Below are 72,089 nucleotides of genomic sequence, written 5' to 3'. Positions count from 1 at the left end.
TCTTCTATAGAACTTGGATAATTTTGTCTCAAAGTACCAGTATAAGAAGTTTGTAAGACCACAAAAAACCCCCACCAAAACAAAACCAATATGACTGGGATTATAAACAGAAAAAAACCAAACCAAAACAAACCAGAACAAACCCCAACAAACCAACCCAAAATGACTTGGGCTATTCCAAATTTTTCAGCAGGTATTTTAACCCTTTTAAAATTTTGTCCAATGTTTCAGGTGGCTTCCTTTACCTGAATCAATTCATCCAGTTCTACTCACAAAAGAACTTCCAGTTTTCTTTTCAGAAGGAAAAAATAATGAAGTAGCACCCCATGGATTTTTATTTAGACTCAGCAATTCAGTATTGTATCCTTTATAAATTAATGATATCAGGAACTATGCTTCAAGACGTCTGAAGTAGTATCACAGTTGAAAACAGCAGCAGAAACATAGACTAGCAGCTGAGTTTCTGTTAACTCTGCTGTATTGTAACTGTTTAAACTGAACAATACTCCTTTCAGGAAGCTTTTTAATTTTAAGGTTTTAAAGCAAGTCACAAGTAACTAAAGGGAACAACAACCACAGCTATTGAGAGACAGCAAGGTCTAGTAGATAACCATTACAGAGCCACAAAAGCTGACTTCAGAGAAGTTGACCTGCGTGAGTCCCCATGTCAGAAAGGAAATAGTGCCCCGGCATGATCTTGTAGGAAGCACTCAGTAAGAAAAGGCAGTAGGTACGTGGGTAACCCAGTAACTATAGAATGGAATAACCCCTATTTTCTTTGTCTCCTTCATTTCGTTATGATGTCATACAGCATTTTTCAGAGGTCTTGAAAGGCAACTTCTTCCCCCCACGCCCTCTTCATCTTAACTTTTTGTTGCTGTCATAGTCACAATAAATACCTTACATAAACTGAGCATAAGTTGACCAACGCTCACTACAATCAATCTCCTGCCACCGTCTGCTGTCCTAAACCCACAAACTGTGGGCTCCACTGTTTGGCCCCACTTTTTCTTGAACAAGAACGGTAGGATAGGAATCAGAAATGAAAAAAAAACCAAAACCCACAACAAAAAAAGGGGATGCGGACAACAAACTAACTAGCAGGTAAGCTCCTTATAATTATTCTTTGTGAATTACAGGTATATTGCAAAGTTTTTATGTTATGCTTGCTGAATTTTGCCGTTTTGTGACTTACATTGAATTCCTTTTCTGAAGATTTCCTTACAGAAAACTACATTCTAGCTCTAAGTCTTAAAAAAAGAGATTTGTTGCATCATAACCTTGGGTTATTATTTCACAATATATAGTAAAAAAAATCAGTCAAGAATAAAGCTTTGATCTTAATTCGGGGACTAACAGTTTTTCCAACATACAGCTACCATGATATTACTAAAAATACTTTAAAACTGTATGTGTGAAGATCTGTTATGAGATACGCAAGTTTGCATCATTTAATGATATCTATTTGTGGATAATAATTTTTTAAAAGTCTACAAAATTCTAATTTCACTCCAATACTCTAGTTTCCCTTTTGTATTTGATAACAGTGTAAAATATAATTATGAAGAAAGCTTTGTTTGTCACTTAATAGCTATCTCTGGTACAGTATTTTTGTTTCTACAAAACAGTATACTTTGATCCTAAGAAATAGTAAAGCTGTGTTCATTAATTCCGACTACCCAGTAGATGGTGCTCCAAGTACAAAAACACACACTTCAACATGTTCATGAATTTATGTGTGAATTACTTAAACACATTACGTGTTCATTAATTTACAGTCTTATGTGTTCATAAAGATTGATGATATGGAGGCACAGTGGTCTACGAAAAATTCAAAAAACAGTGGCTCTTCTATTGAAAAGTTTTGGAAGCTGTTGGCTGGATATTTCCCCTAGTATGCCTATGGCTATAGCACATCATTTAACTTCAGTATGAATGGGTTTGGTCACTTGTGGTACAACGGACATGCTAACCGCATTATTTATTTTTTGTTTGCTTGGAGCTTGTGCATAATCTTGTTAAATGCCAAAATTTACTGTGCTCCACCCCAATACGTGTAGTAATAGCTAACTAGATATTAAAATACACCATGTATTATATACAAACACGCACACTCACACAGACTCACAAACTGGAATACACAGATACACGCTATTAGATAACTATGCATTCACCTGACACCTCACTCACAGATATCTTTATATAAAATCTAGTAAAGTACCATAAAGGAATTACTGTCATGACAATGCTTTCCTTGTAAAGTGTCCTCCATGTGCAACATTTCTTTATAAAAGATGTAAGATGAAGTTATGAATACAGAACTGCATTGGAGAACTTGATCTGTTTGCGGTGCCAATTATGTGTAATTACTTCAGTGCTGTAACTGTTTATATTTTGTATCATCTATTTTAAAAAATGACTATTTTAAAAAATGACATTTCCATCTTTCCTCATTTAAAATGGCTGAAATGCTTATTGCCAAAACACAATATGCAAAAAGAAAAAAATCTCTAGCAAAATTTCAACCAGAAAGGTTACTGTTCTAAGCAAACAAAGCTGGGCTTAAAAATGTTTTATGTATTCTAACATATAGTTGCCTCTGAGTGCCTTATCAGCAACATAGCATGCTGTTCAATTTGTGTGGAAAAACTTTGATTAGGGTGAAGTGGGCACACATGTAATTGACAGTGTTAACTTGTTTGAAGATGCCTCATGTTTGCATCAGTGGCAAACCTGACATGCAAATTCTTTCAAATCCATGAATGGTAAGTCTGAAATGTGTACTATATGTACTACGTACATATGTGCAAGATCATTACTTGCTACTTTTATTTTCATCGGTTGATAATGTTAAAATATTGGTTGATAATGTTAAAATATTTCATGTATACATTTATCTCAGTCTCTGAGCGTAGGTATTTTAGATAGCATGGCAATAACAGCTTTAATAGGAGCAGACTTGGTCATCCTGCTGTGACAGACTAGTGAATAATGCTCTTTTAATCTTTCATGTATTGCCTTTCTAACTCTTTAAAATACATTCAGCTACAGACACAAAAGATATTGAAGCTCTGTTTAATAAACAATTTAACAGGATTCTGATCTTCATTAATAAATTAAAGAATATATTTACTTATATGAATGCCTGACCTGAATGTCTAAATTTCTTCTTTGCTTCTATATTTACTTGCTAAAAAATTCCTTAATCTTCTGGCTTGAGATAACTTTTATTAGGATTGTCACTAGTGATATGTTTTATGGATTTATACACAGATTTTTCTTTCCTGTGTTTTTCTGCCAATGACATAGTAACTGTTTTCTCTACCATCAATTTTTAGTTAAAAAAAAGTCCTTGTTGCTTGGTAAAACAATACTAAGGGTACTTAAGAAATGAGGTACCAATACACTTTTATTTCCTGAAAAGTACCAGAAAGAAAGAAAGAAAGAAAAAAAACCCGTTTGAACCTTTAAGCAATTGTTGTATGCTGTTTACAACACCCTGCTTCTGCCCCAAGAATGGAGACTTGTGTCAACATATGACTACACTGACTGCAGTGGTTTCAGGGCACAAGGGAAGGGCTCACACGAATCAATGCTTCCAGTTACAGGAAAACATAAATCACGACCTGTGCTTCCCCATTACTACAAATAATGAGGTTTTAAAAATTATATTTGATTTTTTAATGTTTTATAGTTCTAGAGCCTGTTGGCTTCAGATTTTCAAGATTTCTGGAACAATCATGATAGATAATTGTTTTTTCAATTTAAAAATAAATCCACACTTCTAGTTCTCTTAGCTACACTGGCAGACTTCTCCTGTGTGCTCAGCTATGTCAGCAGAAAAATGCTGTCTTTGCTTATGTGTGTCAGGAATGTGGTGCAGCTATACCAGCCAAAAAATTCCTTCTGTCAGCATGACTTGAATCTGTACTAGGGCCTCTGCCAGCCGGGCTAGTCTGGCATAGCTGCAGAGGCAATGAAGACAAGCCTTCAGAGTCATGTGAACTGAGGATCTACATTGCCAGAGCGCAATTTAACCTTTGAACAACCTAAGTGATAAACAATGATCAGCAACTCCAACATATGCTTAAACCTGAATTCCTATCCTAAGGATAAAATCTAAGAGTTTTGTCCTGAGGTGTGTTACAGCTTCCCTGCAATGTTAGCTCCGCACACGGGATGCTCTGGCATTGCAGAAACTGCCTGCTACCATCCATGCCAAAGTCCAGCCGTTTCCGCAGCGCAAAGGCATGGATTTACAGCTGGCTGTCTTACAGCTTTCAATGGCTCTCAGACTTCCCAGTCCTAGGAAAGCTTTTTCTCTTAACTCCTATTTCTGTCTTGCCCAGCATGGGAACAATACATTTTGTTAACAACTGCTCTGGTCTTCTACCAACCTGTGTCTATCAGGTATCATGACATCTTAAGTGCAGGGTGGAGGGCAGGTCTCAGAGTCTGTCCCTGTTTGAACGGTAAGAAAGTGCAGCCAAATTACAGCGACGAGGATGAAAAATAGAGTGAAAGAAGAAAGAAATTAGGAGGATTATGGCCCAGGTAGAACTGTGAATGCCAAAATTAACATTTCCCATGCTCATTTAGAATGTATTTTGAGAAAAGCCCATTTCAAACTCTGGCTGAGGCAAAACTGAGATTAAGTCTATCCCTCATTCTGTCTCACTTGTTTAAATGTAAAGCATTCTCAAGCTGCTGTATATTTTTTTTTCCCATATACAAAAAAAGAGTGAAAAGCATCACCTAAGCTATGACACTGAGTGAAGTCTACAGCAGAAGCATGCTCCTAGGCACTTTGGGTGGGAGAGGGTGCAAAGAAGAGGGTTAGCAAAGAGTGCAATGCCTTCTGGTTTGGTCAGTATCTCTGAGATCTGTGTTCTGAAGAGAACTGAGAGGAGAGAAAGGAGAGCAAACAGGGCATTATCCCAGCTGTAAAAAAAGCTTTACTCAGAGCACCTTTTGAATTAAGGTGAGCAACAATTTTCTACATTTCTGCACAGCTCTTACCCATTCTGTTTATATGGTATCTTAAAATGAAGGATCGGAATAAAATATTTGAAGTTGAATTGAGCAGACAGACATTATTTTAAACTGAAATACAACTAGTATCAAGAATACAGTCTCCGCATAAAATGAAAGAAAATACACAGAACTGAGATTCTAACTAATTTTTTTTTTTAATTCCTTTTGAATAAGTTCCCCCATCCTTCAGCAAGAAAAGGCAGAGAAAGATAGAAGTGTTTGAAAGTCAAAATACTACTTTGCACATCTCTAATGTTTTCCATTCTAGGATCTCTAGTGCTTTACAAGCTTAACGTGATTAACTTTATGCTCAGTAAGCAGTTCTACCCATAAAAATAGGTAGGTCTTTACAGGATTAGGGCCTCAATTTGTCCTTAAAGTGGTGAGCAGTGAATATCACTTACTGCTTTAACAGACAAAGCTGTATAAATAACAGATACTGTGATTTGCCTGAAGATCTGTCAAAATGAAAATTGTATTGGATTAACCTGAAACAAAACAAAAAAGTGCTCATATTTGCAGCAAGCTGCAAATAAAGGAAAGCAGAAGGTAAAAAAAAAAAATTAACATAATGAAACATTTCCTTTGATTAAAAAATGAAACATTTCTTTCTTAAAGCTCTTGAAACATCATTCTTTAGAATAAAATGGAAATTATTTAAAATTACCAGTTAGAATTGAAATAATAACTCTTTTAGTATGTCAAACTGAAACATCTACTTTTCTTTGTATGCAGCATGACAATTTTCACATCATAAAAAATATTCTTTGGTAGGAAGTGTTTTCTGGTCTCTGTATTATGAAAGGTTAAGTAGAGCTTTTGACACATGGCTGTTTATGGTAAAGCATCCTTTCTGAAAGGCTTCTGAGGATTTTCTGAGGGCAGGTGAACCCGGCTTTTCTGTGGCCTGTGGCCCTTGGCATGAAGGCCTGCCTCATGGCCTTTGGGCAAAGACGGCAACTTTGGGCAAAGAAATACCATGTACGGCCTTGACACAGAATCATAGAAGAGTTTAGGTTGGAAAAGACCTTTAAGATCATCAAGTCCAACTGCTAACCTAGCGCTGCCAAGTCCACCACTAAACCATGTCTCTTAGCACCACATCTACCTGTCTTTTAAATTCCTCCAGGGATGGGCACTCAACCACTTCCCTGGGCAGCCTGTTCCAGTGCCTGACAACTGTTTTGGTGAAGAAATTTTTCCTAATATCCAGGCTAAACCTCCCCTGGTGCAACTTGAGGCCATTTCTTCTTGTCCTATTGCTTGTTACTTGGGAGAAGAGACTGACCCCCAGCTCACTACAACCTCCTTTCAGGTAGCTGTAACTACCTCATGCAACCTCATGCAATTGGCCTCGGCCCATCGATCCAGCCTGTCCAGGTCCCTCTGTAGGGCCTTCCTACCCTCCAGCAGATCACCACTCCCACCCAACTTGGTGTCATCTGCAAACTTACTCAGGGTGCACTCGATCCCCCTCGCCCAGGTCATTGATAAAGATATTAAACAGAACTGGCCCCAATACTGAGCCCTGGGGAACACCACTTGTGACCAGCCACTGGCTGGATTTAACTCCATTCACACAACTCTTTGGGCCTAGCCATCCAGCCAGTTTTTTACACAGAGAAGCGTATGCTCGTCCAAGCCGTGAGCAGCCAGCTTCTCCAGGAGAATGCTGTGGGAGACAGCGTTAAAGGCCTTACTAAAGTCCAAGTAGACAACATCCACAGCCTTCCCCTCATCCACCAAGCGGGTCACCTTGTCATGGAAGATCAGGTCAGTCAAGCAAGACCTGCCTTTCATAAACCCATGCTGACTGGGCCCAATTCCCTGGTTGTCCTGTATGTGCTGTGTATATGTGTGCCTCCAATGACCAATATATAAACAGTTGTGGTCACGAGAGATCATTTGCACCATTGTCGTTTCCCCCCATTGCCTCATCAAGAGCGCAGAGGGGCTTGGCGCACTAGCTCTGACTAACGCCGTGATGCACGCTGGGCCCAGCTCTCTGTCCTGGCCAAGCCCCTGGCGGTGTGTGAGCGCAGGGGCAGGAGGGGACGGGGCGCCCCAGCAGAAACCACGCAGTAACGCCTCAGGGCCCTTGAGGGGACGCGGAGGGACACGGCCAAAGGGCCGCGCTGCACCCGCCATCTCCCTCCGCCGGGCAGGCGGCGGGCAGCGCGGGCCCCTCCCCACAAGATGGCAGCAGGCGGCGCGGAAAGGCCGGGCAGCACGGCGCGGGCGCAGAGCCTCTGCCGGTGTCACTGCGCTTAAGCCCGCTCCCCCCGTCCTCCGCCCGCCTCCCCGGGCCGCCAGGTCCCCGCCCCAGCGCCGATCCCGGCCCGCGGCAGGGCGGGGCCCAGGCCCGGTCTGACAGGATCCTGGGTCAGGGCGCGCCTGCCCCTGCCGGGACGTGGAAAGGTGTGGGGCAAACGAGGCAGTGGTACAGCTCCTTCTTCCCAAAGAACGCATTAATTACGGCATAGCTGGCTTGCTCGTGAGCCCTCAGCAGAACTGCCGTTTGGCCTTACCAAGGAGGGTGTTTTACGAGTGCGGCCTTACACAGCTATTGCCCGAATACTGGAGAACAAAGAAAAGACCAGCCAGCAATGGGGATGGCCCACTTACGGCATGGCCTGTCAGAGGCATGCATCAATTTTGCACCACTAAGACTACCTGCTCCTCCAGGTCGGCAGCCACAGCAGCCTGAAGTGGTCTGACTTCTGGGTGCCGTAGGCCCGTCTACGCCTTCTGCTCATTCCAGCCCTGTCCCTTCTTCCCCCGTTTTGGCCTCTTCTCACATTTCTTGCTACGCTCTTTCTGCGCACAGATCCCAGAGAAAATTACTCGGGGTTTTTTTTGGTTGTTGTATTAGTTGGGGAAAGATCTAGGACTCTGAAAAACTTGCTCATCGTCTTCTAATAAGAGGCTGCTTAGAGGATGATAAGCAGCAGCAGAACTATCTGCACGGAAAAGGACTGAGGAGTCAAAATAGCGAGAGAGCTGCTGTTGGGGACTTCGAGAGGGTTTCGGCAACTGTGTACAGAAACCAGGGTTTGGGGCTGAGAAAGTCTGAAAAGTTTCCTGAGGTCGCCTGCTAGCTCGATAGAAGAACAGATTACAAAAATAGTTTTTCAAAGAAGTCATAATATATATATATAAAGATTATTTTTCATCTTAAAACTATTTAAAATTTAATGTGAAATTATATGTGTAGCAAGCATGTGCTAAGACTTACACTTAGTATAATTTACTGCTAAACAAAACCATGTTTAATTAATAAGAACCCTACTCATTCTAATGAGTTAAAGTATGTTACTTTTTAAATTATATGCAGAATCACTGAAACATTTTTAGATTTTTACGTTATCTCAGTCATTTTATTAACAACATATATAATGTGCTACTGACTAAATAAATTCTCTATATCTATCTTTATAACAGAGCAGATGATGGGTTCTCTTTACTTTTGAAGCTGTAAGTATTTTCAGGACGCAGAAGAGCTTGTGGCCAAATGACTTTGTGCTGCAGTTCAGCAGGAACAGAGAGAATATGTACTTCTTTTCCAAATAAGTCATTCCTAGTAATGAAACCAATTTTGAGTTGAAAAGAATAGCCTATTTTTGTATTTTAAAATCCATGAATAGACACAGCAAGTGAGGATGAACTCAGCTAATTTCAGAAATGTGAAGGTCCCCAGCACAGGTTTTTGAGAACGTTTGCAAACAGATGTCTCTCGGGTTTTTCAAGACTACCTACAGGTCACCTTGTATCCATGGATTTCTTTGGAAGCAGGCACCTGATTGCCAGTGCAGTTTTGAAAATCTCATTACACCTCTACTGCAGATTTGGCGTCCTAAAATCTGGCTGATAGTGACAAGAAACAAGCTTCCAATTCATTAAGTGTAGTTGATATTAATATATTACAATAATAATGATAATGATAATAATGTTTTAATAAATTATGCTATTGGATACATAAGAAAAAAGGGGGTTACTAATAGCATATTTTTTAAATCTCAATTTGCACATCTTTTGCCCTGTAATTGTACGTTCGGCTTGATACAAATTAAAAAAAAAAAAACTCTCATCTACTAAAATTGAAGATGTAGTGAACTATTTTCTAATGCAAGTTAAGGTTTCTACCATACAATTTGAATAAATATATGTTAAACTTTCTGCTTAAATAAACACGTATATGAACAGTACGTAGTAAGAAATATCCAGCTGGAGTAAAGGCTACGTGCAGTTGCAATTTTGAATGATTATGCACACCAGTAAGAACAAACATTGTTAGAATAACAATGAAAAGTGCAAATGCAAACCAAGATTAAAGGCAGTTATTCAAATCAAGGTTCCATGATGCAGATCTGTGATTTATATCAGTTTGATTTACATGTCAATCCATCGTGCTTACAGTATTTTCCTCCAATGCAATTAAGCTCACGCATTGGAGACCATATAGTTGTATTGAGCTGCAAAGATATCTTTCTAATCTTTCTGATTCCATTTTACTCATCTGTTAAGAGAGAATAAAAACTTTTGTCTTTTATGGGTGAAGGTACCATGCAAATGCAAATGATATTATACAAAATGGTAATTGAAATGGTAAAGGAGCAAAGGGTTTTAATAAAATGACAATTCAAGACACATGCCAAGTGTCCCTGTGTGAATGTTGATTGAAATGAGGAAAGTTAAGAGTGAATTTTAAGTGCCCATAGAAAAATGCATTGAATGTTAAGAGTAAATTAAGAAGTGCACAGGCCGAGGGACAGAGCTGCCTCAGAAATGGATAAAGAAAGAACTGAAATATTCCTTTGAGGATTTGGGACAAAGGATCTCTCAGGCCTTGATAACAGTGCAAAGCAGGTTGGGGAATAGGCTGTGGGGAACACAGGCATAGTGACACTTCAAAAGACCCAAGAACTTGAAAAAGTTGAAAATGCAGTTAGCGACAGATTTGGATCTGAAGAGGGGAAAAAGCAATAGTGAGCACAGCTGGATATAAGCTTTGATGTTGAATTACACAAGGTTTAAGAAGAATTAGGGCCTTTAGAAGAAACTGTCGTTGGCAATTCCGAGGGCTGACTCCAGGGCAGAGCGAGGGCCAAGTTCTCCTCTATGCTCCCCAGCCCAAAGCTGCTGCTGGCAGCTCGCTCGAGGAGCGGCTGCTCCAGGTGAGCCTGACACACAGCACCGCGCAGTTGCTCACAGCTTCTGGGATGCGCCCACTCTGAGGTGTCTAAATGAAGTGAGCAACAAAGATAAAGGGACCGGCGATGGTCTCCCAAGTGCACAAGAACCCGCTTTGAAATACTACTGCTGACCCTTTCGCAAAGTTTGCCTGCCAGGCAGAGCTTTTCAGATTAGTTTAAGGGTAAGTGGTATGGGAAGGATGTACAGATACTGATACACAGAATGATAGGTAAGGTGCCAACCCTCTGGACAGGCCATGAAAACTATCCTGTTTTCAGGAGCACTAAAGCTGTGGCAGTAGTCTTTCAAATTTAACTCAAAATAGCAGAAAAGCGGTACATGAGTATGTTGTTAGGAGGAGAAGAAAGAACTGTGACAAGATGACTGAAAAAAAGAAGGGTGTAGTCTGGCCGTTCTCATACTGGCATGGGCATCCACACTAGCAACATAAGGCTTATCACTGCACACAAAAGGTACTGCTGAAAAAATTATATACGAATTCTGCCTTTTAAGGAATTTTTTTTTTCCCAAAACTTGCATGGGAGCACGTGAGTGGGGCAAAAGAACATGATGGGGAGAATCTGGGACTCGCTAATGGACACTCTCTCAAAAATGGGAGAAAAGAAATAATATCCAACGTTACCTTGCTAATGTGAGAGCTGAGGGGGAGAGCAGGAGAATCTCACCTTCTTCTGGGAGAAGGAGTTCTTTCGCTGAGACTATTTACTCATGCCAGGGTATGGACAGCTTACTGACCTTGAGGAGAATCGTGTCTCTGTGAGAAGGTAGACCTTTGAAGTGAGTAAGCAGCCACATACTGCTGCTGGCATCTAGACTCTCCCAGTTGCTCTGCTCCAGAATTCACGCCTCAAAGTGGAACAACAACCAGTACAAGAGAAGGGACCATCCCTGTAACTCCTACTGTCTCTCCAGAGACTGCCTCAGACAGTTAAGTCAACAGTAACCAAGGGTTTCAGTGTCAAAGGACATTTTCTCTGACAGCCCAATCAATCAAGTCAATCCCTCCTCTACTCCATGCCTTTTTTCCGCCCTCTTTTGAATTCTCACAATTGCCACTGCTAATGGAGCATCACTGGTAAAGACAACAGCTGAGAAAACACCAGTAGTGAAGTTTTTACAGTGCCCAGTTTAAAAAAGGTCAGGTCCTTTGAACTGAAAAAAAAAAAAAGAATAAAAAAAAAATCAATTATTTTAATGGGTTTCAACTGAGGAAACTATAGGACACTGAGATGTACTCTGCCTAAGATAAATCTGTCTTCTCGTTTTTCATCATTTTATTGTCTACTCAACTGGTTGGCAGTTATGATGCTGACAGTTTAATCCTAATTTCTAAATCAGTGTCAACAACTATTTCTTTCTCTGGAAATGATACAGAAAGACCATAAACGATGTAGAGCACGATGCCAAACAAGCCCTTTCCTTTTGGCACACCGGGAGAAGGAAAAAAAAGAACAACAACCAAAAAACCAAGAAAAGATATCCACAGCCATTCCTTCTTCCTAGGAAACAGCAAACCAAACACAGTGTAAGAAGTATTTTCCTAGGTGGCGTGGGCAGTTATGACTATCAGAAGATGCGACCACATTACCTTTGATCCCTTTGCTCATTTAAGTTACAGATAGTCGTGCTTCTAAAAATTAAGCTAGCAAACTAAAGAAATCCTAGTGGATCAATGATTCTGTGTTTTTCCTGAATCAAAATAGATGATCACTACAGAAGAGAGAAGAGGTACTAACTTTAATCTGAAATCAAATTAAATTGACCTTTATCAGGGGAAGAGGGATAATACAGAGCACGTCACAATTTTTTACATAGAAATGGAGTAGGTTCAATGCACTTTTATTTGAAAAGCAGTTGCTAATGTTTCTAAGATCTTAACAGCTCCCAGGGATGTATGAATTCGCTAACTTAAGCAACGATGTCTGTATCAAATGTATACAGAGAATGACTCACTTGCTGTATGTCTTTTGGGTATGGGGTTTTGATTGTATAGGGCTGTACTGTGACTTTGGCATGAGCCCAAACGCATGAATGAGGTAGCTCGCTTTATGCTGCTGCATCAAATGCAGCTTCGGAGGTAAAACTGCACCTTGTCACAACCCAGTTCTTGTTGCAGGTACCATACCTTGTACCAGCCTGCCCCAGTGGAATAGGATCCCTTTCAGCTCATGTCATTTTTATCCTGTATTACTGTGTGATAGCATAAAAAACCTTCTTAATTTCAGTATGGATCTTGTGAAACTTATTAAAAATAGATGCTCATCAACAAAGGCTTGCTTCTGAGTCTTTCTGAAAAGAAATGCTGCCCATTATTTACCTAGGAAGCCTTATTGTGAAATCCCCATCAACGCCTCTTCCCAATCAGCTTGTGCTACCCTGTCCTGAAGCCTGGTACTGGAAAGTGCACAATATCCCACTGGAATCAGGGCAATCCTGTTGCCTTCAGTGTATAGCATGTTCTCAGCATCTCACAGGATGTGGTCTTCAGGCTCCAGTTCACAAACACATGTGCTTAACTTAAGCATGCGAGTAGTCCCATTAATGCTGAAGTACTTAAAGTTAACCATGTATGTAATTGCTTGCAGGGCTGGTTCCTTAATTAGCTACACTCATCCTTTAATCCTCTCTATCTTTTAACCTCTCTACTGTTACATGCCTCAGTTTCTTTAATCAGATAATCAACATTAGGGAAGTTATTATTTACTGCTTCTGCTTCAAGACTTGAACTAAGAAAAAGATGGCCCATGTGTAAAGACTTATTATTAAACATGGTAAAAATAAAATACAATAGCATAAAAAGATGTTTGCAATTTTGAAGAACATCTTAATTTTCCTTTTGGTAGATAAATGACTTCTCACACGTCCTGAAGCCATGGATGGATTTCTTGATGAGATTTTTCCCTAAGTTTAAAAATTGCACATTCTTTGTGTGATAAACTTCCAGATTTAAATAAAGTCCTATTATACTGTCAAAGCAGCAAATCAAAACCGAAAGGCAGCAACACAAAGATACCAGAATGGCCACATTAAAGCAAAACCCACTAACAACAAAAAGCCAGCAAAAAAAAAAAATTAAGTTCTAGAAACACAAAATAGTATGGGGAGGGGGGGGAAGCTCTGGCAAAAGTAGTTTTGAAGAGGCCATTTTCCAATTAATGTTTTTCATTAAAAGTGTCTGCTAGTTGCACTTGGATATGCTGGTTGCACTGCCTGCCTTCTGCCAATCTCCCCTTATCAAGTCTAAGGCTGCCAGGAGGACAGGAAAGCACATTTACAGTCGTCAGGTTTCATTGCCTTTTCTACTCCCTTGACCTATTTTTTTTCCTAATCTTTAAATTTTCTCTTTTTCTTAGTTCAGCACATTAGCATTCCTCCAAATTTTTAATTATTCTCTCTGGTAATTCCCTGGAGCCCTCTGCTTGAACTTTCTTTCTCTACTTGCTTTACTTCTAAGTAATGAGCACCTATACTATACTTTATCAGAGGTCTAACTCCATGTAGCTTTCTTTACTTCATCTGTATGCTGCAAGCTGTCCCTTTTGGAGAGTTGCCTTGCTGTTTGACAACACTGGGAGTCTATTCTTCCTCAGATGATTTCCCTGTCAGGTTCACTACTACTGAAAACAGGACTACTGACAGCATACGTTTTGAATCCAGCCATGAAAATCGCGTCGTGATAATCTTTACCAAATGCTGCATTACATGGTACTACATTTGCTACTGGGCTGGGGATTCTTCTCTCTGTTTGTAAATCTGCTTTTATGACCATATTATTTTGAACATTTCATTTCATGCCTAGCACTGAAGAAGGAATAAAATATCACAGTAAAGCATAAGATACTTACCTAAAAAGGGGATGCTAGCCTATCCAATTTTCTTACAGTATTACTCACTTAATATAGCAAATAAGCCCAAGGTCCAATACGATTCCTTCATAATGTACACTGAACTGTATCACTTTCTTTCTCAAGCTGGTTTGCCATTGAGCCAGACGTACTCTACCCATCTTCTCATTACTATGATCAATCTTCTCTCTGCTGATCAGAATTTAATCCTATTAAATCACTAGGCTTGCAGTAAATACGTATCATACACACGCATGCTTGCCACAGCAGATTACTATAACTGCCTTTATTTTTGGAACATGCTCTCGAGGCTCCCCCAGGCTAATCCGTACAGTCCTGCTGCATGGCTGCAGCAAGCTGGGAGCGGGACAGCCCTCCCACGGAGGGGAAGCAGAGCACAGGAACCGCATGGAGGGCACAGAGCCCTCCAGTCTGTGCTCCAGGAGTGCAAAGTTTGAGAATGGCTGGCAGGCAGCACAGAGCAAATGGCATGGACGTCAAGGGCCTGCTTTCCACCTTATACAGCTGCTCATGGCTGGGCTGGCAGCTGGGAGAAGTCAACACCTATGGTCTGTGCAGGCTTCTGTATATCCTGATACAGTCCAGTTTTCCCAATTTTATTGAGATTTTTGATTATTTGCCCTAAACCAGTAATAGAGCGATAAAGGTCTTTACTAGGGGAGAAGCGTTCCAAGTCATTTAGTAATTTATAGCTGCCAGTGTTTCAACTAGTTTGGGTCACTAGAGGGTGCAGATTAGCCTCTTCAGTCTCAGTCTGGACATTTGTCTTGTGACATATAGACCCAGCCAGCCTCCTGATTTACAATATTAAGTGCTTCAGAGAGGAGGCATCAATTACTCATTTTGAGTTAGTTTTCATGTGTCCAGTTTTCCTTTTACAAGCACACGCTACCAGGGTGCTATGTAAGGTATTTCATGACTGTTCTTGCCATATAAAAGAAAAGATTTTGTCAATATAACTATTAAACAGAATAGCAACATGAGAAGTTAGGTATGGCTTATTTAGTCTTTTAATAGTCTGAAAGTAGCACATTCAAATTACGTCACTTATTTTAAAAATAGAGAATACAGCCTGAAGAGATTTTTAGCCTGCAATTGAGCTTTTTTTTTTTTCAGATAAGATGTACAGAGTTTCCAGTAGATTCTTATTCCTTTCTGCCTGTGGCTTGCCAAACTATTTCCCCATTTTACTGCTTCTGATAACAGAGTTTTATAATTTAATGGTCTCTAAACTTTTTAGGATTAACAAAGTGGCAAAGACGTAATAGATTACATTTGAATTAAAGTGTTAGTAACTTCTACATTTGCATACATAAATACCTGCGACCTAAAGGGTATCTTCTAAGCTATAAATACACAGTTGCTAATGTTTTTCACATTTTATGTAAAAAACGTGACCATTATATCTGAATCTGTTTTTTTATTTTATGTGGCAATAGTTTTAGATTACATTTCATCTAGCTGTTGTAATGAACGACTTGGATTTACAAATATTCTTGCCAGGGAATGAGTGCTTTGGAAAATAATGAGGATGAGAAAACCTTCCTTGTTCTCTGTTCAGGCTAGACTCTTAATGAGAGATAATGGTGATGAACTGTAAAGCAGAATGGTCCAGCAATGTTCTTCTGAAAGATAATCATCTAATCGTCGCAGGAGCTGCACATGACAGCATCCTGAAACCCCTTGCTGAATAAAAGCATCTGTCCAGAGCTTAATTATCAAAAAGTTACGCATTTAAGACTACTTGAGAAAGTTGAGATCAATCAATCAAGAGTGTACGTCGGAGTTCACATGGTCATTAGTGGTTCTATTGAAGATCTAAGCTATTGCAGCAAAGAAGCAGAAAGAGTGTTCATAAACTTTGGCAGAAGGAAGCAGATATGATTTTTGTATGTTATATACAGCTGGATTCACTTGCTGGACCATAAGTATATCAATAAATACTATTTAAATTAAAATCGTTGACTCTGCCCATGGTCATTTTGCTATTTAACTTGTGAAAGAGAAATTTCTTTTATGAAATAGTCAGGAGTTACGGTGTGAATTTAATTCTTGATAGTACTCAAATCTACCATGCTGCGCAGGACAGAATGTCATAAAATGTTATTAACAACATGAAAAATAACACCCCAAGCAGGTTATTCAACTGCCAGAAGTACATATAACAGCATAATTGTGGCAGTGTAGACAGCGTCTGGATGCCAATTTGTCTGTTATTATTTTTATGTCTACAGTCTCCACTACGGATCACAAGGTCTGTTCCATAGCAGAAGTGGGCTGGCAACTAAGAAAGCTGAAACAGGTCCAACAACCTGTTAGGAAATTGGGCTGCAGATAAGTAAAGCCACTGACTCTTAGTCACTCTCTGTCAGAAACAGAGAGATCTGAGTAGAGAAAGAGGCTATAGTAGAGACAGAAGAATTAAAATAAAAACATCATCTTTTTATACTGTGAAAAATAATATTCTTACTGTGATAGGGAGCTGCTAGCACAAAAGGGGAAAGTAGGAGCAGCAGTGTTTTCAACTTTTCCCAAAGATGCCCCAAAAAGTTGATGTATTTGGTATCAGCATCTAAATTCATAGACTTCATTAATTATAAAAATTTCACATGCTCTCCAACAGCAAAATGCACATTTAAGAAATTCTAGTTCAAAGTTTGTGCCTGACCTGTTGTATGACCTCAAATAATTTAACCATAAAAAAAAAAAAAAAAGAGTGGAGCACTAGAGAGAGGACGTCTGAGGAGAGAGTGACATGAAGGGGAGACTCAGTGTAGGGTCTCAGTCTTGAGACGCAGGGCCTCAAGAGGTGGGAGATGTCCCTGGTTCCAGGCAGAGCTCGCACACCGGTGTGTGCTCTGCAGAAGCAATACCCACATGGGAGCTCTGCTTTTGGCCCATTGCGGGCAGTGCCAAGTGGATAAGCTCTGCCGAATCAGTGCTTGGCTCTGCACAACCACGTAAGGTGTCCCTGCAAAGGTGACTGTGATAAAAAAACCATGAGGTGGCTCTGAATGGCATCTCATGAGCACGTGCAAGCAGGACAAGCGCAGTGCTAGTAAGGGGCTGAATCAAATAACAAGCAAAACATTATTAATTTTCTCAGACAGTTCTCGCCTCAAAAAATGAGGAACCTCCTACTCTAGAGTTGCAGAGAGGGTTGTGACTGGCCTCCATTCTCTGCTGAGAGTTGGAAGAACATAAAACCCACTGACAGCCAAACAGTGACTATGCAGCAGGGAGATGCCATGGGAGCTGCAACAGTACCTTCTAAATAGATGTATTTCAAGAACTGATACTGTATGGATTATTTACATGAGGATGCTGTGCAGAGAAATTTATGGTGGAAATTTAAAGCACACTTAAATCCCCATGTGGACATCTCATAGTCAATATTTGAAAGTGGAGCACAATATGAGGCAGAAGGAAATAAGACTGCTTTTCTTCAGCTGTGGAATTCTGCACAGAGCAATTGCGCTAGAATTGATTCTGTTGTGTGTCAAACAGAGCTTAGGGGAGAGGCGGTTTAATCAAATCTTAGTTAGTTCTAGTTCAGTAGTCCATGCCCAGGAAAAAAACAACAACAAAAAAACCCAACATCATGTACAAAAATAACATCATTAGATGAAAAGACTTGAATCAAAATTCGTAGTCCAAGATAGGTGTTAAAATCATGTTCTTTCCCTCATGAGTTAGGAACGTACATTGCAATATCATGCTATTTTCCAATCTATTAATATACTACATATTCTCTGAAAAGTAAATATAAAACTTTTCTTTCAAAGTTACCTTTATAAGCAAAGACAGTTCATTTCCTTAAGGAAGACTTTTTTGGTATCTTGCCTATATTTCTTGTTATGGTGTAAAAGAAAAAAAAAAAGATAACTGCATTTTTCTTTCTTTTTCATTCTTCTTTTGTCTTTCATTTTTTTCTTGTATTGTTCTTGCCATTTTCTAAACATAAATGTCTAGATCAGTGAAGAGATCCTTGACCGCCCGCTAATCATTAGCATTTTGAGACAGATTCAAGTCAATGACCTATGGATTAAAAGCACTATAGCCAATTACCAGCCTACCAGGATAGTTTGCCCTAGTGTTAAGTGTCATTTAGCAAAGAGGTCCTCTAGTTTGTGATCTTCTACCTTTATTGTTTAAAAAGGAATTAATCCTAAAATAATTAATGCCAGTTTATATTGTTATCATGTATCTGTAGTCTTCTATCCACACTAGCTATAAATATAATGGGATTCACTCTTTTCTGTCCTTAATGGTTCAATCCCTGTAACTGTAATTCATGGTCAAGATATCTGTCAATGCATTGCTCCTTTTGCTGGTTGATAGTTCATACAAGAATGGAAGCTCTCTGACAAGCAGCACCTGTCTTTTTAATAATTCAAGATATTAAATAAATAAAATGGAGTATGTACCTGCTGCCTTATTTTCTTTAAACTCGCTCATCCCTCTCATACACATTTCACGATAAAAGCTGTAGGTTAAGAGACACTGATTTGTCATCACCACAGAAAGCGAAGCTGCAACCAGGGAAAACTTTGCTTTTCTAACTTACTGTTTCCCTACAAGAGGAAAGACAACTTCAAGCCACTGTCACTATGAGTGTGACAGCTGCTTAAGTTAACCAAGATGCATGCATAAAGGCAATGTATTTATACTGTTTGTGCTTTTAAACAATTATAACGAAATTCAAATCCCTTTATATGGAATGAAGTTCAACACAGTATTTTTTAGAATATTAATTATTTTGACTTTTTTTTGAATAAAAATCTCTATTTCCTGTATGTTATTTCTACTGTTTTATTTTCTTTAACTTTTCAATTGAGATACCTTACTATATAAAGTTCAGACCTAGGTGTTAAGCACAGCGAAGTTGGAAATTTGACTGTTATGTCCGTGACGATGTTGTAACTGTTCTGCTATGGTCTCCATCACAGAAGTATTGTGATTACTCACAATGTACCTACAAAATGTAGTTTGAAACAGAAAACTACTTTTTGCTGTTACAGAGGTGGGAAACTGACCCACAGGGACCAAATCCAGATCGTCAAGAGCTGCTTAAAGATCTTCATACCACCAAGGTGATTGCAATGTTGTGTGGCCACTTTGAGCCTCTGACCTGGCAGAGTTGTCCAGTGCCATAGATGGAGTCTTTAGTGCAGAAATGATCATGAATGTGAACCTTTCATGCTCTAGTCCCTAAGCATGAAGACATCTTTCCATTTAATTTTTTAATATCTACTTTGAATGTTGTTTTTCAATGAGCATGTATTTGAATAATCAAACATAGTTATTTTTATCAAGAGGGAGTCTGAAATGTGAGAATTCACTGTTCTGTACTTTTCCCCCAAGCAATCTGTGGAAAGGCAATAGCTGTATTTCACAGATAACGTGGCCATTAGCAGCTCTGTCTGCTTCTTCTGACCAGCGGTATTATGTCACACGTGGTTTTGATATCAGAATTGAAAGCAGCAGGTATCCACTTTAATTCATTTTTCCCTTACTATTTCAGACATGTTATATCTGGTTAGATAATATGTGTTGCAACTTATCAAAAAGCAACAATGATTTTGATAACTGAAGAATGGTTATAAAAACAAACAAACAAACAAACAAACAGACAGACAATTAACAACATAGGTAAGAGCCAGACCTGGTATGCATGGGGGGACGGGGAGGGGTTTGCAGAAATTCAGATGACAATCTTCCTTGCGTACAGCCTCTTCCAGCCTGAGGGTTTTCAGAGCATGTTCAGAGTTACAGCAGAAGCATTACTCAATTACCACACTGCCATGTGGATGATTTCAGTGGCATAAATGGGTTCAGCTGGTCAAAATGCTAGCATGGCCTTATCATCCTACGATATGAGGCAATTAAATGAGGTTTGAGGTTCCGAGTAGAGAGATATCAATCTGCTGATTTCCATGGCAAACCACCGCTGTTAGCGATCATTCTAGCCTGTTACATAAGATCACGCTAGTTTTTTTTCAGATGGTGTTGAAGATAACAGCTCTTTCGGAGAGATGACAAAATGAAACACCCACAAAGAGAGAAGAGCAAAACAGCACTGGCAGAAGCAGCAGCTCACGTCTCAGACCGGCTCTGACTTGTGGACCGTAGGCTAGAGAAGGAAGGCACTTCGCATTGCCTTCGCGGTCCCTCTAGATACAGCAAATGCCTTCTAGTCTGAAACTGAAGTTGCCTTTTTTTGCTGACAGGTTCACAGCACCACGGGCAAGAGTCACAGATGACAGTAAAAGGGGTGATGTTGTTTGGTTTCCTTTGATACACATCTCCTCACTCCAGCAAGGCCCTGGTGGCACTGATGAGTGTAGGAGACGGCTGGATGGGACATCCATGATGATAAAAGAATGTTTCTTTAGCTCCATCTGCACTTTTAGCACTGATATAAAATTATATGGTCCTCAGGGCAATGGCTGGATGAATCTCACCTTTTGGTTGACTAATTTCTGACATACCATTTTTAGTCTCCATGTTCCTGTCTTTGCCTTCTTCAAAGGGCTTTATTCTGTCTAGCTTTTTATGTAATGTGCACAACTAGATTCTTAGCTCCTGCTTGAAGACTTGGAGACTACTGCTTTTGGGAGTCTTGAGAGACCGTGTGCTTCCCATTTCTGGAGCTGCTTGTACCCAGATCTCCAAATGAGCCCGCACAGGCTTACCTGTGAATCAGGCCCTAAGCTGTCTTCATCTTAATGTGCTACCTTTTGTGATCAGCAAAATAAACTAATGAAGCTGCTACTTTGAAAGCTTAAGGGTTTTGCTAAAGACTAGGGACTTTGGACTCATTAGGAAGGCTTTAGGAAGAAGTGAAGCACCCACATGCAAACCCATCCACTCCTCTGCAGCCTGAAGCTGCAGGCTAGAAGCACATAAACCAAGCATGCCTGGAATTTCGCTTCTGTATCCTAAATTGCTGCAGTCTGAGCAGACTTGAGCTTAAGTACTCCTCACCTAAACAGGATGTGGAAGTTAGGTGGAGGTATGCCCTCGGTGCTCTGAGGGAAGCGGCGGGGTGGGGAAGGTGGTTGTCTTTGGATCTCGGAGAAGGACTGTGAGGCTAAACAAGGTAATGTGCCATTATAGCTTGTATCCCTGGGGTATTCCTCTGAGCAGTGTTCTGGGTCAGCTGTGTTTCAAGGACTAATCTAAGACGTGTCTGCAGTCTTTGAAGTAGGGACCAAACCTCTGTGCTCCTTGAACCGCTGTGCAAGGGCCGTTCGCCCAGCAGGAAGGGGAGTTATGCTGCTGCTTCCGTAACTTACGTGCTCACATGCATTCTCACTGTCTCAGCAAATTTTCCTTCTGGGCTACTTTAAAGCCCACACAAAATTCCTTGGGGATGCAAAGATGAAGTCTGCAAAACCTCTGCATAGGTATCGCCAGCAGCATGCCCATGACTGTGGGTTTGCACCACGCAGCATCATTAGCACTTAGAGTACAAGTTGCTTGGGCTAAAGACCCTGTCAGTGACTAGTTTTGTCAATTAGTGTGCACAGCTATGGCAGTTGAATGAATCATAATGCAGTATCAGACTGCCGTGTGGCATCACCGGGTTACCGTGTCAGGCAAAACATTTTGTATCACAAAACAAATTAAATAAAGTGAAAAACAGACCTTGGCATATTTAAGGAAAAGAATGTTTTTTCTCCTGCTGTAAAAGAAGAAAAAAAAAAAAAAAAAGAGAGATTGATTGCCCAAGTGTGCACATATTATAAAGCTGTCATTTATAGGAATGAAGCAAAAATAAACTCCTTTGCTACTACTGACATAGTCCAATAACCTGCATTGCTTGATGTAGAATCTGCACAGAGCTAATGACTTCAGGTCTTGCTGACCCTGTATGGCTCAGTTCCCAGAGTCCTACTGAGCATATAGGGAAAATAGCCAGGTTTTGTACAAACACAAATGTTTGCTTGAGCTGAGCTGAGGACCAATACAGTCTAACCATCATCTTGGGAAAGGAAGTTTTGTTGCCAAGTAAAAATTTAATCTGGAAGCTGAGAGTCAGTAAGAAATAGAGTTGTTTCCTTAGACAGTCCTTCTCTGCTATGAAAATGACATCCATGTTAAGAGGAGCAGATTGTAAAAAATTGTACTATGATGATATCTAAATACCTCCTAAAAAAAGATTTATGATTTTAGTCTACTCCTGAAGGGAATTTGCAGAACTGCAGGACCACTGGCACTGATGTGGGGATTGCAGACAGCACAAATCAGGCTCTAAATAACGGATCAAAAAGAGGAGCCTCAAAAGCTACTTTTTATTGCTCTTTGGGGAATAGCGCAGACTATTATAAAATACTGCAGGTTGTGAAGCTCCAATAGCATTGTGTAGTTTAAAGAAAAAAAGCCTCAAGGAAGACGGGGAAAGCTCAGTGGCAGCGAGCTGGGTAGAGCTACGCCTCTGTACAGTAGGAGGCAGTGGTACATGGGGCAGGGATGGTGGGACACCCTGGACATGGCCATGTCCCAGCCTTAAGCAGCATTCAGCACCCTGCACCTCAACCTTGTACAACATAATGTAAACTTGCAATGCCCGGGTGATTCAGATAGTCCCTTGCAATCCTACATTCTTCTCAAAATAAAGCAAAGTTAACTATATGACCTGGTTAAACAAGAGCAATCATCAGATGATGATATTCAGATATATGCAGTTGGTTGCCAATGTTTATCTGAGCATGATCACACCAGGAACCATCTCTGTTCCTTGTGTCAAAAGGGGCAGTCATCATCAGCATAAAACAGCCTTTGTTAATTCAAACTGTATTATAAAATGCAAGACAGACCTATCCCCAATCAAAGCTCTACGGCATGCTTATTTATAGCTTCTGGGGTCTTTTCCCAATTGATTTTTGGTTGGAAAAAAGCAACAAAAATACAAGATCAAATATGACCAAATACAAATTAAACAAAAATTAAATACCAGATCAAATATAAATTAAAATACAGCACAGAACAGTCATTTATTTTCACCTGAAACTTAAACAGGCCAATAGCAGTGAATGCTTGGCTATCTCCAAGCAAACCAAGAGCCTGCTTGCCAGACTCAATCTCTGGTGACCAGCTCTTTGCAGCTACATGCAAGATTCAGCAAGAAAACAGATGGTACACTGGAGCTTTGCTTCATGAAGAATAATAGATGAGTAGATAGAGCCTCTCAATCTCAGTGTGGCACACAGGGTGATCAGAATCCTAATCACAACCACGCTGTGATAAAAGACTCTGGATGAAGAATGTATTAAGGTGGTTTGGTCTGTTTTATCAATAAAAGTAGTAGTAAGATATATTTCTTATGATTCTTTAAGCAGAAGACGACTCACAGGAGTGATACATACTGCTTATGAAGCAGTGTGAAGAGGGATAAATCACACTGTCCATTTAATGGTTGTGCGTTGGCTGCTTCTGTGTTATCAGCAAGATTATTCCCTGCATTCTAGCAAAATGGATAAGAATATATTAAAAAAATACAGACCAAAATTTTCCTTCTGGCATCTTTTGTCCCCTTACTGTGAAGCCTGGCACAGGTTAGAAAACAAATCATTTGCTTTATGTTGTACTGTTTTGTTATTATGATACATTATAGACTAATGCAGAATTCTGTCATCTAGAAATATTTGAGCAAGATTTCCATATTTGAAAAACAATTTCATGTCAAGAAGGTAATAACAAGTGAAATAACATCAATATAACTAGAATATTAGGACAGCCTAAAAGTAATGATATTGCAGCCTAAGGTATTAGAAGGAAATAGCTTAAATTATTCAGCAAGTAAACTGATGTCATGTGGTCAATGCACTACGTGTTTCACATATCCCAATTAGAATTAATGTAATAATAAAGATTGATTATTAAGTAATAAACACTGGCCAAACAAATTACTGTAAACATAAGTCAAATCTGCTAGGACAGCATATCTCTCTCCCTCTGGTTTCCAGAACAGACCTTGACACAAAGCAGAACAAAACAAGCAATTCTTCACAAATGTTTTCTGACTTCTTTGTCCATCTTGCAACTATAGATCAAGCTATCTCAGAAGATGTCACTGAAAAATTTGTGTACACTATTTTCTCAGTGTTACTGTCCAAGATGTGATAACAATAGAAAAAAAAAATATTTCTTTGGGCATACCTATATGAGACTGCATCACAGTTACCTATGCTGTTTATAATGAAACATGATAAACTATATAGCGAAGTCGCACATTTTTCTTTGTATTACAGCACCAAATTCATTTGGTAAAAGCAGACTCATTGATGGACTTTTAGGTTTTTTACTGAAAGTAAATGATGATTTATGCTACAGAGATTTTAATACTGAATTGAGCCCCTTCACGAATGGCGATTCATCCAGTGTGACAAACTGCAAGGCCTTGCAGCTTTCATGAAAGCGATTCCCGCCGTCTTGTCTCTCAGATGGTGTCAACTGGTACAAAGTTGTGCCACAATACAGTTAGCAGCAGAGAATCTGTCCTAACAGCTTCCTTCTAATTTATAGGAAATAGTGCGTTTTCATCCTCAGATACAAGCTCATCTTGCCCACAGGTATAAAAATGAAGCTGAATCTTGGATCCATGGGCTAATACCGAAAGGATTTATCAGCTAAAACAAGACCCTTCATCCCACAGCCTTCGGACTGTGCGATGGGCTTCAATCTCATTTCATATGCAAGCACTGACAGAAGACCTGTGAACTACCTGTGTAAGCCCTTTCGAGTCCTTCATATTTGTTTTCACTTCTTCGGAGTGAGTAATTCCCATTAAACAGAGCTTCTGGCATGGCGCTATTGCCGATCTGCTCTCAGACATTGTTCATTCATTGCTTCATATTGTGCAAACCTTCAGGCTGCATAAAGTTATAAGTCCATTGTTCTAAAGGGGTTTATCACTAAGAAACAACCAAGGAAATGGAAACAGAAGAACATCTACCTCACGGTGGACAGCACTGCTATGAAAAGGCAGGTCCATGTTGCTAGTGTGGATCAAAAGACAGTGAAATACAGCATATATGGACAAAACTTTCTTTTTTTTTGCATTATCATTTGGCATTAGATCACACAAAGAATTCCATTTGAACTATTTAAGACCTATTACAAAATTAACAATGGACTACATAATTGATTAGAAGGTAGATATAGCCATGCAAGACAAAGTAGCATAGAGAGTACATTCCCCACTTCAGGATGTTAAAGATGAAAAAATGGAAGTCTTTGTTCCAGATTTACCTTATTACAAACGTCTGTCCACATTGTATATTGCTCTGGTCAGCACGTGTAAGAAATACTCCATGAGATGGGAGTCCATTTGGCCTTTTCAAATAAAGCATACCTCCAAAGTTACAGTAAACCAGTATTCTCAGAAGTCATTGGTAAAGATGCTTGAAAGACACTACCTGTTGTTTCTAAATGTTCAAATAGCAAATAAAGAAATACGAGACCACTGCTTGATGCCCTAGATACTTTACAATTCATGACTACTTAGTAGAGAACTTAACTGAGATATAGCGCTTTTGAGACACTTGTTCAAACACACGTTGCTCTCACCAAACCTCTCTCCTCTGTGTCTCTGGGCATACTGTGCAGTTCTACCCTCCATCAGATTTATATGCAGTATACTCCTAGATCTTGAGATAAACTAACAGGCGTCTGAAAGAGACCCCAAATGAAATATTCATGAACTGTCATAACATTCATTACCATTTTATGATTCTCTTTACTTGGTCGAACAACAACGCTTTCTAGCACTCTATTAAATCAGCTAGCAAACTTTATAAATCACCAGCTAAACTACATGAATCTGTCACTTCTTAATGTACTGTCTGGGCTCCAAAAATACTTGAGCACATGGCAAAGTCATACTACTTATATTACCCTCTTTGCTGTCATTCTTCAACATTGATTTTTCTGGGTAAACTCTTACCGTATTAGGAATTTACCATCCTTTTATGATTGAGTTTGAGTTTAGTAGATAGATAAGTGAAAGAAACAGGTAAAATCTAACAGATATTTATTTTTGCAATAATGAAAATATACTTAGCTTATCTGGAAAAAAAATAATACAAATGTGCATGGACTCACCAACTAAAATAAACACTTTTTTGCTGAGCTATAGTCAATAGACTTTCAGATCCGGCTAAAGCTTTGCAAGGCTGCTAGTGCTGGACTGAAAGCTAACTCAGGCTGCTGGAAGATGATGCTAAATCCTAGCGAAGGAAAGTGGAAGTGACTGGAATTGCTGAGAATACAGATGACCTAAAGAAGAATTAGACCTGTCCATTTCCATTAACATTGTCACCTCTTGTTTCAGGGCCTTCTGGGCAGAGATCTTCCTGGCTGTCTGTAGTACACTTTTTCCACCTATCTCTGCAGGATAGTAATAGCTCTGATACCAACTTTTATCAATGACTTGCTGCCCAGGATCAACATGGTCCTTTTATCTGTTGTTTTTGCTGGAATCAACACCGCACACCTCATAGTCTTCCTGGTTTTTTCCCTGATTACACTGGGTTTTGCTTAGCCTGGCTCTCCATGTTGCTGGCTAAAATCCAGAATCTACATAGTTCTTAGTCATGACAAATTTTAAGCAATTCTGTCATGGCTGACTTTGGCCACATCAGCCTAGTCAAATAATGTAACTGAGAAAAAAAACCTGTAAGTTACTGAATAAAAAAAAAAAAAAGAAAATCTGCATCTAAACTGAAATAAAACTATCAACTACCTCCCAAATGTATTGGCTGTAATTACACCTGACACTTGCAATATTTTCAGCAGTATCTATTCTGTTGATAATGTTCTACAAGGTCACAGTTACAATAAATTTTGTGTTCTGAAACGGAACTTTCTGTATCTGAACCTTTGGCCTCTTTTCTACTATGCACCCGGTCTTACTGATTTGTGTGACTTTTGCCCCTGAAGCTATGGAAGCCTAAGCGTATTTTGAAGCCAATTCCTTTCCTCTAAGGACCTGGTAGATAACCTAGAAATTATGTACACGCAAGGTTAGCCAGTCATCTATTCCTGTGCTTGAAGTTAAGTGCTAGTTTAAGTGCTTTGCCAGGTTAGAGAAACAGAGCCACAGGGTTCAGGGCCCCTGACATCAGCAGGAGACATTTACAGAGGCAGAATAACCTTTGGATTAGGCCAAGAGTATTTATAACCGTTACAAGAACATTCAACATGTCTATATATTTATGTATCGATTTAAAAATTTATACCAAAGGCAGAAAATTTCAGAGTAGACTGTAAAATTTTGGTAAATTTATTTAAAGTTATAAAAGCTTTTAACTGTTAGTACAGAACCATTGTGCTAAGTGATATGAAGTATAATTTTGAATTTCAAGTTCAGAAAAGAAAAAGCACCACAGAGAAAATGTTTATTTTGGACCTGTTGACATACTAGCTTTTTCTTTAAAAAAGATGAAATTAAGTCTTTTCATTAGTGCTTCAAGTTTTGTGCTTCTTTCTTGTCAGTAACACATAGCAGACCAGAGATTTGGCTTTAGAGTTGATTTTGAACAATCTGCAAGAAACTCCAGACCTCATTTAATAAAAAGCAGCTACGTCCAGTCTGGCATCCTAGTTCTGGCTTCATTGAGAGCAATGGCAATACTCTCGCTATCTGAAATAGGGGCATGTTTTATTTTTGATGATTAAATGCTATCACAAAAAGTTTTAACATCTTTATAAACACTTCTCTGTAGGGCATGTTTCCAAAAGATGCGCATACAAAACTGAAAGAGCTTTCCCTGGGTCAGGTCTGAGCTTCTTTTGAAGAAGCCTGTAGCTTACATTAGAGATGTAGTAAGTAACAAGAAACATGTATCTACTGCCAACTGAACTCTAGATGTTCGACTTTTTAACTTGGGAGGAACATTTGCTTTGCAGATACGTTTCCAAATACAATTTATTATACCTTATGGCAACAGAACTGAGTGTTGCTGAAGTTAGCAGAGCAATATGGCAAAGACAGTAAACCAACAAAGCATCACAAGGTGGAAATGATTGCAGATTTTCCATTGGAATTTTTTTCCAGAGGAGAATTGGTTTTGATTAATCAAACTTTTCTACAGAGGATAAGCTTTTTCCTCAAAAAATTTCGGGTTATGAAATCTTTATTTTTAAAAAGTTTATTTAAAAAAAAAAAAAAACAACAAAACTTTTCGTTCATGAAACCTAATTTTCCTGCTCCTACACTTATTTTATTTCACTAACATCAAACTTGGTAAGCGCATTATGCAAGTAGTATCCTCTGCATGTATTTGACAGAAGACAGCAATTTTGTTGCACTTTATGTGTAAGGGAGAATAAAACCCAACATGAGAATTAACAGATGAAGTTTATTTTAAATAAACTTGAAGACCACTGCTTTTCAGTTCAAGATATTTTGTGCTAACATTCTAATTTATTATTGAAGCTATGGATGTGACAGCTTTATAAACTGTCAAAGATTCCAACGCAGATAATTCAATTCATTACGGGTCAAAAGTTGGTTTGGTCTAAATTGTCACATTCCATAGGCTCCAGCTGAAATTTAATGCAATGATATCAAAATTTTCTGATGCACAATACAACATGTCATAACGGTACCAAAATTATCCTGGTTTCCAAATAACTGCTGTTTTGCTTTAGGCATTTAATTGTTTTGTAACAATTTGTAACATTATTACTTTGCTTCCTGAAGCGATGACCAAATTTGCTGAGGACTCACTTTTTCAATTCTGGGTCACAAAAGAAACCCCAAACCAAACAACAATAATTTAGAAGATTTGCTTATAGGTTTCCATCAGACATAACAACAGCTTGGAAGTTACTTTTGTTAAGGATGGAACATCTCAGTGACAGTATCTCACACCAATTTGTATTGTTAAAATGAAATATTTATATTCTAGATGGAGAAGGTGAGATTCAGGTGCTCAAATGTGTTTGTCTAGTGACATTTGAGACATCCTAGGGTATCAGTGATATCCATGCAGGACTGGCAACGGGATGCAGTACATAGGAGAGATCCAAGTTGCTCTGAGGCAGCAAGCAAGGCTAGACAGGATACCCAAGCCATCTAAAATGGCATTGGGTGCCTGTTTTTTGGGTATCTGCATTGTTTCTATAAAGCATGTAACAGTATATCTTTAATCCTCCCGGTTGCTGGGTAGTTGGACAAACACTTTCTACTGAATTATAAGAGAAGGAGCTATGAAGTCCATGTTTTGCTTCTGGTAGACATATCTTGACATAGGCAGGTTGGTTATGGACCTTGTCCAGACACCTAATAATATAAGATAATGTCATGCTTGCACACTAACAAATCAAAACATAGAGTGCCTTACTTGGGTAAAGTCACAGGGAAGCAATGCACATGAAAGTAACAGGATTGTATGCCATGTCTGAAGTAAGTATTTTTCCTTAATCCTGTGAAGCTCTATCTAGGGAAATTTGTCTCTCTGCTTGAACCCTTGGGAGAAAAGCAGCATTATTCCCATCTGAATTTAGTTTATCTAATTTTACCAGGAAATCTAGTTAGCAAAGCCCCCTGAAATCCTTTTCCTGTCAGTGGATGCAGGTGCTCTGAATTCCCTTCTGAAGGAGCCCAAGTTAAGCTTTACTTAATTGGTTTCTGGAAGGCTTACATTTAGGGATGAGATCTCAAGGTCAGGTAATCTAATATCATTCTTGATGATGAAGCAACAAAAACTTTAGGGTTTTTTTTTGTGGCTACAGCAAGGATTTTCAAGTCTGCTTTGGTGCCCTAGCTACTTTATTACCCACTGCATCTTTCATCTCCTATGAGAAAAGCTGTTTTATAAAAGTGCACATTCTTTCATGTGACATTAGGGAGACTGCCTTACATCAGACTGCCACAGTAGCAGAACAAAATATAAGGGTCTAGACTCTGCTTCCAGTTTTATCAGCTTGGATTTTGAGTCACCAGTGGATACAATGAAATTATACGACATATGTATTATGATAATTGGCTGTAATTATAGTGCTTAGAGATAATTGGATGAAGAATTACTTGAAATATAGTAGTATAATCAATAGACAGTAAGTAGGAAAACAATCGGATAACCTTTTAGGAAAAGCCTTTTTTTAAAAAAAAAAAAAACCAACGGAATTTACTTAAGAGTTTTGGTTTTATGGAATCCTGGCTTAGGATTATGGTCAGCATTTTTTAAATAGACACTCTAGGAATCAAACATGGCAGATTCGTATCACAACTATGCCTAGATGGAAAGGTGAGAGAGAGATAACTCTGAAAGATGAAAATAATGAATTCTTCCTTGACCATTGTCTAACAAAAAAATTTCACTTAGTAAAATTAATTGTAAACATACTGGGAGCACAAGAGAATCTCCAACATCAGGCTTTGTTTGATAAGAACTTTGATGTACATGGGCAGGATGGACAGCATAAGGCCAGCTGAACCTCATGAGACCTTTATACTGCTCTACTTGGGCACCGTCACAGCTAAGCCTCTGCAATTTACACTTGCAACACTGGTTCCTAAGGCTCATTTTGCAGGCTAGATTTTGCTAGTGCCCAGAGGGATGTTCTCCTGGCTCTAGGCCCATCCTCTCTGACTTCTAGTCATGATCCATTAGCCAGATAAAAGGCAACTCAGGAGAAGAGAGAAAGGAAGAAGGGAAGGCCATAAAAAGAAGGGGAGCTGGCCTAAATCCAGACAGCATGTTCTCAAAGGCTTCTTTAGGGTGGCTTTGAGATCACTTCAGTGCCAGCCATGAGTACTATTAGACCTTCAGCAAGACCGAGATTCTGACCCACGGTTTGATCTGTTTTGCTTAGCAAATCTCTCTGTTCAGATTTTCAGCATGGGAGATGTCTATCTCCAGCTTCAGATGTCTGAATACCTTCCAAACCAGCAACATCAGAGAACAACTTCCCTCAAAGTTCCAAAATAAAAGCTACAAAAATGGGGGTCAGATTGCTACCAACGCTGGGCTGGGAAATTAAAGGGGTGCCATTCTCTGATCACCACATGGCATTACATTAGTTGATACTTTTCAGGATCAATCAGGTCTGCTCCAAAATCACTACATAATAGCAATGTTTTCATAATATTATTCAATTAATACAGATATTTTAAACATTGTTATTTAACATACCTCCAGATACCCCGAAGTATCAAACCAATATCTGACTTATGGGCTTCAGCTTCCCTCCTACAAACTTTCCTGAAGTGACAACATGGTGTTACACCATTCCGGTGTCACTTCTCCAGATTAAATAACCACAAAAATTCTTGGAATCCTAAGAAAATAATTTTGGTCTTTGATGAGACACTTAGCAAGAGGGCACTCGGTTCATAACACAGTCGTTCTTAGTTGGCAATGCTCCAGGGAGAAGAGGAGCAGTTGTTAACAGTAGCCATCCTTCCCTCACAACTGAATCACCTCCGCTGCGAATTCAAGGCTGCATTGCCCAGGCTGCAGCTGCCCATGTTCACTTCGCTGTCATCCCCTGCCATCCTTATGTCCTTGTCCTCAGAATTTCCAGTGCCTATTCACTGCTTTAGCTAGTGTGTTTTTCCATCTATATTTCATCCCTTTTTTTTCCAAATTAAAAAAAAAAACAAAAAACACTTTTGTGAGCATTTCAGTTTTTCCCCACTGTTTGTATCAAATATTTTGGATTGCTAAAATAGCTGTTAGAAAAATCTTTTTGAAGTTAAACATACTGTAAATAACAAAGTTAATTTTAAGACATTAACTTAGACTCAGATCTCATATTGGAAGACAGCCCTTTAGTTAGTGCAGCAGCGCAAAGGAAACCTAGGAGTCCCCCCATATATGAAAGATCCTACAATTATGTTTCTAAATATCATTTGATCTGTTTCCCAGAGTTACAATATTCATTTTTCTCCTCTTACTTCCTAGTTTTTCTTTATACGCTAGAGATTTAGCTGAAGGCAAGAAGCATAAGTTACAAATAATATTTTCAGATGTTAAAAATAGCTGAGTAGGTAGGTAAACAAGTTTGCAGCACATTTTCAATTCTTTGTTTTCTTCCTCCCCCTACAATTCAGAAGCTCTATTAATCTTAAAGTATGCTGATTTTTTATTTCCTAAAAAAACCTTGTGTAATCCATTTACAAATTCATAAGCCTCAAATGTGCATAAATTGGTGACCATAACAACTTGCAATAGCTGAGATCTAACATCAGAAAATTAAATAGATTGAACTTGGACTAAGTCCCTCAAGTTCTATATATCACAAAGTGATGCAACATAATTTGCCATAATCTGTACAACAGTAAATATCAAGGGAATGGAAACATGACTCTCGTTTTACTCCATGTGACTAGACTTAACTGCTTAGCATGGTGATTTTGGTCATTTCAAGAATTTGGGCAGTAATAAGGTTCTTGTACATTAACTAGCTAGAATTAGTCTCCAGATACAGGCAGCAAAGGAGTTATTTATCAGGAGTTGAGTCCGAAGAGATGTTGAACATTCTGGATCCAATTCAACAGAGTATTTAAGCACATATTATTTCACTTTAAGCATGGGAGCAAATCCTTTACTTAGGCTATAGTTCTCAGTGCCTTGAACTAAATTCTGTTTTCCTAAATTTGTAAGCAATATAACCAGTGAACAAAAATAACTCAAAGAATCAGATGATGCAAGTCAAGCCATAAAGAATGAACAACAACAATGAAGACTACTTGTTCCAGCAAGCCTGTTTCCTTTTAGCTTACAGCCTCTCTGCTTTGCAACTGTCATCTTATATCCATGTTTTCTCCATCACAGCTAGTTAATTCCTAAAATACAGTACACAGCAATAGTAATTTCCTGAACAGCTCTCCTCCTTGAATGAGGCAGATGTGCTTCAGTTCCATACTGGCTGTCAGCTTCAGTTATTCTGGAGCCAGCCAAATTCTCACTACAATCACAGCTGTCATGCTAGTTGACTTGGTGAGAGCAGGCTTGGTCTGTGAGATGACATACGTATCCTTGCATTCTCCCCGCCTTTCCTAAGGATCCAAAACAAATTCTGCTATAAAAAACTGTTTAAACCAAAACTTGAAGAATTATTGCAGAGCCAGTTATTTTTGTTGAGCATGGTTTTGGGGTAAATAGTGGCCTCAGTACATCTTTGTTTTGAAGATTTCAATATATTGAGGTCCTAATGAAAAGAATAGGCTTAACTGCTACCGCTCATCAGAAGAGCCCTAGGAAGCAGGATTTACTAGCCTAGGAACAGCAACATTTTAGTGCAAATAGCGTCTGAACTGAAGCAGGTTTTAATTCTGGTGGCTGAGATTAAATTGATGCATCACCACCTGTATCATTCCTGAGGATACCTCTAATCAACTTGAAAAAGATGACTCAGGTATTTGTACTGCTGTGTTCAGTTTTTCAGGTCAGTAAGACAAATCCTGTTTTGCAGAACTGTTAGTGTCCATCCTGTTCTTGTTCTCAAAAATTTTAACGAGCAATTAAAAAAAAAAAAAAGAAAAAATCCACACCAAACTGAAAGCTTGGCTTCTCAAGCACAGAAACATCTGGCACCTGGCTGATACACTGGAATTTGGAGTGCTTCAGTCCCCCTGTGAACACAATGTCTATTTGATGTCCAACAGAGGAAAGAAGAGTACAATATTCATTGGCATATTTTAGTCTTTTCATAACCTAATGGATGTACATGAACCTGCTAAAGAGGGTTCGGTGGGGTTTTTGTTTGTTTGTTTTGGGTTTTTGGGGGGGTTTTGTTTTGGTTTTTGTTTGTTTGTTTGTTTTCCCATAAAATGCTAGAATACATGTTGGGTATTTATTCTGTTGCCTCCCATTTGTTGAATGCTGTCCTGTGACTTTGGTTGAAAAAATTAAAGAGAGAGAGACTCCAATAATCTGTATTTAAAGAGTAACTGAATTAGATATTTTCTCAAAACTACAGATTCCAGCAATAGTTTTTTCATTGCTTCCAGCCTATACAAGCACAAGTTTGTTCAGTTAGTTTCTGGCCATGATCCAGTCAGAAGATTAAATGCTTGAATGAACTCGGAGAAATATTTTTACAGTGTTAAAAATTTGAGCTTAATCACTTGGGGAAAAAATATTCCATTTTGATTCTTGGCTACAGTACTTATCTTAAATTGCTTATTCACGTGAAAGTATAATTTCACTAGCTGGCAGATATCCTTTTGAAATTTCACTTGCAACATGCTTTAGCTTACCAGCTCTGACCCTTATGTAAGGTCATCTACACAACTGTTTAAATAAAAATATACCCCATGATAACTCACAGTATGCTCCAATCATGCAGAAATGTGAGTGAACACCTTATTGATTGTAGTGTCTGACATGACCCGCTTGTAATTAAGAAATCAATAACCTGGATTCTTCTCCTCTCTTCACCACCACCTGCCTTTCCCTCAAATTCTAAAAATATCTCTGTGTTCAAATACTGCTGATGTTGGAATCCCATCCCAGTTTTGCAACACAAGCATTTCTCTAATACTTAAATAATTTCACACATTCTACTTTGGTCCCAAGGTCTGGATGGTGGTTGTAGAAGGAAGGTATTAAATAGTACAGAAATAACATTTAAAAGAGACCTTAAAACAAGGCAAGGATATAGCAGAATTTGGCTGATATTAAAATCATAACTGACATAAGAAGATCCTCAGCTGACAACACTGATCAAACTATTGATGCCTCATCATTTCACCCAGTTGACAAAATAGCTACAGAGCACGATCTCCTCCCACCCTGCCTAATCCCTTCCTGCTACGTTACCACAAGGCAGGGAAGTCTTAGCCCTTTGCAAGATGCTATTTTTGAACTTTAGCACCATTATACCTAATTGACATTTCCCAGTTAGCTTCTCACTAGGCACTACTGGTTTCTTACAGTAGATTTACAGAACATTATGGGGCTTGAAAACATTTGAGGTTATTGCTGAAGAGGGAAACAGGGCATGCAGACAAACTAATGGAAAAAATCAAATATTTAAATAACACATGTAAAAGACTTCAGGCATCTTATGTGGCATCTCAGAAAAGAGTCAATTATGGGGCACAGAAAGAATCTAATAATAACCAAAGTAGGCCAAATGCAAACACTGTCATCCTGGCAAAAATTTGAAAGAAGCTATACAAATAGCAGTAAAGGAAGACAAATATGCACACTCTGAGCATGCATACCCCAGAGTACCCTTACTGAATCACGTTATGAGAATATGATCTACCAAAGCTCAGGGAATTCTGAATTCAGATACAGCTACATTTCACCTGAGAACCCTGCCAAACCCAAGCTACTTTGCACTCCAAAACTGCCACAAACAAACTCAAAAAAATCATGGCAAGTACTTTTGTACTTGATTCTTTATAATGGCTAAAAAGGGAACAACACACAATGTTGCGTCATTTCCACTAGGCTTAAAATGCAGAGGTTGCAGCTAAAAGCAGTGGGAACAGTAATCAGAAGAGAATAATGCTGCAAAAACTACAAAGCAAGGATCTGAGTTTCAGCAAGTATTCAAAAATACACGGTTTGCTTCCTTGCAGCTTCATGTACTGAGGGTTTTGCATGCATATTAAGGTACTGACAAAATACCAGTGTATTCCAAGACAAAACACAAGCGTAAGAACCCTCAGTGAGGCACATTAGGAGTTATTCAGTGAATGTTGAAAAACAGGGTTGTCAAAAGGATTTTTTTAGCATAAGCTTTTTTAAAATAAACATACATTTTAAAAACCAACATTTTCAGAAAGAATCTAGTTCTAGTACAACAAGTGTAAAAGTTCATCCTTCATTTAAAGTACTATTCACTAGCCTACAAGTCTTTTAAGCACTGTATAAATTACCACATCGGTGTAAGTGGATATAATTTGCTTTCCTAAAAGAGGTCAACATATTAAACTTCAGGCAACACATTTGTACCATTCTGGGCTTTTGTGATGAAAAATCAGTGACACTGGGAATTGTTTTCCATTGACTCAGTTGTTTTCCATGTAAGGCTTCCCAAAAACCATCTTTTGGGATGAAAGTTTATTTACACTTTAACTAGCTTTCGCTATCATGCTGTCACTTTCAGCCTGAGGTGCCTGGGATGGGGTTTGGAGGGCTCTGGCACATGCCCAGGCAGTGATGCTCTCCCTTGCTCTCCAAGGGACATTCCAGGGCTTAAACACACCATTTCGCAGAACTCTAAGGTTTGTGTGCTGCGGGTTTGCGATTTAACACATAGGACACACACATTACCCTTCGGAAAGGTTTCCATGCTTTTTCTCAGAAGTAAAGAGAACTTAAATATTCTCAGGGAGTCAGTGTAGTAAATTGGATCAATTCAGTGATATAATTTATGATACGAGACTACCCTCAGCATTTTTGAAGCTCAGCTAAGGGGGAAACTTGGGATTGGAAATGAGATGCCGTTTTGGGAGCAGGAAAGGGATGCGAGAATTTAAAGTGGGTAAAAAGTGTACAGTCATAGCTGCTCTCCTCACAACCCAGACAAAACCAGGAATATATTTCCCCCTGTTTCCTCCTTACTTTGCACTAATCTTCAGAGTCTGTAAAGCAATACAGAACACTTCTCTTCCAATGCCTTTTTTTTTTTTTTTACCAGGGAGTCTCTTTACTTGCTCCAGATTTGTTTCCTCTGATCAGCAATACTGTGGCTAACCTTCATAGTCCTGCTGCAAAGTATCCCTTCCCTTCTTCTCCCTACATTTTCATATAGTTAAAAGAATTAACTTGGCCTCTCAGAGATCATTAGCATTTAAAAATAAAAGTACATTTGTTCTCTTTTGTGGGTTTATCTGTTAATCTTACCTGCAAAGTAGTAGAAACATTCAGCTCCCTCTGCATCTGCCTCTCAGTGCTTTCCACAATGAATGAAAATACGGTTTAATTATCCTAGATTGGAAAATACAGCTCTGCACCACAGCCTTACTACGAACTGAAGTATTGAATGCTACAGCAATCTGATTAAATTGTATCGTAGAGACCTCAAACCATGGTATATTCTAATCCCAGGACTAGGTTTGCTTTTTTTCTTATTTAAAATAAACTTTGATAATACTCAATTTCTCACTTCATGCCAAATCTTGCAATAGTCAAAATAAGTCCCAATCTGACTGCTGTAAACATTTCAAAGTACAGCATACCACAGCCCCTCCCTCCTGTTCCACCACTTATATTTGGCTGATGCTTTCCAACATGTGGAAACATTCTCTTTCAAACACGCTTCTCATCTTTCAGTGAAAGCCTTGCCTAGGCCAGATGCTTTGGTCCTCTTTTGCATTTATTTAATTGGCTACCATTTAATGTGAAATCATTAACACATGATGACAAATGCAAACCTACCCCCTTTGCAATCATTTCTTTCAAGACACAAATGCTTGTGCCTCATCCTGGCTTGCCTTAAAACAAGTAGAGACTAGAAACAACTATTTGTTTCCTGGAATAAATTCTTAGGGAAGGTGTAAATTTGCATTCACTGCCATTAATTAGATCAAGCTAATTGGCAATTAACTCCATTTAAAAAGGAAACGAATACATAGTCTAAGCAAATCCTGGTCTGTGTTATGTGTGTGCTTAAGAAACTAAAGTTAACTGCTACAAGTGCATTTCATCAGGTAGAAGAAGAGTGAAGCATCACTTAAAGAACTAAACTGGGACAGAACAAAAAAGCATATCAGAAGCACTAGTTGCTGTATTTCTCCTTCTGAGGGTGTATATGGCTGTTTTTCCACTGTTTTAACACCCTCTGTAACGAAGGAGGGCTGGCACTTGAGGCCCTACAAAAGAAGTGAGTTCTGAAGCAGTGCTTTCAAGGAGAAAAGTATCAGCAAAGATGAGATAAATGAGTATTTTTCTCAGCAGTAAGGCCAACTTAAGCATCCCCTATGCCCTTCTCTACCCCATGCTCTTGTCTCTGCTGCTGATACCACAGCTGGTGTGGCTGTATGGTAAATCAAATCAGGGCAGTGATCCCATTTAGGAAAATTGCTTAAAACAACAATAACCCTTACAGGTACCATTGTAAAGGAAGGACTTAGATGAAGAGACTAGAATGCATTATGAATTATCTTTTCCCCCTAAAGACAGATCTTGGAAATCCTTACCATGAGGGAGGCTTCAGTCTGTGCCGTGGCTATCCAGACCCACAGGCAGGACCCACATCGGGGAGCTGGCGAGGCAGTCCTGGCGTGGAGCTGTATGAAGCACAGCAGCAGCTGTCAGGCAGCCGTCTGGGAGCCGCAAGGAGAAGTGAGCTGAGCTTCAGCATCCCCCGTTTCTGCCTTTTCCAGCTGAACTGCAGTGACAGAGCACCGAGCTGTCTGTCAACAGAAAGAGGGATTTTTTTCCTAGTTGCATAAGGAAGCAGTCAGACCTTGCTGTTCTCATATTTTGTCTCCAGCTCAGCTGACTAAGATGTACAAGTCAGGAACTAACATCTTTCTTATCAATTTTCCAATCATTTTTTATAGGTGCTGTAAACTACATTGAAGCTATGCCTTCTCAGTTCACTGTGGTGGGCTGAGAGCCTGCAACAGAGCTCAGTCCATCTTATGTAGCCAATTTCAAATATTTGCTGCATAAAATTATTAACTGATAATACTTATTTAATGTCTTCACGTAGCCACAGTAGATTATACCATCCTACTACATACTTGTTAACAGTCCAGAGGATCCTTTAGTCATTAATGACACAGAATGTTTGGATACTGCCGCAGTGTTGCTTGAATGACTCTTTCTTTAAAAGCTGTATTATATCAGAGATTTGTTTCAATTTACATTACCACTGATGGTCTCTCTTCAGCCTTTACACAGAATTCCAATTAATGTCAAAGAAGAGTAATCACACATGAAATGAGTAGAGAATATACCCCTTAAAATTTAATGTGTACACGAGATATTCTTATTAACTATGGTCTTACTTAATTTTTATACTAGAACATTAACTATAATTTGCAGAATAAGGAGTTTCTGAGTTCCCGCCCCAAAGAAAATGAGGCACTGCTGTTCATGCTAGTGTAGCCTTGCTGAGCTCAGAAATGGTACTGGAGGCTGTAGAGAAAACGATGCACCAAATTTTCCAAAACAGCTTTAAAAAAACTCTCAAAGCATCTCACACTAAACCAACACATGAGATTGAATTGAGATTAGTTGCCATGAAAGCTGGTAGGATATAGTCTAAACCAACAAAATACTACACCTAGACAATGAACTAGTCAATTGGAAACTGAGGTGGAGGATTCACTGTCTGTGAAGGAGGAGAAGGGCTGAGCAGAATAGAAGCAAGAATATTGACAGGCCAGTAGAAAAGCTTCATAAAAGGTAATTTTTTTTTACTATAATGGGATGAGCAGGAAAAAAGAAACAACAGCATAAGTAACATATGAAAGTATGATGGCAATGCAGCTTCCAAGCAGTAAAGCGTGATGTAATTTGACTGAGATACTTTACGTTACATCTTTTCAGTTGATGACAAAAAAAAAAACAAAATGACCTGCTGCACCCAAAACCGCACCACTTCCCTGGAGCACTACTGAACTGAGGCTAAGTTTAAAGTCCTCCATAGTTTCGCCTTCTTATAGCTGCTTATTGCACCAACTTAACTGCTTTGCCCTCTGTTGAAGGTTTTGGCACTTTTCTTACAGGCACAGTGAAGGACTACATGCAAAAATCTCAGCACTGAAGAGTGCAGCATCCAAAGCCGTGCTCTCAACACCTGCTCTCAGCAGTGTCAGCTGAATCAAAGCCTCAGTAAGCCAACACAAGTACAAAAGTGGCTGGGGACAAGATGTTACAGGAAGAGGACGGCACTGAAAGGCAAAAATCTGTCAAGGATCATTGATTTATACTGGGGAGAAACAAAAGCAAAACAGATAACCTGCCACAGCCCTTTCCTGGCTTGTTCTTTTATCTGCATTTGGCCTTCAAACAAAATTTGCGCACCCCTCAAGAGTACTTCTAGTACAGAATCAGTAATAGTGGGATGAAGCGCAGCGTCCGAGAGTTATTTAAGTTATTTAAGTGCTTACTTGAACTCATCTAAATGTAGTACACGCTACTTGACCATTTCATTTTTTTCCTATGTGGTTTCCAAGTTAAAGTATTGTAAAAGCATAGGTAGTAGCCTGCATAGGCATACATAATTAGGGAGAAAATACAGTTTGGAGAGAACTGTGCTGGTTTCTAGAAACACAGATTCCTTAAAAAAAAGGTAACAAACCTTACTAGTGTTGCCTTTAGAAGCTTCAGCTTTTCAGTGAGCAAACTGGAGTGTTTAATGAAATCCAGTCCTTGTAGGAAGGACTCACTGGCCACTTCAGTTTTGTTAGATTCAACATCAGCAAGCAGTGACTCGGTCAAGGACTACTATAGATAGAAAAAAAAAAAAAAAAAGGGTGTCTACTGAAGCTGAAAGAAATGCATTAGGCTTGGTAGATGAACAGTCAGTATTTCATAACTATAAGCATAACTTAAAAGCAAAAAACGCCACAGAAAATACTTGGAAAAGGACTTGGAAAAAGAAGCATCAGGGAAACAGTGCAGAAACATGAAGTGATTCCTGTGTAGCAGACCTGGCCCTACTCAATGCTAGTAGGGTACCGTTTCTAGAGCTTATGCTCCACCTCCATCACATGGTCAGTCTGATATGAACAAGCAGTAGACCTGCACCTGTCATAAACACACATGGGAAAAATCTGAAGATGGATAGTGCAAGAGGGGTATTGGCACACATGGCAACAGCAACCATTCATAACAGAGGAAAAAGAAAACGTCAACATATCCCCATCCATAAATTCCAACTCTAAAAGGGAGCTTTCAGTAATGTCAGGAATACTCTTGAAGGTTACACAAATCGTGCTTCTCAAAATGAGGAGAAAGAAAGTATTGGCAGGGATTCCCAAATGCATTGTGGGCTGGTCAAATTAAATAGAAGAGCGGTATGATTAATGACACAGAAGAAATGGATATTAAAGTAGCAAATTTGTCAGAAGTATAAGGATTCCCAGAGAAAAGTGCCAATCATACCATCTCAACTAGTCACAAGTTACATTGGCCAGAGTGAAAATGGACAGGTTTTGGTTGAGGAAATTGTGATCGTATGACTTACAGTGGACTATGTCACCGGTCTTCCAGTAGGCATTGTGCCCATGGCTGTGCCATGGAAATGCGTGATGAGCACTAGCTCAGGAACAGCAAATTCCAGCAATGTGCTTGCATTAGTAACTTTCATCCTGAGACCTCTAGCCAGCTTTCTTCTAGTTGGTGAGTTAAATAATAAACAGACAGCATATAGGAAAAAAATTATCTTAAAATGGAAGGACACAAACCAAGTTTCCACAAAAGAGCCATATGCTGCACCATGCAGCAACTGTGATGGGCACAGCAAGCCCCCGCTCAGCTGACAGCTACAGTAGGACAGAAGATGGTTAGGGGAATAGGTAGGGAGCAAGAGACCATGGAAGAAGAAACAGCCATAATATTGCAAATGAAAACAATCCCAAATGTAGTACGTTGATAGAGTGAAAATGTGCCTACAGGAGCTGAAGCAGTCAAGACACAGTAATCATCTTTCACATACTCTGGTCACATACGAAGGCAAAAGTAACATGAAAAACACAGGCATCCTCCCAAAATATCCCAGAACACAGATGCACACGCACAGAAGATAACTTGTAAACTCATCACGTTATTGACTAAGACTGAACAACCTCACTTCTAATGCCTCACACGCTTGCCTACAGAAAAGCACATCAGGAAAAGCTGCAAACTCCACCCAGTTCTTGTTGGGCCGTGGTAAGCTTGTGTTTGAAGTAGCATAAGTGGTTCAGTCAGTTATGATGTTTGTTCAAGTTTTCAGCTAAATTTAATGGTGTTTCATTTTAGGCCTAGTTAGACGCAGATCTGAAGAAGGGAAATTATGCAGCAGAAAAAGTGCTGGCAGTCCACGCTGCCTGTACACTTGGCACGTGGGCAGCAAGAATATCCTTTAATGCCCTGAGTGCTGGTAAGCCTGTCTGGAAGTTTGTTCCTTGTTTCTACATGTAGTTTTTGTTCTTTAAAGGTTTATCTTGATATAGTCTTGCTCATCTACATTGTATTCAGTGGCCACATCTATGTGAAACGCTAGCTGTTGGCATGCCTTTGGCATGCCATTGATACATTATGTATTCTCATAAAACCTGTCAAGAAAGATACCAGGAGAGTAATGTAAAGCATATTGCTCGGCTGGAGAGCACTAAGCAACAGTATTACACGCTTTGAAAGTACAGTGGATGCGCAGTCCTCACTGCCTCGCAGGGGTGCAACTTTAGTAGCAGAGATTCATCACTTGACATGGATAGAAGAATACTTATTTTGTATTTAAAGAACAAGCACAGAAACCTACATAGCATACTGAGAGCAAAATGTGCCTTCTGGAGCAGCCAGTCGTGGAAGACCACAGGCAGTGTGTGCCAGTGAAATAAGCCTCTTGGGACTGAATCTTACTTAACCGTGCAGTGGGTTTAAAGGATATGGGACCAGTTCTCTCCTGGCTGGATGTGAGCATCATCCACTGAGATCAATGCCGTTACGTGCATCTTGCAGAGCAAGAGTTGGTCTGTTTGTATGCGATTTGAGAACACTTGCAAAAAACACTAACAACATACGAGAGCTCTCAGTTATCCTCTGAAGACTAGGCTGTCTGCCAAGAGACCAGCACGTTAGACAGACACATCAATAATTCCCATCATCTATCCATCAAAAAAATATATTCCATTTACCTTAAAATGCATCATATGTGGATTTTACCATACTGAAAAGGGCAACCCTTGTAGGTCTCTGAACTATCATAATATAACAGGATTGGTTCCCCTTAGTGCTGCTCAGAAGGAGCTACTGCCTGAAGAATTTATATTAATTCAGCGAATTCCATCCCTTCCTTGACAGGAGTAGGCTATTTAGTCATAAATTGGCTAAACTCTATGGCTATAACTGATCAAATGAGGTGTGCCCGTACATAATGTTTAACCAGAAAATTTAACTAAAGAAATAAAATTTGAACATCAGCCAATAAAAGCGAATGGAGAAGTGGCAGCGATGGTCTCAGCAGCAAAGCTATTCCCAGCACTGGGTGCCCGACAAGCGTTTCAGAATGTAAAATTAGGTGAGTCGAATTTCAAGCTGGCGATTTCAATATACCTTTTAGAAAGTTAAATTTAAACTGAATGCTGTTGAACATGCTATTTGAATGTCATTTGCTCTTTTGCTGCTAAGTATTTCAAAGGTCTTACACAGCTATCTCAACTGGGAAACAGGCCAGCTACGTTCTGTGTCGCATTTTGCCTCTTACTGGGTCATTTTGGCTAACACCGTGTTTTCAGCTGACTCTGCCTGTGTTTCTCTATCTGAAGAAAGGCAAACAATTCTTCCCTACATCTGAAAAACATTTTGATCCATACAGAAAAAAAAGTATTTTAGTTTGGTGTGCTGTTGTTTGCCTAGGATTGGAGTTAAAAAAGTTGTAAAAGAAAAAATAAATCCCCCCTCCAACCCTCGCTATGAAACTTCTAGGAATTTTACATCTAAATACTGACTTAGATCATCTGGAAACTGGCAACGTGTAAGGAGGATAAATAACTTAAGAGTGAAGATATGTCTGGACATACACTGCTGCAAAGAAAGACTAATTAAAGAGTTTCTAGATAGCCCGTCTGACTGTAATTCAGTTATTGAACTTGAACCAGATGCAGATATTGCCAGATCAAACCCTAGTCTTGGCAAAAGAATAAAAGACTAATCTAGATTTTGGAATAGCCTGATCTACTTCTGGGCTGACCAGTTTTGTTGTCAGTGATTATTTGCCACAGTACTGACATTTTAATGGGAAGAAGTCAGTCATCTGTGCATGCGTGGATCAGTTTGAGCCTGAGCAGTACCAACCAGTAGATAAGACACACCTGTAACAGCTCCAACAGCACTAGGAGTTGGGGTCCTCGAGCCATCAGAGATACTGTGTGTATTCAACATATTCTGTGCTATGTACAGTCATAATTTTATTTTTATCCCTTTGAGAAACATAACTTGAAAATTCCCAGTAGTTTGGTATAAATGCAAGTGATTAAAAAATTGTATGTGAAATATACTTATGGGAATAGAGATTAGGGAAGAGAGAAGATGGGAAGGCGGATGAGGGGTTCAGAACTTGGGCAAGTAAGAATGAGCAGGAAAAAATAATTAGATGTGTCAGTACCAGGGGTTTGCATCCCCTGGTCTGGTCCTGCCGTGCAAAAGCTGGAGTCTGTGAGGAACACACCTCTCTGAACGGGGAGCAGAGAGCAGGTGTTCCACCTCAAGCTATTCATCTTCCTTCAGCCACCACCCGCTTTCCCAAGTTACATGCTATATAGGTCATCATACCCCCATTATTTGTCTTTAAAGAACATACAGCCTTGACAGGTAACTCATCTGTAAGGCAGGAGAGCACAGAGGTACTGTAACACTGTCTACAGCCAACACAGGCCTTCCTCTGCCCTGCAGCTCCTCCTCCTCCCACTGGGCTCTCTCCTTCCCAAGCTTTTGAGGGACATCCTTCTATATTCCTCTGGTAGGCCACTGGCTCTACCTCCCTCCACCTAGGATTCCCAGTGAGGTTGGGCAATTAGCATTTGTCACTCAGGCTGATTATCTACTCAGACCTCCCGGCCAATTCTCAAAATAAGTCCAAATGCCTGCACAATACTTGGGTAACAAAGCCTGCAGCCACTCGAGGAACAAAAACAAAAGGGAAAAGATAGAGCAAGTCATAACTACAGTAAGGAGAATTTCTGAAAGTTTGACCCATCACACCCGCTGTAAGGTGGTGGTTTTTAATGTCCTGTGGGAAGAAATGCAGTTACCAGAGCCAGCAGCACAGCAAGTGTTTTCTCTGTAGGATATTTTGAGTCATTACATGTTACTAAAGACATATTTGTCCTTGGAAGGTTTAAAAGCAAACCTTTACAGAAACTGGTATGTGGGGCTCAGTGAGGTAGTAAGTGATGTGAAAGAGCCAAATATTAGATTCCAAGCACTGTTACTATGATTGAAATTTCGCATTACCTAGAGGATAAAGCAAAATTCAGTAGCTTGTTCTGAAACGGTGTGCGCAAAAAAGATTTCCTCATTTTATCAGAGCTGTTTGAGATTTGTTTGAAGCTAGCATGCAGCAGAGGATCATTTCCTAATAATACATTCTCTTTGGATGGTTCAAACATTTACCATAAGCAAAATGAAACAGGATTTCAAAATAAGCTGCTGCTTCCTTGACTTTACCCTGGCAAGGTCCAACACAGGGACATAGGTGGATGATTTGCTGTTAAATCAATGGCCAAAACTTGACTTGCTCGCTTCCCCAGGAGGCTATGCAATCCTCTGTGGCTTGTGAGACTGATAGTGGTACTAGAGCAAGCAACAGTTGTCTGTCAAGACGACAAGGGCTTGAGTGATCAAGGTGAGAGAAAGGCTAAGGAGGCAGAGAAGTATTTTCTTCTTTCTTGCTCTTGGCAAAGGACAAAACCAAACGTTGTTCTTCTGGGCTAAATGAGATGTAGAGGTAACAGAAAACGTTGTCTACAAAAATCACCAACCAAGACACAATATTTCTCTTGGTTTCAGAGGAGATAGGACAAGTAGAAATATCTGCTATCACCTAGCAATGCCTCTCTTGCAGAAAAAAGATAACTGGGGCTAGGCTTATGGCATTTGCCCATACTGCCCCATGGGAAACCCCTGCTTGGGCACACCAAAGGCTTTTTACAGCATCCACTGCACAATGCACATCTCTGGGTGAAGGACAGTGATTCTTTCTGGAGAAGGACACATCATGTTCTTGCATTGGAGTGAACATGCAGTTTATTGCAGATGGATCATAACAGAGTCCTGATGCCATCTCTAACCTGGGCATACTGCCATGCCGCAAGTTCATTCCAGCGATGTTGTGAGATGGCTTTGCTCCTCTTAGTCTCAAGTCTCTTTGGAGACAGTCCAGGCAGGCTTTCCCTACTTTGTGACAGCTCTTGGCTAGCTTCTTCTGGACTCAGCAGTTTATTTCCAAATTTCCCACACTCCTGGTCTCTCTCCTCTGATTCAGGTCTACTCAAACCATGTGAAAAACCTGAGGAATCCCAGCCCTTCTTCAAGCCTGGAGTCCGACCTCCAGATGGTGAGCATCCACACCTTGCTTCCTTTTTTCCCAGCCCCTCAGATGCCCTCTCAGTAGGAAGACTGAGGTGTTATTACACTCCCTCCCTTTGCCTCCCGCTGTCAATGGCGCAGGGAAGGCCTCTGCTGAGCATCACGTGCAGCTCCTCAAAAGCAGATTTAGAGCAGAATTCCACCCCACAACAGAAGTAATCAGAGGAAAGCCCAGATAGCATCTCCTAAATACGTAACACTCTCCCTCCTAAGGAGCAGGTCTTCACACCCTCTCTGACTGAAGACAGCGGCATATGTTGTGTTACACAGATAGCCCAGAAGTTGTGCAAATCCAGATGATTATTTCTGATGCTTTTAGATGCTGGCTAGCAGTTCTAAATATTTGCCTGCTGTTGGTAATCATCCAGGTTTGTGAATTATTCAGAAAATATTCAATTAGCAAGAAATTAATTGTGTTTTTAATTGCCCACTCTTCTGTGATGATATATGGTATAAGCATAGCTTGGATGAACATAAATGCAGAAGATTATGCATGCAGAGTTGGAAGCCTTCCCTGAAAAGCTTTTTTCCAAGTCCTGACTGAAGCTAGCAAAATAAAATGAAAGATAATTATGGGAACTGGGGAGAAAACAACTGCACTTTTAAAGTCATGTATGGGACTGCATTCAAACTCAGGTCTGACACAGGACCTGCACCAGCTATAATCATCCAACCAGTCCCTCAGCACCAGGTTCGGCATGTTCAACCCAAACCATCCCTTTCTCCAGCGTTTCCTGTCAGGCAGGCATTTCTGAAGCCTCAAGTCAGCTGACAGAAAATGCTTGACATGAGGATAAAGGATGGACGCAGGTCATCTGAACACAACACTTGGTATCTTCAGGACACTTTGGCATTAGACATAGATTAGCTTGCTGTGGTTCAGGACAAGAGAATGAAGAGTTGCAGGACAGGAGCTAAAGCACTTGGCTGAGACAGGGTCCAACTGAGGTGCTGAGCTTCCCTTCTGCACCACAGGCGTACCAGCTTGGCTCCTCAGGCCCTTTTGCTGATGCACTCTTGGCTAGGTGTTTCCAGCAGCTTTGGGACTATCTCACCTCCTCAGTGTGCCAGAAACTCCATTTCTCAGCCTTTGAGGCAGAGGATACCTCCTGTGATGTTTTATGGACACTTCAAGTGGAGGTAGTTGAAAAGAAAGATATATTTTCCTGGAGAACTATAGAGAAGCTTATACTGTTTTCAGTAAGGAGTCCATTAAGGATTGGTCACTTCTCAATTTTTCATAGAGCAGCGTGTGCTTTTAAAATAATAGCAACTGTCTGTAGCCTGCCTATGACTGGAGTCAACCTAAAAATAGATGAAGCAAAGAGCATGCTGGCAATCCATGCCGTGGGCAGAGGTTTAAGGCCCAGCTCTGCAATGCATGTCTTGTCAGTAGCACTCCCAGTATTGAACCTTGCATTTTGTTGGGGCGCCATTTTTTTTGTTCATCAAACCCTTACCAATAGATGCCTTCACCATTGATGGATACATGTAGTAAATGCACACTCAATACATTCAGTGATATACCAGTGTAAAACAATGTGCCTATCACGGGAAGTTCCATACGGGGTTTGAACAAGTGGTAGATTTGCCGCTGAGCGCAGATTTAAAGTTGCCAGACTGGTTCAGTATAATGAAGGTAGCTGCCTGCTCCCTTTCAGAAAACAATGACACATTGTCATCCAGTGCAAGATAAACTGAGCACACTGAACTAAGGTCTTGACAGGTAAAATGCCTTTGATTTCGCCTTTAATTCAGCAAGCTCACAACATTACTGGATTCTCTGTATTAATAATAAATACATACTGAAGCTCATGTCAGTGGCAGAGTTTCAATTCTAACCTGATAACAACATACCTCTGTGAACAGCACGTCTGGGAAAAGCAAGACACTATTCACAGTGTAGCCAAACACACAGTCAGGAAACGTGACAGCTGTTTAACAACACATGGAAATAAAATGATAGCAATAAAATTAGTAATTAGATTTATAAACTCCTTTCTTATTTTCAGCACTATTTGTTCAGTCAAAGAAATCCAGTTCAATTATTTTCTTCAATTTTTTTCCCCAGTAAAAGATCTGAAAAAATAGGGTCCTGAAGAACTTGTTTGGACCTCAGATCTCTTTCGGACAGGAACTCTTGCATATATTTAAATGATGTATCCTAGGCATATATATGATTGCTCCAAATGACAAGCAGACCACGTTCTGCTTGCCCATATTGCCATCCTGCAGAGGCCAGGTACACATGCCCTTCCCTCCGGCACAGGCTCAGGACTGTGACCCTGGGGTCTGGGTTTCGGATCTGCTGGGGGAGCAAGCTGGCACCTGCCCCAGCACAAAGCGCTGGTCTGTAGGTTTGCACAGTGATGAGCGCAAGGCAGCCTGAGACCTCAGCTGGAAGCGTTAGGAATTACCACGAGAAAAACAACAAGAAGCAAAATGTGATGCAGAAATAATCTCACATCTTAAATGCCAGTCTGAGGGTTAACATTGCCCTCCTCCGAGAGGGAGAAAAAGCTTGCCTTTCAGTTTGTTTGATGAAAGGCAGCTTAATTTCGTTATTTTAAAAAGAAACAAAGTTGTCTTTCATTAACAGCCTAAGTTGAAGACCGATAAATACTGTGGTATTTTTCAGACCAGATCCATTTGTTTCAACAGATCTTTAGAAAATGGAAAATTTACTTGTAGGTTTTAACTGGTATAAGCAGCTACACAACACCAGCTGCAGCTGTGAAGTAAATAAGCCATAGCCATAATTAAGATGTTATACATTATGCAATTACTGTAGCTTAGTTAGCTGTTTATATCCACTCGGAGTGAACTGAATTGGATCAAACAGATTTGAACCTATATATGACAGCCCAAGTTGGCCCTATTTTGTTAATGTAAATTTGAACTTCAAGACCTCTGAATTGATTTTCCTAGAAGAAAGCTTAAGAACTGTATTTGAAGGCTGTTGAAAGCATACACCGGGCTTTTACATAAAAAGAATGCATTTGAATCTATATTTAACAAATCACTGAATATTAGTTGCATTGAATTCAGTCTCTTGGCCACAGTAACATTATTTAATCCTCATCTCTTATCTCAGTTGCAGAGCAGTTCTGTATTTACTGTACTGTATTTAGTCTGAGGGATCATTAACTCCATTAACAGCAACAATCTAGAGATTTTTCTAATTTACAGTTTCTCCATTGATCATTATTTTCTCAATGCCATGAATGATTATGAATCTGAGTGGTGCCAAACCACTGGAGCCTTCATTGACTTCAGCAAGAGTTGCAGCTGGTCTGCAATTTACGGTGTTTTAGCGTTATGTTTGTGGCAGAGTGGCAAAGCCGTGAAGTGAGGCCTGGTCGTGTGGCATTGTGCTGATTTTGAATTCAGGAGAGTATTTTCTTGGAAATCTCAGAAAATAATTTGATCTCTCTTCCACATCTTACCAAACTCTTTCTCTGAACCTAACCTGTCCTCTAAACAAGGACTGTAAATTACTCTAGTTACAGGGAATAGTACAAGTATATTGCATGTTGCCACACAGGATTCTCTAAACATTGTAATACTAAATAGATCTATAAAGCTGATGTCAACAGACCAAGTTATGATAGTCAGACATGGCATTAACATTTCTGGGAATAGGTGGTTTACTTGGTAAAACTATATCTTGCTTTTATTTTAGTATTTTTATTGCTATTCAGTTTTGCAAGTATTCAGTGGCACCTAGCCTTTCTTTCAACACCTTCAGTCATATAAATTCAGGTATTGATTTCTTCAAATAACCTAATGGTCTTGTTGAATTACTGGTAGACTATGCTGCACTTGTTCTGGTTATAAACACCCATTTAATCACATCTTTAAGACACTTAACAGAACATAAGGATGGTTACCAATCTTCTTTGAAAGTCCTAAAAGCCACCACCATCACCAGCATCAAATGAGCAGTCCAATGTATAGGTGTTTCATATTAAAAACAGATTTGGTGGTGGAAGCTTGGTGGAGACAGCTCAACGTGAATCTATTTAAAAAAAAGATTAATTAAACCCCAATATATAGCAATGGCCAAACAGAAAACTGACATAAAAATCAGACACTGCTAGTGCATACATAATACTTGGAGGTAATATAGACTCCCGAGATCAGGTCAATAATACCTTGCAAAGAATAAATGTCTGTGACTGAAGCACAAATATCAAGAGTGTGACCTCTCTCCATTAGAGCATGAAGAATACCACTAAGAACTTGGCAAGAAATTTTGGACTGATCTCACATACTATAGCTAGACCTGTAGAAGGGAAACAGCTAATCTGATGTCATCGATGTTCTCATCCATATTGCTAAGATAAAGATAAAAGCTGTTCAACTACCACTACTAAACGCTAAGCCAATAATCACTGCGGTATTACGTTCTCCTCCCAACATGAACGTGAAAGATTTGTTGTAAGTGACATGACACCATGAGTCTCTGTGTAGATCTTCATCACAGTATTAGCTTGGGAGCAGCCCTAAGAGCATACAGGCACTCATGAGTCCTAGTACCAAATCCGTGAAGCACTGATATGGGTACAGTTATTTGATTATCCCTCTGGTACAGCTTTACAGGATGAGTGCTTATATTCATGTGAAGCCTATTCCTGTGCATATGTGCTCAGATGCTCAAGAATGCTAACAAAGACATAGATCTTTAACAAAAACAGATTATATTTAATTTGTCTTTTTTTTCCTAACCGGTTCAGCTCTTGTTTTGGTATCTTAAGTAAGCTGCACGTAAAAAAAGAGCCTCACTGCAAAATGAGCCCATCTTTTTTTCCCAAGATTCAGCCATCTTATTTTTCTTAATAGACGTGATGAAAATTTTTCATTAATGTATTATGAAGTACTGTATTTACACTAAATTACACCAAGTACATAAAAAACATCGAACACTTCAGAGTATTTCTGTCAGCTCTAAGACTGGTATTATTCACGACAATAATTTTGCTAACCACACCAGCCAAATAATGACTAAGATAGTTATTGTCTCTAAACAAAATTTTGAAGAAGGTGTTTGAATGCCTTTCCAAAGATACTAGGTACTTGGAAACTTAGAGAAGGAGTGACTTAAAATCATGGTGGAAAACCTGATGCAGTATTCTGATTAAATGATATATGAAAATAACAACTGGAAGAACACAAGTTGACAGTTCCTAAGTCCAGAAGTGAACATCAACTGCATTTATTTAAAAGATACATTCAAGGCAAGTGTGTGCAAAATACAAAGGGTGTCAAGTTTGATGGAATAAATAGCTAATATTTTTTTCCACTTTTCACTAATAGAGAAGGCAGATGACATTTTAATGGTGTAATCAAGACCCTGATTGCCGTTGGTGACAGAATATGCCATGAGATCAGAATGGATATGATGGATAGGAGCACTTGTATTGAATTTGTGCATTGTATGTTTCTGCTTGAAGTAGCGCGTGTTTTGGGGTTGTTTGTTTGGTTTTTGTTTTTTTTTATTTCTGCTAACAATAGTCCTTTCAACTCTGCATCTTTTTAATAAAGCAGCAAAGGGTGCGATGGAAGCCTGTGTAGACAGGAGAACTGTGCTCAAAGTTTAGTGTAACTACCGTTTTCATGTTGGTCTTAAAAGTTAGTTTCACTAGCAGGGAATATGCAAGTGTTTAACTATTTGCAAGAAGAATTTAGAGCTAATCGCCCTGTGCTAAGAATCACAACTAAACACTGAATCACTCTGACATATTTCTTACAGTTTTAATGCTTGCTCTCTCTCACTATCAGCAGAGAAGTTTCCAGGACTGCGTTCTCAGATTTGTGATTTCAGAGGTCTTTGTGTAGCAATTTCTGCATTGGCATGTGGTCATATTTCCTCTTACACATTTTCCCTATGGTTTGATGTTGGGTTTTTTTTGTTTGTTTGTTTGGGGTTTTTTTGTAAAGTATAGAGTTGCAGCACCCTAGACCGTTTCTTCTCCTTACTGGAACATTTACCCTTGGTGTATTTGGAAGGCAGGTCTTCAATATATACAACCTTCTCCTGTATCCTTGACATGCTCATGTCTCATAATTAGAAGAAGAAGAAATTTGGGTGGATAATGAACGGGTGGTGGGGCTCTCAGTCCTAACTATTTAGCCAAGCAATTACAGAATCACAAAAGTTCAAAAGGCACACAAGGAAGTGTCATAATCAGAAATGTAAATGAACCATGATACTCGTAAGCAGCTAATTAACGGCCTAATAAATCCCTGTAGCAATGGATTAATTCCATTAGAACTCTGGAAAAGAAGGAGAAACAATTTTTTCATTGACATGGAAAAAATGCTTTCAAGGATACCTTGTGAGTCAGACCAGTGCTCAAATTTAGAAAATTATCTGACACCCCTCTCCGGAAGTACAAATTGTAACCTAAAAATAACTTTGAGCATTACTAAAGAATAAGCTGGTGGAAGAAGAGTCCTTCAGGAACAAAGAAGAAGCATTACCTCTCATTTTCAGGAGTTCACATCTTTTTCCACGTATATGTCGTCACCCCTGACTTTATGCTTTTCGGCTATGTAAGAGCTGGATTTCCTTCTGACTCAGAGCAGTCTTTTCTGAGCTAATTATATAAGGAGGCCTGCTGGCTATCAAGTCCACATTGCCTGTGAAGACCCACTTGGTGAGCCAAGTGCCGTTTCCCTGTGGGTGGCAGCAGTGCCTGCCGGCCGCGCTGGCACTGGGGATGAGTCAGGCCTCCGTGGACTCAATGAGATAACATGCTATTTTATCATAGCACAGCTGCCAATATCATATTGTGCAACATTACTGCAATTTAAAAGTAATCAATACCTGCAATTCCGTTATTTATAGAAACTCATTTAACTACAATGTGCTTAAGGGAAGAGTGAGAGGCTAGTAAATGCCTCTTAAAAGAGACAAATTGTTCTATACTAGAAAAAGAAAGGACAGGACAATCCAACACCCCTTTCTTACTTTTTTAGTTTTAGATGCTGTAACTGAGTAATAATGTGGTAAAAACATTTGGTTTGGTCTGCATCCCTCCATACCAGACCAGCTGTGCAGGGTGAGACAAGACCCCTGCATCATCCTGGTCACCCTGCAGGTCTTTGAGGGATGGTAGAAGTTTTTGGATCTGCAGGCTCTCTCCTTAGCTGTATTTGCTCAGAAGTGGCTGTTAATAATACATTTCACCACCTCAACAATTTATTCCAATATAGCTTATTGGCTGTATTGGCTGTTTCCCTGACTGGCTGTTTTCACACCAACCATTTTGTAATCAGATCAAATTGCTCTTCCGTGAGCCAAATTTATACAGCATAATTTTTTCCTCCAACTTCAAAACAAAACCTTTAAACTCAAGTACTCAGTTTCTACTTACCATCTTCACTGAACAATAATTGTGTGAGCTCAAGAGTCTTTTTTGTAATAATTTTATATTAGTTATTATATTTTAATTTATATTATATTATAATATTTTGCATATAAAAACATCACTACAGTCAGATACCAGACAAAAAGAAGCAGTCTAAATTATTCTTTTCTTTCATAATTTAAGAAGGGAAAACCCTTAAAAATTGTAAGCAGACCTTTATCCAAAGGTAACAATCTTTGTAAAGGAGCTTATGTCATTGGGGCAGGGAAGAGGGAGTGAGTTTCACACTTACGTGTAATTGCTTTTGAAACTGAGGGTGTCAACTGATATTTCCATAAAACTAAATACAATCCCTCATTGGGCAAACTGAATAGACAAAGATTTCTGGTCCTTTATTATTTGCACTGGAATAAAACTTAAAGCCTTCCAAGAAGCAGCCAAGGTGCAGGGAGAGATGGGTGGAGATGGAGGACAAATACATCAGGCTAATGATATTAATTAGGGCTTCAGTCCTTCACTAGCGATGTGCACGTTTTAAGCTCCTCACTTGAAGTGCCTTAAAATGAAGATGTACAGTGGATATCTTACAAGTGCTGGCTGGTCATGAGCTACGATGTCATTCACTTGCAGGGCATAGTTTTAAATGCTGCCAAGATTACCACTGACCAACTGATGAAAACATTGTGCCCAGGGTCAAGTGCTGGAGAATGGTCCAGCGCAGCACAGTGTTACGGCAGAGCTGTCAGTGCCAATGCAAGGCCGAGGGGCCCGTAACCCCAGGGTCCAGGGAATGGGGACAGCATCCTTCACAGGCAGCGTCCTCACCAGCCACAGTGACCTGACCTGCTGCAACCCACACTGTACCCGTTCCAGAGAAGGTTATAGGGCTGCAATTACCAGTACAATGCACAGGTCTTTTCTCCACAGGTGACTCAGCCATATTGAGTTTGGTTGTTTATTTTTTAATTAACATAGTCCTTAGAATTCACCAGGTGGCTTCATTTGTATTTAGATCTGAAGATGTGCTGCTTTCCTCACTAAGGCAATTGCCTTTCTCTATCAAAGACCTTTGCTTCCTACTATAACAGATTTTAAAGTAGGGAGAAACAGGACTTTAGCTCAGCAGGTGTGGAGGGCACTATACAGGTGCAATGAATAAACAAAGAGTTAGAAGGTTTTTGTCAGCCTAAAGTACTTCCTAGGTTTAGTCTTGCTCAAATAATAATAGTTGTAGGAATGGCTGAGGCTTCCCTTTGAAAACCTACAATTTTAAACAGCTGTGGCTCCCAAACTATGACAGATACCAGCCTGTATACCTCTACATTTACCCCCTTGAGTTTGTGTTTCTCTTTGTCTGTAAAAACAGTGGATCAAATTTGCCCTTTGGGTAATTCCCCTGATTGAAACACCCCTTATTTCCTCTGAGCAGCAGCACGTAGAAGCAGAGTTGACTGCCTAGTCTGTGACATGCTCTCAGTGTGCTCAGTTCTGATTAAAATTAGTAGTTGCAAAGCTATTAAGGTATCTGAATCTGATCGGTTATAATTAGAACAAAACTGTCAGAGTAACAAAGAAACATGAAAATGTGCTGTTCCTTTAGAGAGGAAGCAACTGCAGAAAAGCCACTTTGCAGATATAGCATTTTGCATAGCTAATAAATCTGATTAACTTTCCAGGTCACTCTGCGTTTGCAGGATGGCTTGAGTTCAGAGATAAACAAGCTCTGGAATTTCCTTTTTGTGACAAGTCCCACTTGCAGAAAGTATTTCCAAGCAGAACTGCAAGAAAAATAGGACATTTTGAGCTCTCCAAAACATTATAACATTATTATTTTCATTTTTTTAATAATACATTTCAGCACTCCTGAAACCTTGATGATATATTGTTGTGAAACAGGCTACTCTAAGTCAGCTTAAATTTAAGGACTGTTTTTTCATAGTAAAGCACTACTTTCAGGGAGTTGTAATTTGTTAAAATGTCTTTCCCTGGTTCTGCTCTCTTTGACGAGCCAAGGACTCCTGTCAGAATATGCATCCCACTGAAGGTACTGTTAATAATTGATTACAGCTCATTGGCCAAACAAAATCAGTGAGAAATATTGTTATTTATTAAAGCTTTGAAAGCACTGTTATTATAGAATATTTTGTTAAGAAATATTAAAATAGTCTGATTTTAAAAAATATTTATCTGGACAAATAATCAATGCTGCTCACATAGTTTGCCAAGAGAATCTGTCACCCTTAAATGGCATGTTTTTTAAAAAGCATTTGTGCATTTAAATACAATGAAACAGTCTCTTATCCCATGCTAAACTCAATTACATATGGATGAGCAACTGCACAGAACGTTTTTAGAAGGAAACCTAAATCTGTGTTGTGCAATCAGATGTAGCTCTCCATGGCCTTTGCTTTATTGGGGTGAATGGGAGCACTGTTTACAGCAATGGAGATACAAAAATAGAGCTTAATATTTTGAGTCAGTTTTAACATAGTTTTGGTTGGAAAAAATAGATTTTTTTTTTATCATGAGTACATTTTTCTGTTTTTCAAATGACATTTGTGACATCTTTGCATATTCAGAGATTTAAAAAAAAGGAAAACCAAGTGTATCAGCATCATCCCACAGGGGACAATCCCATTCCACTCTTTCCTATTCAAGGATTTTTATTCACACTTTCCTCGTCGTTGTTTCTTCTGAGGGATCTGAGGCAAAACTATGTACTTTCAAAGCGTGAGACACCTGAAAGTGCAGCTGTGCCCTTACTGATGAGCGCAGCAACTTGTCACCGGTGGGTCTTCTCTTCACTGTCTAGTGAACAAACCACTTGCAAGTAGAGAAGAGCCAAGAAAGGGTAACTCTTCTTTGCCCATGACTGATTTCATTGCAGAATGAGAGGTTTTGTTTCCCAGGAGCTCCCAGCAACAGACTGGCTGATACACCAAGTCAAATAATAAATGGAGGAAGCATTAAAATGACATCTTTGGTTTCAACAGCACAACACTAAAACCTTGCCCTGCCAGGTCATGGTGTAGCAGGGGCCAGTTTTTGACAGTGACTACCCTAGCCCTGCCTCCTAGCTCCACACAGCACTAACCTACAGGCTTCCAGTGGGGCGGCTGCTCCCTGTGCCAGCTGAAGTGTTCAGCTGCCTTGGCCAAGAGCTCTTGCAAACCTTCCCAGTGTGTCTGGTAATATGAGCATTAAAATGAAAGCCAGGAAAGCTCAAGTCTTAATTCCAGACCTAGCATTCACTTGCCATGTCTAATTATATGTTGCATTAAGTATTCATGAAGAAAAAAAATCCATAAGTGATTGACTGTAATAAAAGAGATTTAACAGTCTGTCCACAGTTCAAGCTGCACACCAGATATGCAAAGCTTGCACTGTGGTTGTGACTCTGGTCATCACGATGTGCCCTGGTGTCCCAGTTACCCTCTTCTTACCTTGGCTGAGAGCTGGTATGAAATGTGTTCTTTTTTCCTTGTGTACAACGCTATACTCTGTCTGTACGGTGGGTTTTAGAAACCCATTATGCTGTACATAGGTTTCCCAGGCAACACTTGCAATACAGGCTTCAGTATCTGACTTATTTGTGTTTACAAACCACAGAAATCTCCCATTACTACAATTGTTCACTCTAGCACTTCACAGTTTTCAAACTTTTGTAAGAGTGAAGGTTATGTATCATTTAGTAGGGGGAGAAACTAAAGCAGCTGGTGATAGATCTGCTCTGGTACGTGGCTATTGCACAAGCTACCATGCCGTGCTGTCTCCTTGTGGTTTTTTTTTGTTTGTTTGTCAATGGAAAATGCAAGAGTGATTTGGAAAAGTTTCATCACCTGCATTTGTATATTCATAACTTAAAAGAGAATTAACATGTAAGTAAAAAAATAAAGGCATCAAAATAAAAGCATTAAAAAAGAAAATAATACTTGATCACACATTCTTACCCATTTTTAAGCAAAAGAAAGGAAATAAAACACTTCATTTTAAACTCGCCTTCTTTATGACATCTCTAGTATTGAAATAAAGAGGGAAAGAGAGCCTGAAATCTGGCATGCAAATCAGAGTTCAGTGAGGAGAAAGACCTTCTAGTTCTATAGCAAGTACACAAAAACCTGAAAGCAGTACACAGCACGTGCTCATCATTCACGCGTGCTTCGTTTCCTTGCTAAATTGGCGCTAGACACAAGGTCTCACGAGGAGGACAGGGCACAATATGACCGTGAGCTGTGGCTCTGCCCCAGGTGCCAGGTCCCCTTGTAGGCGGCTGGCTCTGCCCCAGCCCTTCTGCAGGGATCTCCCTCCCCAGCAGAGCGGTAACTCCTTGCCGCCTCAATCAGAGAAGGAGGTTGGGGTCCGTACACCTCAGGAGACACAGAAATGACTTCTCCAACTCTTTTTCCTCTCTCTCTCTCTCTTTTGGAATAGTCTTAGTCTTACAGCAAGATTGATTTTATCCATTTAGAAGAGCACAAACATTGAAGAAACAGCAGCTTTTATAAAGGACCAAAACAAAGCTAATTTAAACTTTTTCTTAACAGCAGTCCTGAAGGACCCAAGACAGGAAAATTAATGGAAGAAGATGCAGTTTAAGTTACCAAAAGCATTGGCAGGCAGCTGCTTAATCTCAGAATTGTCATGTCAACTTAAACCCTTCCCCTGGCAAGGATTCAATTCTTTTCATCTCTCCTGAGAGCTTGAAAAGGTCAGAGAGAGGACATTACCCTGTGTTCACATGCAGGCTTGATCACCTTTCTAGAAAGCCATCTACGCTTGAGGCTTCAGCTAGCAATTCAGGAATGGGAAGAGCCAGGTAATCTAACTGGGACGGACACCATTCAGTTGTTGCTTGCCCATGACAAGCAGCCGTAATCCTCACTGGGTCCTCAGCTGGTGCGAGGCACCCACGGGACCCCGTGGAGCTGCCTCGGCTGACAAGGCCACCTGTAATCGTTTTAAGCTTTTCCAATTGTATTCAGTTCACATCCCTGTGTAGTGGGGTCTGGAGCATGTTTTACCCTGCTGATACCCTGGAAATGCTTTCCCTGGCATGGGGAAAGAGGGAGTTTTGCTCTTGGATCCTGCGGTTTGTGTTTGGTTTCCCTGTTTCTGTATCTGGTGAAACAGGCCTATCTCCACCTTAAAGATTAGAAGGGAACAGAAGAGATATCTAATGCGTATCTGTTCACCTGCATATCCTACAAAGTGTACAAATAACCTACACCTTTCCCAGATCAGATGCATTGCAGGCCACTGCTATCGCTGTGCAGCAAAACTACACTCAGAGCCACAGCAGAAAAAAAACCCCTCTTTTCTACATGTAATGGTGATCTATGCATTTACAACCTCAAGGCCTTATTATTAAAATTCCTTATATTTAGGAATGGAGCCACGGGCATGGAAAACCTCCAGCTGAGATGAAACATGAGAGCCATCTGCTCAGCAGCAAGGGCTGCAGCAGGCTTGTCAAGGAGGGCTTCCTTCTCCCCACTGCTCCCTCCATGCCTAGCTCAGGTTTCTGCCCAGCCCTCCACGGCGACAGGGATGGGGACTGTGCCTGCAAATCGATACCCATCAGGCCATAGAAACTGTGGATCCATACAAGTAGATTTAGTTATTGCCCAGTCATTTTTTCACGTGCAGGAAAACATGCACACATACATGAGTCCGTATTCACAGAAAGAATTTGTAGCATAACCCAGAACAAAAAATCTGCAAGTCACGTTGCTAATTGTGCTTCCCTGAAATGCAAAGGAATGGAGGATGAAGTAACATGCACTGAAGCCAGGCTGCAGCCCACGGAGAGGTGCTGAGGAGAGGCTGAGCACGGCCAGGCCCTGGGGACACACACGCATTCTGCGTCCCCCACCTAACTGTCCGCCTCCTCCCCTGCTCTCCTGGCCTTGGAAGCACACCAAAAAATGTTACTCCCAATACCAACACATCACAGGGCAGTCAATGGGAAATGCAGGAGAGCCTGCACCCTGCCTCAGTTCATTTTTCCAAAGGTACTGGCCACACACTCCTCCCTCCGCTAACTTTCCAGGGAGCATTTTTGATCTTTGTTATCTGCAACACCTTCTAGGACCTGCCAGGACTGCCAAAAATCTTCTCTAAGCACTTGGTAAAGGTTTTTGCTCTGCACCCATGAGCATGCCAAAGCTGGCCTTGGCTTTTTTCACCACACTTCCAGAGGAGAGAGCCTCCTCTTCTGAGCTGCCACTCACCATCCGTCTTGTGGCTTCTGAACAATGACTGAAAGGACATTTTGTCCCCAAACTACTTTCCCATCATGGCTTCCAGTCAGTCTAACACATTTTCGTGGTCACTTTATTTGAGAAATTCAGCAAGAGGATACTGCCTTTTATTTTTTTGAAGTCAGCTGTGTCATACACTTTATAGTTTTCAGGAAGTTTAAATATTCAAATGAAGGATTAGGAATGACTCTACCCTTGTTCCTATCTGAAAGGTTTATAAAAGTTTAACATAAATAAATTTCTGTGACATACACTCATGATTTCATGCTTTTAAAAGTATCATGTTTCTTAATGCTTTCTAATAATTCAATGTATCTGTAAATACCTGGTCATCAGCTATATTATTCATTACACTGACCCCACATGGACATGATTGCCAAAAATGGGGCTAGACAGTTGAGCCTTCTACCAGAAAACCACACACATCTGTGGATACAGCTAAAAAAGAACAGTTTTATATTAGGGCATTTTTACTTTAGAGGTGATACAGGTTGATTTGCTACATTCTTTCAAGCAATCATGAACATTTTTGTTCATTCTTTTTCCCCTAAGTATTCCTACTTTATGAAATTCACAATATGGTATAAGAGTGTATATTTTTACAAAGCATAAATCTTCCTCTTTTCTCTCCTAAACTGCCATTTCTAGTTGCTGAATAAAATTATGATCCCCTGTATCATACTCTGTATATTAGCACTGGCTGATCAAAGACAAACTTTGTAAGACAAGTGTCAGTGTAAACAAGAACATTTTAAGAAAGTTTAGACTTTGAACTGAAGGAATAAAAATTAAAACTGCAAACTCATCTTGATTTTTGGCCATATTTTGAAAGAAGACAATGAGGGAAAAATCTACACTTTAAACAGTCGCTTTGTTGTGCCTGATATTGAAATCCTGTGGACTTTCATAAAAGGTGCAGAAATATCACAAAGAGAGGAGTAGCAAATGGAAGACGGAAGCACCGATCTACAAAATGACTCGTAAAGAATACACTGCGGGAACTGTTTGCAGTATTTCACTGATGGAGCAAAAAAGAAACGCGGCAGAAAACATAACTGAACAACCCCACTTATTGTTTTCAGACAGATTTATTTCCATCCGAACTCCTTGGGACTTTCCTAAAATTACTTCTCAAAGCCTGCAAGCTCTAGAGTTACTGCAGAAAAGATTGGAAAGCACATTTGGCTCATAAAGAAACCAAAGAATCTCTTTGAGTATCTCTGTAATAAGTGACTCACAACCACAAACTGCCTGGGCTACATGCTAAGTCTGTATCTTAAAACAGATCATTTATTGGGAAAATTTTGTCCTGAATTTATCTAGATTTGTTTTAACAAAATATACCAAGATACCACCTCTGGCTGCAACCATGCTCCATGAGTAGCATTCCCTAGTAACCTAGCACTGTTTTTTTTATTCTGAAATCATGGCTGTAGTCATTCATGTACCTAAAACTCCGTAATCTTGGTGGATTATCCTAAGAAAGTTAGCTGAAGATTTTCAAATTCATTTTCTGCACAAGGCTGTAAGAAAATTATTTGAATGTATTCATGTATCCAAGAGTGAACTGAGCTTGTGAGGCTCTGATTTCTGTACATTCAGAGATCTAAACATAAGATAAAGTAGTGGTACAAATCACTATTTAAATGTGCATTTATAGCTCTGCTAAACACAATAAAGAACTCCCAGCAGACAGTATTTTTATTTGTGTGTGGGTGTACTGCAGCTCTGCATTTCATTCTCTAAGCGGCACTTAGCAATATTTATCTGGTTATTCAAGTCTTATATAACACATATAGTTTTACTTCTAGATACAATGTCAAATTTGGAATACCAATACCATAATATCCTTTTTCAAAAACCGTAAAATTTGCACTATAAAAATCAAGTATATCAAATTAAACTCCTGCCACATTGTTTCAGATTTTCAGGGAATACTGTATGACAGCTCCTGTCAGGCTTTTGGCTCTATCATAGCAAATGGCTGTAAATTCACAGTGTCTATAGACACAGTGGCTGCAGCGAGTCTCGGCCAGCCCCCATGCGGTGCAGCGGTGACTGGCCATGCGCCTGCCTGAGGCACGACACAAACTGCGCCCTTCACCAGGTGTGGACAGTGGCCCACAAGGTGATCCCTGTATTTCAGCCATGTGGCAGCAGAATATGATTTGTCCTTGAGCCCAGTCCTAATGGCATCTAAGTAAAAAAACTTCCTATTTCCCCCATACATGACCCAAGCCATACCAGTAGTTGAGGTTGCAGCTATAACCCCACACTGAGAAAGCGTGACGCAGAGTAAGACATCCCAAGGACAGAAAGCATTTAAGGGCATTTTTCCCTATCCGTCTTACTCATTGAAGAGCGTGTGTTGTGCTTTAGCTCCGATGGGGAGAGCCGCTTTGAATTGAACCTCCTCGTAGTCCCTGCTCCCCTTACGTTTGCTTCACATAGCAGTGTCCAAGTACACAAATTGGATTCCTTCAGAATAAAACAAAGCTAGAAGATACCCTCCAGCAGTGCATCTACAGTACTCCCATCAGTAACAGAGATTCATCACACAGGACCAGTCCAGAGCAGTCCAAATAAAACCATGAAAATACGTAACAAGGATGTCAGGTCTTCAGCAGCAACTGTTCTGCTCTGCAGATCTGCTCTTACTGATCTGCACTACTGACTGACTTACAAGCCTAACCTGCATGGTTTCAAAACACATGGGCATTTTCCTACTGAATGTTTGCCAGGCAGAGTATGACTGAGTATGTGTTTCTTATCACATAAACCACCAAGACTAATCCCTTTGTGTCATGGACATTTGTTACATCTTCTGTTCAGCATCATATGAGTTTCTTGAATAAAGTCCATCATTTAGATGCTGGCTAGTGCACATGCTTATTTTCAAAGGAGTTTTTAATCCACTGATGTTTAAAAGATTTATTGGTTTAATTATTAGTTTATTTTCTGTTTTATTACTACCCTTTGATGTTACTGGTTATTACAAAGCTTCTATAAAGGCTGTTAATTACTCATGCCATTCAGAGATCTAGCGAAGTATGATTTAAGGCAGCACATACATTGCTTGATGAAGAGGAGATCGTAAATTCTTTTTCACTCATTAAAGAAAAGAGAACTTTTTACAGAACAATTTCATAATGGTGAAATGAATAACAAGTCTGCTTTGGGACTGTCTGAGGGAACATAAAGCCGAGGAAAGGAGGGAGGTAAATTTTCCAAGCACCACTATCTGATGGCTATGGAGGAATAGCTGGGTAAGAACACTACAAGATGCTTTTGCAGTTGAGCACCCCTGTCGGAGACTGAGGTCTGGTATGCTGAAAGAGCGACACTCAAGTAACTTTCAAATGAACTTCATATTCTCACTGTAAGAAGGCAGAGAATGGTGTCCAACCTCCATCCTCAGCAGGAGAATTACTGTTGCACACTGTGTGGAGTTACATCTCTTTCAGAAGAAAGGTGGCAGGTAATAGGGAGTGTTCCTGAGGCCCTGCAAACTGGAAAAATGCATCATTTGTGCCAAGGAGAAAGATTAAAAAGCTTATCATACATCCAGTTACAGTACTTTCTAATGCTGAATGGTGCTTGCTAAGTTACTAGCTTTCTCTTGTGAGAAAGTCAATAGTCTACAATGGTCATCACACCACTATAAGAAGATCCAGTATCACCATGTGCCAAAATTTGGAAATGTTGATTTTCACTGGCTTCTAAACAGATGAAAAGTAGACAGCAGCTATAAGCATGTCCAGATTTAAAATATTATTTCAAAATCTGCCTATGAGTTTTGGAAAAGGTATTACATCTCAGTGGAAGAATTAATAAAAAGCTTTTTTGATGTTCTAACGTAATGCAGACTGACACTGGAAACTTGAGAGCCAAGTGTCAGGCTCTCAAATGAAAGAGGTCAAATTTAGGAAGCTGAGTAAATGCGAAAGACTGAAAACAGTGGGAGCTGCAGGCTTTCAGCAGCTCTCTAAAGCAGACTCTTAATATTTAGAAACTGAACTGAAAACTTAGTATTAGTCCAGATGTTAAAGATAAAAAGCATTACGATGCTCAGTCCATCAAATTCCAATTCCAGATCTATTCCAAAGTCTATGCGCCTTCACAAATCCACTACAAATACAGCCTTCAGCTCTTGGCAGTAAAACAGCACCACAGAGTCCAACTCTGAAAAAATGAAATCTCTCATATCCCTTAACACAGACCAAAAGGAAGACTGTGCATCTCAGTGCTACCAGATTATCAGGGTTGGTGCTGACAAAGTTGCTAACTCCTTAGAAGAAAATTATTCAGGGTACACCCTATTCTTGCAACTCCATCTCATAATCTGAAGGTGTTCTCACTGACACAACCCCACCGAAATTGCACTGAGAGCAACTCTCTCAGCTCCAGATTCATTTACATTGTCATAAGCTAAAAGCAACACTTCACAACTTCTCAGATTAAGAACTGGCCAAACCAGTTCAGTGTGTTGTGACTACACACTCCACCTAACGAGCAACTTTGGCATCTTCGCTTCGGGGTGGACTGAAATACAGCTTGCATATAGTGAATATGCTCTAGTCGTTCAGTATAGGGAAGATACAGGTGTGTGTTACAGACCTGGTTTCATTCAAATGCTGGGAATCCTAGAGTCATCATAACACTGAGTCAGCTTTTAGCCTTTCCTGTTGCTGGGGGGTGCAACCGCTGGATTCCTAAAATTAGATGACAATGCAAGAGGAAGAAGTACTCAACTCATTTGCATTGCATTTCTCAAAAAGTTTATTTCATACTAGACACTATCACCTCTGACACAGTACCTGTATGACGGGCTTTGACCCAAAGCTCTACCCTTACTGTTTTACTTGGTGTCAGTGTGTTGACAGTAGGTAGCAGTATTCAGCACCCCTTTTTACAGGCTATTGGAATGAAACTCTGCTTCCATTTCAGCTGACATGCAGAAAGCAGCTCCAGAGCTATCAGCTTGTCGGACATTGATTCTTGAATGTCAGTCAATACATACAAACTTAATTCAGAAACGACCAAGATACTGCTTCTTGCATCCAAACACCGTTTAAAGCCATTAGATATACCTGCTATTCCCTTTGATAGAAATCAAATTGCTCCCACTCTCACGTAGAGTCTGAAGGTCATACTTCACCTTTAGAAAAGCACGCAATCTGTATTTTAAAAGTTCTACAGTATATTTTATGGAACATAGCTGGTTTTGTTAATTTTTCAATTATGTTCCATACTAAGAAATTGGTATTACTTAATTTCTGCAGATTTTTGGGGGGGGGTTGCTATAATATTAAATTATCTGTTGCCTGAGGGATTTTCCATTTGGTAGACTGATGTAAAATCCTGATACACAAATCCTGTAAGACTACCAAATGCTATTGATACACATCATCAGACCTGGAGTTACTACAGTGGTTACCAGCTATACAATGAGTTGCTATTCAGGATGCTACCTAAGCTGGAAAGTTGTACCGTGCTTGTTGTTGAGCCCTGGAGGAGAGGCTGCCGTCTCCTCCACCCTTGACTCGCACGATCTCTACCGTTTACCCTTGTGAGAGAAGAGAGAAATCAGATTCTCACTGGAGTCTCACTTAGCGACATACTAAGATAAAACAGCCACAGCCCAGCTCACAAGCAAAAGTCTTTATTCACAGTTTGCAGAAGGACAAGGTAACAGAAACAAAAAGATGTTACACTGCAAGCGCCTGAGGGGGAGACAAGGGAACAACCTCCTAGCACGTTCCTGCTTTTGGGCTACAAAACACATGTAGATTTTCACGTGATCCTTTGCATGGCAGGAAAGCCGTACCTCTCTCATGACCTAAAGCCATCTCTGTCTTTCCCTGTCAGTGCTGTGACTGTGACATATGGTGACACTATGGAATATCCCCAGGAAATGCCTCTACACACTGATTTCCTTGCTTTTGATGCAAATTCTTCAAAAAGGTAGTTCACATTAGCTCATTCTGACCTTGGTAGTCAGGGACTTTGTGTAAATGCACTCTCTCTTCTTTCTTGATACAAACATACTGATACGATTGTCCTGCCTTGATCTTATTCCTCACTTCACATCAGCATTTGGTCCCTCTGAATCAGTGTATTCATGTTGCCTGAACCACTTAGCCAAAAAAAATATCTTGAACATATTTTAATCAATCTGTGTTTATAAAGAACGATCATTAAAACTGAGTGGAGCTAGGGCAGATGAGTGGGCAGGAGGGGTCAATGGGGTTGTGAGGAAGCTCTGGTTGGGAGGGATCTGCACATTTCAGGAACCGTGTGAAGCTTTAGAGATCAGATACATGGGCATGCATCTCCCTTAACCCATCCTTTCTCTACCAACCTCTGGGGGGTGAGATCCCACAGATACAGCACCAAGCAGTGACCCTCACCCATGGAGGTCTCATCATCCCTCACGCCCTGAGCTGTTACTGCCATTACTGGTATTCCAGTGCCTCCTGCGGCTGGCTGTGCACAAAACTGGGTCTCCCCCTCCTTGAGGTGCAACGATATTCAAGGTAGGTTGAAGTCAGAAATCTTCCTGTTTCTGGACGTAGACCAAAATGTGACATGTGAAACTTGATCACTGATAAAGCCTCAAAAAGAAGGCATCTGTCAAACAGGAACTTGCAAATTTCTGGCTGATTTAGGTACCTATAGGAAAATACATATTCTAAAAATAAGATTATTCTAAACCTACTTCTTTTTGTTAAGAATGTTTATCTAAATATTAATATGTTTCTTTAATGGCTCTCATAAATTTGAATACATCTTTGCTGAGATGGGCAATAAAAATATTGTTTTGTGGCATTCTCCTAATTTTTGAACTTGAAGTCATTTTATTGTGAACAAATAAAACTTTGGTCATGTGGCTTTTTAAAGTAAAGCAGGACTTAAAGTTTGTATATCTTTATAATCACAGTATCTTTGTCTTGATGTATGTATTACTTATATTCTGCCCTACATTTGTATCTGTGAGTAAATAACTGGGTTTGTGTGTCTGTAAAAAATAATTTAGCCTCCAAAATAGGTAAAGATTTTAAATATAGAAATAAGGCCAAAAGTACCCTCATCAAATTAAAACACTTTCAGAGCTCTTGCCTAATTGAGTGCCAATTAGGACAAATTTGCCTGTAGTAATGTCCTAGCTGAATCAACAAACATCATTAAGTACAAACAATTTCCAAATCTGTTCCATTTTCCCAGGCCCAATGCGTTCTTCCAGCGTAGCTGAAGAGCATGATTTCCCCTAATCACAATGGATTAACATAAGCATAGGTTTAGACTGCATCATTTAACAATCAATTTATTAAAGATGTATCTCTTGTTCTGCCATGGAAATGAAAGCCATTACCAACTCCTGTGTTAATTTTGCAACAGATCACAGTGGAGATCCCTGTAACCCGTTAGCGTAATGGGGGATTTCCAGTGTTCCTCTTTCCACTCTACAAGTCAGTAAGAACATATCACTTCTTGTTAAATAGACCACCAAAGGATTTTGATAGCTGCAAGCTACAACTGCTCTTATTTGTTTATTTAGAATGATGCAGGAACCAGTGCTAAAGATTAGTCACATTAATATTGATGATAACATGCGAAGAAAAGGCATGTATTTGGTCTACAACCACAGATGGCTACATTTATTTGTGAAAGCTGCAGAGCACAATTAAACAAAGATGTGGCTGTCATAACTAGCAAAATGCAAAAATACCAGGAGTTTTTATCAAAGAAATCAGCATACGTGAAGTCAAATTCAGATGACAAGGTGAGGGCACGCGAGAAGCTACAAAGCACGAGCAGTCGTGCTTTCCAGTCTCACAGAAGCAGAAATGCAGACATACAAAGCAACCAAATCCCATCAGCTGCACTTGTTGTCTTCTGCTTAAATTACCGAACCATTGAACACTGCTGCAAAGATCCTATTTATGGGTTCAGTGCCTGCTTTCAGACTGTGCCTTGCACAGATCATATTAAGTTGGCTAAAAGAAGACAAATAAAAAAGTACAAAAAGCAACTTTCTGTGCCAGGGTTACCCGAGCTGCCGACCCCACATGCATTGGAAAGAAGCAGGTGTTAGACTACATAGTCTCAGATTTACTCTTACTCCACGTGCATTGGTGATTTTCCCTCCACAGGTGGTTAACAGCGTTTTGGAACAGAATGCCTCCTTTCTCCTCTTCTAATATTATACCCACAGAAAATTGCTTATAAAATAAATGGGTGTACATTTAATGCTGTAATGTGATAGTACATGGCTGAAAAATTAAAGTCACAGTCAACTGCCTGAACTCTGGAAAAACAACGTGATGGACAAACTTAGCTGTTGGGGCTACAGAGGAGAAGAGTGGAGAGGGATGTGATGATAGTCAATAGACATGTGAAAGGTAGTTGCAAAAAAGGAGGAAATGATCAGGTCTTGATGCTCGTGGTGACTTCAGAAGTAATCAGAAACATGAATTATTCAGGTTAGCCTTTGGGAACACCATTGTCAAGATAAAGGGAGTCATGCACTGGAATGCTGTCAGGAGACAGTCTCTAATACTAGATGTATTAAGACTAAATGTGATATAAGTGTCTTGATTAGACTTTGGCCGAAGGGTTGGATTGCATGGGTAACTTTAGCTTATGATGGAAAATGAATACCAACAAAAAGTCACTCCTTTAAACCATCAGGAAATCCAAGCCATTTGAAGAAAAAGAACCAGCCAATCTCCTGAAATCGATATAGTGAAATTCAGTGTGAGACACTGACCCTTGATCAATACAGTAGTTTGGTACAGCCGTACAGGGCAAACCAAAAAGTAGGTGGGTTTGATTAACAGAGAACAGAGGAAGAAGAGCATGTTGAACTACAGAGAATTTTCACTGGGAACAGAGGACCAACAGCACCAGACAGCTTTTGAAACATTTCTGATAGGCACCAGAGTAAAGGCTTCATTATCTCATCAACTCCTCCAGACTAGTTGCAGTAGTTTATGATGCTTGTGCTTATCTTAGAAAGCAATATCAGCATATCAGGCTGAATTCTTGCACCATACCCCCAGGTCTGTCACTAACAATTCTGAAAGATGGCAATAAAAGTCTTTGTGGTGAGTTCATTAGTTTCATGGTGCTCTGGAAATGTGAAGTGCAGTACAAATACTGAATATGAGTGAATAAGTCGAAATCCTGAGAAAGGACCACAAGGAGGAAAGAATACAATTTATAATAAAAGGGAAGCCCTACAAATACTAAGAAAGAGGAAACACGACGGATGGTGCAGGAGTGAGCTAAGATGATCATTCTACTCTTCCCTCCCCTAAAATGGCAAGCTGGGGGAGGTACACTCTGAGTTAGTCATCTTCTGGCCAGTTAAGGCCCCTAAAGCCCTTTGAGAAACAGCCATAGCAGTCCTTTCCCTGAGAAGTCTTGCACACAAAGAGCTGAACACTCAAATGGGCAAGAAAGGCACAGTATGAGGCAATATTTTTGTTTCACTTTCACAAGTAAACTTAACTTTTCACAGGCCTAGCAAGTCTGGGCTCAGAGGCTAATATAAATAACCCAACAAGTTCAGTACAAGTCAGAGAGATGCTAGCTGCTGGAGGGCTGCTGCATGGCAGAAGGCTTACTGGGAAAGGGTCAGGGATGTGTGATTTACAGGGAATTCGCTTAAAAGCACAGAAGGCAAGTGAGAAAACTTCATTAGTTCTCCATCGCTTGTGCTCGGTGCTCTCTTTCTCTGGCTTGGTGACTTCAAGCTGATTCTTTTGAGGTGTATATGCCAGTCAACAAAGCACTAAGGGCAAATCTTAAAAGCATCTGAAAAGCAGTAGGACTACCAAAACCAGTGGAAACTGCAGCAGAAGACAATCTTACCAGTGTGACAGAGCAGCCGTCCTGGAGGTTGCAGAGGCTCATGATTTTACAGTGGAAGCCATCAACCAGGAAGACTGCAAGACTTAGCCAGGCAGGGAATCGTGCTAAGGGACTCTGGCATGCACAGAGGCTTCTGTTTTGCGTTGAACACAGAAGCAAAATAAAACCTGCAAGAAGCATGAAACAAGACATTTTTCGCCTTCAAAGAGGTATAGGTTTCTTTTAACTCCTGGCGCTAGCCTCTGAAACAACAGGTAAAACTGCAACCACAGGAACTTCTGAGAAATAATACCTGCAGGCAAGTCCCTCAGAACTGTCATCCTCCCCTACCCCCCGAGCCTGTGGAAGAGAGGAATCTTTCAGCATGAGATAAGAGTCAGCAAATTAAAACTCTCACGGACCAAAGGAAAATAAAGCAAAGTCTACCATGGGACTTGCATTAAGCCTTTTTTTCCTCTTGTTATCAGAGGAACTAGCTTGAATATCTATAGTGATTATAATTGTTATGCTACCATGTAGAAAGAAAAGGTTTTGCAGTGAAATCATAGCCTAAGCCACTTAGTGATTAGCAGCTCAAAAATGGCACTTTCAACTTCATCCAGATATTCAATGGCATCACTGCAACGTGTCTTGTAATTGACCCAGACCATCTTATAAGAACACATAATTCAGATTGAAAGTGTTTCCTTAAAAAAACACAATGAAGTCCAGGAACAAATCCGTTGCAGGGCTAGTGGGACTGTAACCCTCATTCTTCCAATTAACACCACTCCCTTGCAATACATGAACTCCCGCATCCCCGATACTGTCCTGTGGGCAGTCTCTGCATTCAGGTCAGGGCTGGGTCTCTCCCTGCACTGGCCAAATCTCAGGGTGATAAAGGCATATATAGTAATCACCAGATCCACACCTAACAAAATAAACCAAGGGAATAATTTAAAAACCTATTTAGAAAAAGTTTATTAATAACCTCACTGCAAAGTGGCCTTTAGGGATATGAAACGGAATGATTGCACTGTGAAATCAAAGAGGTGATATTGATTTACATGTGGGTTCATTTTTTAGAATTTAATTTTAATTTCTTAAATCAGTTGCATCCTCTCTGTTGTGCTAGATCCAATAAACAATTAATTGTAATCAGATGTTTATTATTGTTACTCATGAAGCTTGAATACTGGGACACATCAAGACATATGTATCAAACTCACTTTTGGTTGCATACTTCAGCTGGCACTGCGCCAGCTCTCTAGGGTAGCTCAACTTATCATTACACTCTTAGTATCCCAGGGGGTTTTTAATCGTAATAATTTAACTTACCTACTCAAGCCAGAAACAGCTGTGAAATAATGATTTTTCTTATCAAAATCAAAAATAGAAGTGTATTTTTGCTATCATTCTGCTCTTTTTCTGTGTTACTAGAAGGATATAGATTATCTTTATTTTCACATCTGGAATTTACTGTAATAGAAAATCCTAATGAATTGTTCTCCTTGCTGCCAAAGAAAGCATCATATAATTAGTACTGCAATTGTTGCCGATTTTAGGACCATGCAGGCGTGAGAGAGAAGGTAAAGATAAGAGAGTGTGTTTTCAGATTACATCTGAGAAAACAAGAGTAATCGTCATATAAATGAGTGTATTTTTCTCAGTTGTCGGAGTTACAAGTCCCCATGTGTTAACAAATGGAAAATAACACATTCATTGCAGCCAATCTAAAATAATCCCAGTGTGAAGAAAGCCAGCAGCAGACCTGCCAAGACATGCAGTGTCTCAGTGTGACCACGCAGACTTCATTGGTCACAAGCGGAGAAGAGTGCACGATTACATTTAAATGATGATAGAGCTGCCAGCATTGCTATACCCGGGAGTCGCAGTTTATAGTACAAAATAGCAGAATATCACACCTGCACTTTGACAGGTGTTCACTTGAATGTTTGAAAGCTTATGAAGCTAAATCATTAAGCTGCTGGAAAAATGGTGCATGTCTTGAGTCTTGACATATGTAATAGCTTTTCTACCGTCTCTCTCTCGAATTCAGAGTAATTTGAAAAATTACGCGTCTTCTCTTGATCTTTAATATACTCATTTGTCCCATAATCTCATCACACTTGTATTTGTTGATTGAGGAAGCTCAATGGTATGAATTAAATGGTAATTGCTCACAGAACAGGACTTGCTAGAGAAAGTTTTCAGCTCGTTGAAATGCACAGATCTGTATCCCAGGAGTGTCTTACTAGAAACATC

The sequence above is a fragment of the Platalea leucorodia genome (assembly GCF_965183815.1).
Source record: "Platalea leucorodia genome assembly, chromosome: 5".
Taxonomy (NCBI): Eukaryota; Metazoa; Chordata; class Aves; order Pelecaniformes; family Threskiornithidae; genus Platalea; species Platalea leucorodia.
The sequence above is the reverse complement of the archived record's forward strand: the minus strand, read 5'-3'. Positions refer to the sequence as shown.